The sequence below is a fragment of the Telmatherina bonti genome (genome assembly GCF_933228915.1).
Source record: "Telmatherina bonti genome assembly, chromosome: 12".
Lineage (NCBI taxonomy): Eukaryota > Metazoa > Chordata > Actinopteri > Atheriniformes > Telmatherinidae > Telmatherina > Telmatherina bonti.
Window position 1 is genome coordinate 2,874,641 of NC_136610.1, and position 72,089 is coordinate 2,946,729.

At 51.3% G+C, this 72,089-nt stretch overlaps 2 protein-coding genes across 6 annotated transcripts; both read right to left on the reverse strand.

Annotated features, from left to right (window-relative positions):
* Positions 1-1,979: 1,979 nt before the first annotated feature.
* Positions 1,980-41,086, reverse strand: immt (inner membrane protein, mitochondrial (mitofilin)). Of its 3 annotated transcripts, none has more exons than XM_079250519.1 (14): positions 40,946-41,086; positions 39,354-39,424; positions 39,062-39,254; positions 32,459-32,585; positions 25,646-25,732; positions 24,411-24,563; positions 22,019-22,152; positions 18,456-18,559; positions 15,760-15,895; positions 14,101-14,230; positions 12,728-12,951; positions 11,465-11,596; positions 8,822-8,951; positions 1,980-2,817 (listed from the first exon to the last, which is right to left on the reverse strand). In XM_079250519.1, the coding sequence occupies exons 1-14, from the start codon at positions 40,985-40,987 to the stop codon at positions 2,213-2,215; spliced, it is 2,268 nt and encodes a 755-aa protein (XP_079106645.1). In that variant the 5' UTR covers positions 40,988-41,086; the 3' UTR covers positions 1,980-2,212. The 3 variants fall into 3 exon arrangements, with proteins under 3 accessions (XP_079106645.1, XP_079106644.1, XP_079106646.1); XM_079250518.1 differs by having other exon boundaries at positions 32,459-32,588; XM_079250520.1 differs by lacking the exons at positions 18,456-18,559; positions 22,019-22,152; positions 24,411-24,563; ... (3 more) ...; positions 39,354-39,424; positions 40,946-41,086 and adding an exon at positions 16,043-16,195 and having other exon boundaries at positions 1,981-2,817.
* Positions 41,087-44,191: 3,105 nt separating this feature from the next.
* On the reverse strand, positions 44,192-49,565 carry slbp (stem-loop histone mRNA binding protein). 3 transcript variants are annotated; one of them, XM_079250437.1, is made up of 8 exons: positions 49,441-49,565; positions 48,169-48,288; positions 47,562-47,675; positions 47,423-47,488; positions 45,031-45,153; positions 44,801-44,959; positions 44,616-44,727; positions 44,192-44,557 (listed from the first exon to the last, which is right to left on the reverse strand). In XM_079250437.1, exons 1-8 carry the CDS (start codon positions 49,473-49,475, stop codon positions 44,426-44,428), a joined length of 861 nt encoding a protein of 286 aa, XP_079106563.1. In that variant the 5' UTR covers positions 49,476-49,565; the 3' UTR covers positions 44,192-44,425. The 3 variants fall into 3 exon arrangements, with proteins under 3 accessions (XP_079106563.1, XP_079106564.1, XP_079106562.1); XM_079250438.1 differs by having other exon boundaries at positions 44,192-44,536; positions 47,423-47,494; XM_079250436.1 differs by having other exon boundaries at positions 47,423-47,494.
* Positions 49,566-72,089: the final 22,524 nt, after the last annotated feature.

The window sequence follows — 72,089 nt, forward strand, 5'->3', positions numbered from 1 at the left end:
CGACAGGAGGGCGTTTCCCGACAGGAGGGCGATTCCGACAGGAGGGCGTTTCCGACAGGAGGGCGTTTCCCGACAGGAGGGCGATTCCGACAGTATGGTGTTTCCCGAGAGGAGGGCGATTCCGACAGTATGGTGTTTCCCGAGAGGAGGGCGATTCCGACAGTATGGTGTTTCCCAACAGGAGGGCATTTCCGACAGGAGGGCGTTTCCGACAGTAGGGCGTTTCCAACAGGAGGGCGTTTCCCAACAGGAGGGCGTTTCCAACAGGAAGGCGTTTCCCGACAAGAGGGCGTTTCCCACCGGGGGGCGTTTCCCGACAGTAGGGCGTTTCCAACAGGAGGGCGTTTCCCAACAAGAGGGCGTTTCCGACAGTAGGGCGTTTCCAACAGGAGGGCGTTTCCCAACAAGAGGGCATTTCCCACCAGGGGGGCGTTTCCCGACAGGGGGGCGTTTCCCGTTCTGACAGATGACGCAGCACCAGCACTGCCAACACTTTGAATCAGTTACGTCATTTCTGGTCTCTCATTGGAGAGTACAAAGAGTCATTGGTCACGTGACGGCAGAGATTTCACACCAAGTCCGTCTCATTTGAAGGAAACGGGCTTCGGTGGTTCTGTTTCAAACGTACCATCTCTAAACATTGCTCACAGACATTGCTTGAGCAAAGAGGGAGAAGGTATCATTTAATCTGAGCTGACAGCAAGATATGCTCACACAACAAAAAATGTCAACTGAATGACAAAACTCCTCTTTTCCAATGATGCACTGCTTACATATGCTACAGACTAAACCAATCACACAAAGCTGAATGAGCAACACATACCTTCAGGCAGTTTCTTAATCCTGGTCCTCGGGGCCTACTGCCTACACGTTTTATTTAATACGAACTCCAGAACACCTGATGCAGATTAACTTTACTGCTTGCCATGTTCAATGAAAACCTGATAATTAGCCACTGGTAGCAACCTTTTCAGTAAAACAAGAAGCCAACATGTCTGCAGTCAGCGTGGCAGGAGGCTTCGCAGCTGCTGGAAAAAGACAGTTAAAGGCCATGAACAGCTGGCGTGTGTTGGGAGCATTGTGGATCTGGTTCTGATAAAAGTCTATGTTGGAGACTGAGAGGTTCTGCTGGTACTCTGACAAGTCAGATCTTTTGATTTGTGCCACTTTTTCTGCTGCCCTGAGACTAGTTTTGTGCCACCAGCCATAGTACTGCCCATTTGCCATCCCTAGAACCCAATGCAAGGGGGTTGCTATTGGACAACTTTAGAATACCAAATGGACTATGTTGGGGGTGGAAACTTAAAAGGCCATAACTGGGTTGGGCTTTGACATTGAGTCCGGTACATTGATCACTTTCACCAAGTCTTGACGATACCTACTAGGATCCCGAAGATATAAAGCCTCGGTCCAAATGCCATCCCCAAAATTCTCCATTGGCAATCCCCATAACACTGTGATCCAAGCCCTCTGATTGACTGATGACCTGTCTCGGGTGTCATCAATGATTGCTGGATAGGCTCCAGCCTCCTTAATCGGTATTAGCGGTTCGGAAAAGGAATGACTGAACTGTGATCCAAGGATGACAACTGGATCAGTAACCTATCAGAACTTTGTTCTGCATGGCTGAAACCTCCGAGCTCCATGAGAACTTTCACTGGGTGTTGGAGCAGCTATCCCTCTAAAAGTCTGCCACCCCACGGCGAACTCCTGAACTGCGAGACGGTTGACTGAGTAGGGGTAGGTAGGGATGGAGAACCAGATGGAAAACAACCAGTCAGCTGGTAAAATAAATATAAGCGGACGAGGACTCCGCTTCCCTTCATGTGGACACCTTGCCGTGTTTTTGGACATTGTTGCAGATTTAATTTTGAAGTTAAAATCAGACAGATGATAAAAACAAAGATTTCTGCTGTTCTCTGCAGTTTCAGTAATTAACAGAACTTTTGACTCAAAGACATCACACAAATTTCTTTTCATGATTTATTTAGTGCGACATGCACAATTTGCATCGGGATGTATAAGTTAATGTCGGTGTTGTGAACATGACGTTCGCAAAACAAAGGAAACAAAGCTGAAGGAAATACTTATGTTAAACTAAAGTGTGGAACATCATTACCAGGTCAACCCCCCACAAACACTTTTATTTCTCTCGTCTGACTCGCAAACTTTCCCTCGATCCCTTTAAGGTGTTCCTGGTCCAGCTGTCCATCTATGGGACCTGAGTGGTCCCTAAGCCAACTGCGTTTGCATAAGCAGAAAGCAAACTGACCACTTGCCGGGTTTCCAGAGTGAGTCTGGCTTCAGTCAGCCAGTCCTCCACCACCCTCCTGGCCTCCCCTCTTAACTGGTTTACCAGTTTAGCTGCTAACTCCAGATCCCCGTGCTCTAAGCAATAGCTGGCATATGAAAGGAGCTTGAATGGGTCTAAATCCTCGCCACTCAGCTGGGTGGGCGGGACTTCCTGCTGAGCCTCAAACAGCAGTGCAGCCTGAAGGTAGGACAGGAAATATTGGTACAGAGAGTTGTGGGATTCATCAATGAGAGCGACCTTCCGTACCAGCGATCGCAAAGAGTTGAAGCGTGCGCGTAGAGACGCTTCACTGTACACGCCGCGCTGCAGCGACTCTTTAGGAAGAGCGGATGCCAGAGCCAGGGCGAAGTCATCCTGGCAGCCGTCTCGTACGGCCTGAGCAGCGGCCTCCAGAGGAGCCGTGGGCATGTCGGCGCCGGCCGTCTTCAAGGTGTAACTGAGAGCTTCCACAGAAAGCCACAGCTGATGAGCCTTTCGGGCCTCCTCCTCAGCCACCACATGGCCTGCAGTATGAAGAAGAGATATTTCATCACAGATCTGAGAGAAACACACGCACACACTGCATCCAGATGTTAAACATTTGTTCACATAATGGATGTCACACCTCCGAAACATTTAGACTGGTCCAAAAACCAGTTTCAGCATTTCTCCAGTAATTTACAGAAACAAGTAGGAACAGAATTGTTCTTTATTATTCCACAAAAGGAAGAAGGATTCTGCAGTGTTAAACTAACATGGGAGTGAGGTCCTCCCCCAAGTGGAGGGGTTCAAATGTAGGCCTTTCGCAGTAAGTCAACTCAAGAAAAAATGTTTGCCGGACGCAATCATTTTTATCTGTCTTTCTTTTCTCTCACCCAAAGTGAGAGAGTGAATGAGTGCTGCATTTGTTTTAAGACGATATTAACTAAACACGGCAATACAACAAATTTTCACCTATACTGAAAACACAATCATCAACTGCAGTTTTCCCAGCTGGGAAGAACTGAATAAACTATCTCCGTCTTCCCGATAGTCCACGATCGGTGTTTAACCGACAGAGTAAATACAACCAGGACAACATGGTGTGCACTCAGCGTGGTCAGTAAAGCCTTTAATATTGTTAAAAAGGCGACATTTTTAAAAATGTTGCAAACAGTTTGCAGCCAGTATAAACTGCCTGGATGAACTTTCATGTTACTAACAGCATTTCCACAACTTTACAATGAAATTCTACCATTCCACCTCCGTTCCAGTCCAAACATGTCCCCTTATACGGCCACAGACTATGTAACTGTGTTACACGGTGTTTGGAGACCAGATGTTCCAGATAACCACGTTGCCAAAACCCCAGGAGAAACCCTGATCTGTTTCAGCAGACTGGGGACTGGATGAGTCCAGTCTGCACATGCAGCTAAATGTTCATTAAAGATTAGAGTCTGTTGATCTCTGAAAGGGTGTACTCGCATTATTATGGAATTATTGTTATTTTAGTTGAAAATGGTCTCAAAATGACAACAATAAGCACTTAGTGCAATATTATCTATAACCAAACTTCTTTTTGCTTGTCATTCTTCTTGATTTCAATAGGAAAAAGCAACACAGTGGGCAGACCATCATTCTCCTGCTATAATGACCAAGACAACAAGTAAAAAGATCAATAAAAACAATAAAAATTAACAAAATTTATAATGGATTACTTTTACTTGGAAAAAAATGAATAGATTTTTCAAAAAAAAAAAAAAAAAAAGATTTTAAAACTGTGAAGCAAAAAATCCCGATATTCGATTTTTTGCTTCGATTTTCCCGCCCTATTATCTATCGCAATAATTTCTAAGACAATCACACGCCAAAATGTGTTTCCATGACAGGCCTATTCAAATATCTTGGGGTCTTGTTCACGAGTGAGGGAAGGATGGAGCGTGAGATCGACAGACGGATCGGTGAGGCATCTGCAGTAATGCGGACTCTGCGCCGGTCTGTCGTGGTGAAGAAGGAGCTGAGCCAGAAGGTGAAGCTCTCGATTTACCAGTCGATCTACGTTCCTACCCTCACCTATGGTCATGAGCTGTGGGTCGTGACCGAAAGAAGGAGATCTCGTATACAGGCGGCTGAAATGGGTTTCCTCCGCAGGGTGGCCGGGCTCACCCTTAGAGATAGGGTGAGGAGCTCGGTCATCCGGGAGGAGATCAGAGTAGAGCCGCTGCTCCTCCGCATCGAGAGGAACCAGTTGAGGTGGCTCAGGCATCTGGTCAGGATGCCTCCTGGACCTCCCTGGTGAGGTGTTCCAGGCACGTCCCTCTGGGAGGAGACCCCGGGGAAGACCCAGGACACGCTGGAGGGATTACATCTCTCGGCTGGCCTGGGAACGCCTCGGGATCCCCCCGCAGAGTTGGCAAATGTGGCTGGGGAGAGGGAAGTCTGGGTTTCCCTGCTTAGGCTGCTGCCCCCATGACCCGACCCCGGATAAGCTGCAGAAGATGGATGGAATGACCTTTTTTTTGTCTTCACCTTTATCAACAATGACTGCTGTGGATGGAAGCTACCTTACACAGAACAGAACCAGAACTTCTCTATAATTTTTTTGAAAGCTCTGTGTGTTTTTTACATGGCAGGATAGTGGACACGGCTGAGGTCAGTGCTGACTAGTGGTAATGCCCCACTATAAAGTGGTTTACAACTGTCTGAAAACACCAGAAGAAGAAACAAACTTTTGTACTTTTCTCAGGTTCTTCTGATGATTTTTATCTGGCGGTTTCTGCAGTTTTTTTCCTCTTTCTGTTTATCCTTTTCTTCTCTGGTCTGTTCCTTTCTGTGGTTGTGTGTCAGCTATACAACTCAACACTGCTCCCATGATTTCTGGTGGGATTGCAGCGCTTTTTGCGTCACGTTTTGAATAGCTAAGCTGCTTGAAAACTGACCAAGCTGTGTGTGTGACCAACTTAGGAGATAGACGAAACCGTTGTCCGTCTGTGTATCCGTCTTTTGCATTCAACATAAAAGGGGCTCCATGGTTCTGGTTCAGCAGAGCAGACTGGACCTTTCTCAACAGACTAGTTCTGCAACATGTTGGTTCAGACACTGAAGGATCTCAGCCTCCTCCAGAAGTAGAGTCTGCTCTACATGCAGACTCTACATGCATCAGGTTGGCAGTTCCGGTCCAGGCTGTTGTCAGGCTGAACTGGGAGGTTCTTGAAATTCTTCTACCTCTTGTCCCAGGATGGAAACTGGGTTTTGTTTCTTCCTGAAGTCAACAGCCGTCTCTTTAGTTGTGTTTGATTGTTCCTTCAGCACCTCATTAACTGGCTGATCAGTTATCTGTCCTCAGCTCTCAATCACTCAGAGTAATCAGAGTATTTCTGCTGATACTCCCTACGGCTGCAGAGTAATCAGAGTATTTCTGCAGACGGCAGGACTCAGAGCTGGACTGGAGCTCTGACAGTTCCCGGACTGGTTCCGGGACTGGTTCTGGGACTGGTTCCGGGACTGGTTCCGGGACTGGTTCCCGGACTGGTTCCCGGACTGGTTCCGGGACTGGTTCCGGGACTGGTTCCCGGACTAGTTCCCGGACTAGTTCCCGGACTAGTTCCGGGACTGATTCCGGGACTGATTCCGGGACTGATTCCGGGGCTGGTTCCGGGGCTGGTTCCGGGGCTGGTTCCCGGACTGGTTCCCGGACTGGTTCCGGGGCTGGTTCCGGGGCTGGTTCCGGGGCTGGTTCCGGGGCTGGTTCCGGGACTAGTTCCCGGACTAGTTCCCGGACTAGTTCCGGGGCTGGTTCTGGGGCTGGTTCCGGGACTGGTTCCGGGGCTGGTTCTGGGGCTGGTTCCGGGGCTGGTTCCGGGGCTGGTTCCGGGGCTGGTTCTGGGACTGGTTCTGGGACTGGTTCCGGGACTAGTTCCGGGGCTGGTTCCGGGGCTGGTTCCGGGGCTGGTTCCGGGGCTGGTTCCGGGGCCTGGTCCCGGGGCCTGGTCCCGGGGCTGGTTCTGGGACTGGTTCTGGGGCCTGGTCCCGGGGCTGGTTCTGGGACTGGTTCTGGGACTGGTTCTGGGGCCGGTTCTGGGCCTGGTTCTGGGGCCGGTTCTGGGGCTGGTCCCGGGGCTGGTTCCGGGGCTGGTTCTGGGGCTGGTTCCGGGGCTGGTTCTGGGGCTGGTTCTGGGGCTGGTTCTGGGGCCGGTTCTGGGGCTGGTCCCGGGGCTGGTTCCGGGGCTGGTCCCGGGGCTGGTCCCGGGGCTGGTCCCGGGGCTGGTTCTGGGACTGGTTCTGGGCCTGGTTCTGGGACCGTCCCTTGTGGCGCTCAGCTGCTGCCTTCAGGCTGTAGGCATGAATCCAGGTGTGTGTGGAGGTTTCACCTGGAAGTTATGGAGCTTCTCACATAACACAGCAGGTGATCACATGATCCTCATAGTGCTTCCTGATTGGTCCAGATGGGAGTGGTCTTTCTGAAGCAGGTAGGAGCCCAAGACCATTACAAGCAGCAGACTGTAGTGAGTGATGGAGGTGTTGACCCGAGGTGAGACAATCAGAGTCTCTGCCGGGTCGGCAATGGGCTTCCCTGCCATTGCCCCCAGGAGGTCCCTGTGTATCCACAGCACACAGAGACCAGATTCCAGAGCAGAACCTTTAAGCTCTGAACTCTAAAACTGTATAAGATACTGGATGTATCCTCAGCACACCTGGATAAATGGACTCTTCTTCCTTTCTAAATTAATCCAAGACTTTGATCGTTTTTCAGATGTGAAATCCACAGAAGTTAGCAAGTTAGTTCATTTCTGTGATTCCTTGGATGGAGCAATGGCGCCATCTAGCAGACACCCTCGAACAGGTTGAGATATGCATTTCAGGCTGATTAAATACACTGGGATAAACATTATATGCTGTTGTTATTAACAACTGACTCAAAGTAAGAACTTGTTGTGTGGAAATGATTTCTTGACCCACCAGGTCCGTGGAAAGTAAAAATCATGAAATGTCTTGATGAAATGTCTTGTACCTGTTAACAAACCTTTTCCCCGTTTGACAGCAGCAAAACTGTTCTAAGGTTCATGTTTATAAGGATCATTCATACTTCTTCTCATCTATAAATGGATTTTATAGACATGTTTTGAGGTTGGAAAAATGTTAAGTTTAATTCCCCAAGAAATTAGTATTTTGACCAAACCTTCAGACCCCATGTCCTGACCCCTGTGCTCTGATTGGATAATCTAAAGTCCGCCCCAGAGCGCCGGCAAATTTAACTGCGGGTCTTCCCCGAACTCGCTCTCTTACCTTTTTGTCTTTTTTTTTTCTTCTCTTGTTTTTTTTTCTCTCTCGTTTTCTTTTGTTTTTCTCTTGTTTTTTCTTTCGTTTTCATTTGATGTTTGCTTTAGTTGTGTTTTTGTCCGTCTGGCGTCATGTTCGTTTTTATTACAGTAAGCTCGCTCGACTGCTTAACACCAGAAAACTCATCCAATTCTGGCTGAACAATTTTTGCTTCTGACACACCATCGAAGCTGCTCTCCCGGCCCACAAAGACTGTGACCAGTAACGTACGGACGACCCGAACGTTACTGCTCCAAATGTTTGCACCATTTTTAAAAATGTCGCCTTTTTAACAACATTAAAGGCTTTACCGACCACGCTGAGTGCACACCATGTTGTCCAATTCAGTATTTGATGCTTGCTGACGCTATTTCTGGTTTACATTATTAATTTCATTTGTGCCTGATGATTTTAACCGGTGTGGTTTTAATAAAGTGTGTTATATTTTAAGAAGTCGTGGTCGATCTTTAAGGAGGTGATTTGTTCCGTCTGACGAGAACTTACAGTAAGCGTATTTAGACTGATGGTTATCTGTTATTAGACAAATATCATTGTCATATTCCCTGCCTGACCGTATAACAAATTTAGGGAAGGGTGGTGCCCCGAGATCGTCCGCTTGTCTAAGGACACAGAGAATTAATAATTAAAACACCCACTGTCGCTCCGACATTGGATCCCAGGTTAACGTTAATGATAATACGCTACACTGACTCAGACTGGTGTTGACAAGGTCCTGAAGAATCCACCATAGTGGTTCTGAGCAGGTTTTCAGAACCCTGGAGCAGAAACCATCTGGACCTGCAGCCTTGTTCTGGTTCTGTCCTGAACCTGACTGCAGGAGACAGACAGGCTAGAGGTGGAGGCAGAGGATGTCTCAGTATGTCCTGATGTGGAGGGATTTAAGGTCCATCTGTTGGGCAGCAGAATCCGAGCCAATACTGCACTGAGTTCAGTCAGAGGCTTCTTCAGACAGGTATTTCCTGTCATTATCTATACATACTAGTTCTAACAGAAGGTCTGAGAAGGGTCAGACCAATCATCCATCAATCATCGCATTCACATCCCTGCTCCCAGGTGGACTGGTTTGGTCCAGTAGGTTCAGTTCTGATCACAGTTCAGGTGTTTTTAAGCTTTTTGCTGTTGAATAAAGTTGTTCCATCATTTTCTGTCCCCTCCTCTCCAACCCCTTCCATAAGTAACACAAAGACTACATATATTCATGCATCTTACTGTCAATGGCCTCCTCCATGCCCTTCAGCCTGGCATAGGCAGAGTTCATATCCAGAGTGAAGTTATCCAACTGCTCCTGGCTCAGCTGACGATGGCGGGTTTCCTGCTCCAGCATCTTACTGCTCAGCACCTAAAAATAATCCCAACACATGAGGAAAAGTGGTGGAATGCCTTGAAGATGTCACTGCATTGAATAAATAACAGAACTGAATAAACAATGAAGCTCTAAACAACAAATATTTATAAATGGTCTTTGGTCTGTGGAACATCTGCAGTTCAGAGGTCTGCCACCGATGCTGACCGATGAAAACACAGATGGGGAAGACCGCGGGGAACAGCGGGAGTAGGAGACCAGTACAGACCATCACAGCTCCCAGCTGAAGGTGTAAAACCTCCATCCAGGATCTGGTCTGGGATGGATCTGGTCTGGGATGGGTCTGGTCTGGGATGGATCTGGTCTGGGATGGGTCTGGTCTGGGATGGGTCTGGTCTGGGATGGGTCTGGTCTGGGATGGATCTGGTCTGGGATGGGTCTGGTCTGGGATGGGTCTGGTCTGGGATGGGTCTGGTCTGGGATGGGTCTGGTCTGGGATGGATCTGGTCTTTGATGGATCTGGTCTGGGATGGATCTGGTCTGGGATGGGTCTGGTCTGGGATGGATCTGGTCTTTGATGGATCTGGTCTGGGATGGATCTGGTCTGGGATGGATCTGGTCTGGGATGGGTCTGGTCTGGGATGGGTCTGGTCTTTGATGGGTCTGGTCTTTGATGGGTCTGGTCTGGGATGGGTCTGGTCTGGGATGGGTCTGGTCTGGGATGGGTCTGGTCTTTGATGGATCTGGTCTGGGATGGGTCTGGTCTGGGATGGGTCTGGTCTTTGATGGATCTGGTCTGGGATGGGTCTGGTCTGGGATGGATCTGGTCTGGGATGGGTCTGGTCTTTGATGGATCTGGTCTGGGATGGGTCTGGTCTTTGATGGATCTGGTCTTTGATGGATCTGGTCTGGGATGGGTCTGGTCTGGGATGGGTCTGGTCTGGGATGGGTCTGGTCTTTGATGGATCTGGTCTGGGATGGGTCTGGTCTTTGATGGATCTGGTCTTTGATGGATCTGGTCTGGGATGGGTCTGGTCTGGGATGGGTCTGGTCTTTGATGGATCTGGTCTGGGATGGATCTGGTCTGGGATGGGTCTGGTCTGGGATGGGTCTGGTCTTTGATGGATCTGGTCTGGGATGGGTCTGGTCTTTGATGGATCTGGTCTTTGATGGATCTGGTCTGGGATGGGTCTGGTCTGGGATGGGTCTGGTCTTTGATGGATCTGGTCTGGGATGGATCTGGTCTGGGATGGGTCTGGTCTGGGATGGGTCTGGTCTTTGATGGGTCTGGTCTGGGATGGATCTGGTCTGGGATGGGTCTGGTCTGGGATGGGTCTGGTCTTTGATGGATCTGGTCTGGGATGGGTCTGGTCTGGGATGGATCTGGTCTGGGATGGGTCTGGTCTGGGATGGGTCTGGTCTTTGATGGGTCTGGTCTGGGATGGGTCTGGTCTGGGATGGGTCTGGTCTGGGATGGATCTGGTCTTTGATGGATCTGGTCTGGGATGGATCTGGTCTGGGATGGGTCTGGTCTGGGATGGGTCTGGTCTGGGATGGGTCTGGTCTTTGATGGGTCTGGTCTGGGATGGGTCTGGTCTGGGATGGGTCTGGTCTTTGATGGGTCTGGGATGGGATGGGTCTGGTCTTTGATGGGTCTGGGATGGGATGGGTCTGTATGTATCTCCAGTCTATATAGAGCCGCTGTATGTATCTCCAGTCTATATAGAGCCGCTGTATGTATCTCCAGTCTATATAGAGCCGCTGTATGTATCTCCAGTCTATATAGAGCCGCTGTATGTATCTCCAGTCTATATAGAGCCGCTGTATGTATCTCCAGTCTATATAGAGCCGCTGTATGTATCTCCAGTCTATATAGAGCCGCTGTATGTATCTCCAGTCTATATAGAGCCGCTGTATGTATCTCCAGTCTATATAGAGCCGCTGTATGTATCTCCAGTCTATATAGAGCCGCTGTATGTATCTCCAGTCTATATAGAGCCGCTGTATGTATCTCCAGTCTATATAGAGCCGCTGTATGTATCTCCAGTCTATATAGAGCCGCTGTATGTATCTCCAGTCTATATAGAGCCGCTGTATGTATCTCCAGTCTATATAGAGCCGCTGTATGTATCTCCAGTCTATATAGAGCCGCTGTATGTATCTCCAGTCTATATAGAGCCGCTGTATGTATCTCCAGTCTATATAGAGCCGCTGTATGTATCTCCAGTCTATATAGAGCCGCTGTATGTATATTCCTGTGTTATCCAAAGCACTGATCCAGTGAAACGAGATACTTTTGACATTTTCTGCCTCCTGTACAGAGGATCCTCCGCCTCACACTGCAAGGCGTTATTCCCCTCCTGGACAGAGGTGTTTTACAAAGCGGTCGGGAACATGATCACTACTACATGACTCCAGTCCTTCATGCACGTGTTCGGCTGATCGCACCGTTAAACACCAGCCGAAGCTGGAAGCTGTCTGTGCAGCATCTTGGCGTCTGATGTGGGAAATGAGACATGTGCACGTTGGTTGTGTCGCTGTGTGAAGACCTGCTCAGCCTCAGCTCGAAGCTCCTGCTCCTGGACTTTGAGGACGTCTCGAACATGGTCTGTGTGGGCGGCGGCCTGACGACGAAGCTGCGTCCTCATCTCCACCTCCATCACTTCTCTCAACTCAGCCAGCTGCCGACACGGAAACACAGACAGGGAGTCCCGATCGTCCTGGTTTGCAGCTAGCAGAGCAACATTCACATGGAAACAGCTCGAAATATCGGACACCCATAAACTGAGAGTGAAGATAAACTTCCAGAAACACGCAGAGAGCAGCGGGACACACGCAGCGCTGCTAAAGCTCATTTCTGACTTTAAAACTAAAACTCTAAAACTTTCAACGGAAAATTAATAATTACAGGATTTTTTTTAAGTAATTCATCTCAATTAATAAGTTTGATCTCATCACAATAATTACCACAAAAGCTTTTTTTTTTAATATATAAATTATAATCGACCAAATCAAATCACACACATTAACATTCTAGACTCTATTAATGTCTGGAAATGACATTTCTATTGAAAACAGTAGCAAAAGGAATAAAATATATCTGGTTGAAACTGAACATTTTAATGACTAACATCTGTTGCAACACCTTCTCATCCACACACGGCATTAACAACGTGTCTCGTTTTCGGTCTGGTCGCGCAGCAGACGTAACTCTAGCTCTGCACACGCCTCAATGCATGCTTCCAACTCTCCAAAAGCCTCCAGCTGGATCAGAAAAGCCCGCTGCACTGCTGGTCTTTTCAAATCAAATGGATGGAGGGGTCTGAAGGCGCTAAAGAAGCTGAACAATGATTCTGGTGTGTAATCAGTGTAGCAGGAAGTCATTCGAACGCAAACTGCAATTAAATGAGTTCATTATTTTACAGTAATTCATTCATTGTCCCATCCCTGATTATATATATGAATAAAACAATCCTTCATTTTCTACAGCGCTAGTCAGGTTAGCTGGAGTCTACCCTGCAACCATCAGGCGGGCACACCCGGACAGCTCGCAGTAGCGACACAAACGCTCAGACTGACGCGTCCGGAGAACTCAGGGACCCGTTAACCTAACGTGTGTTTGGATGGTGGGAGGACGCCAGACAACGCAGAAAGAAGCCACACATGCAGACTCCAGAAAGGCCACTGTTTCGCGCCTCTGCCTACCCGAGGCTGAACCAGCGACCTGACGTTACATCTACACACTTTACACTGATTCTACCATGCTGGTTATCATGTGGAAGGATCAGAAGTGATGACGGTGAATAAAGCACCTTCCTCTCCTGCTCCAGCCGGGCCTCCTCCTTCACATGCTGCAGTGTCGTGTTTACAGCATTTTCCAGTGTTTTCTGGTCCTCCAGTTTCTGCTGCTCCAGAGCCGCATCGATGTGGATCTGCTCCCTGACTCGCTGCTCCGCTAGCTCCCGGTTCAGCTGGTCGATGCGACGGTGGGCATGCGCGATCAGAGCGTTCAGGTCATCCGTTGATAGTTTACCGGCTCAGACACAACGACACAAAACAGGATTTTACAACCACAACTCCAGCAACACCCAGCGCTCTGCCACATGCAGGTGAAAACAGAAGTCCATCAAGCCACAGATTGTCCCAGTAAAGCAGAAATAACACATCACATGTCACCATATTCTAGCATTCGATGGAACACGTGAGCTGAATGGGATATGAGGGATACTTATATACACCGCTCAAAAAACTACAGGGAACGCTAAAGTACCACGTTGTAGGTCTGAATGAATGAAATATTTTATTAAATACTTTGTTCTTTCCATAGTTGAATGTGCTGACAACAAAATCACAATAATTATCACTGAAAATCAATCGTATCAACCCATGGAGGTCTGGATTTGGAGTTCTACTCCAAATGAAAGTGGAAAAACAGACTACAGGCTGATCCAGCTTTGATGTAATGTCCTTTAAACAAGTCAGAATGAGGCTCAGTAGTGTGTGTGGCCTCCGCGTGCCTGTATGACCTCCCTACAACACCTGGGCATGCTCCTGATGAGGCGGTGGATGTTCTCCTGAGGGATCTCCTCCCAGACCTGGACTAAAGCATCTGCCAACTCCTGGACAGTCTGTGGTGCAACTTGGCGTTGGTGGATGGAGCGAGACATGATGTCCCAGATGTGCTCAGCTGGATCCAGGTCTGGGGAACGGGCGGGCCGGTCCAGAACATCAATGGTCTGTGGTCTCCACCTGCAGAACCACTCCTTTATTGGGTGTGTCTTGCCAGTTGCCTATAATTTCCACCTGTTGTCTGTTCCATTTGCACAACAGCAGGTGGAACTGATTGTCAGTCAGTGTTGCTTCCTAAGTGGACAGTTCCATTTCACAGAAGTCTGGTTGACTTGGAGTTACAGAGTGTTGTTTAGGTGTTCCCTTCAGTTTTTATAGCAGTGTATATTATACATCTAATAAGTTCATTCTTTTCCATTTCATTTCAGTGCATGACTCGTGCACATTAATCCGTGTTATCTTGTGTTGCCATAGAAATAAAAACTTTACATCCAGAGGTCAGAAGGTCCTTAACAGGGTGTAGGTCTGAGGTTAGTGCCCATAACGTGGCTACCTGCAGTAAAACACATCAACATGACTTTCTAACAAGGACAGTTTCATGTGTTTTAATGCTCACCCAGTCCTTTCCAGTTAGCCTGGATCTCTGGAGTGAGACTAGTGATTTCCCTTTGGAACTGCTGCTTGGCTTCATTGACCAGTTCACTGTACTGGGAGACAACCTTTGCTTCTGACTCAGCTGTCTGAACCTAAAAAGAGAAATGGCAAAACCACAAGAGACAGCAGCTCCATTAAACAAATCGCAGCTCATTAAATTATGGATATTTCCTTCAAACTGCAACCTCATGGGGGCGGATCCTGAGTCCTAAACCCAGATCCAACATCATACTTTTGCCAACTCAGCTTCTTCAGGAACCTCCTCTTGGCTTTGTTTCAGCCATAAGGGACCCGTGATGTCATCGCACCTCAAGAAGCAGGTGTACTCTCAGTTGTCTAACCTTTTATTTGCAAGGTATCCCAGAAAATACTGTTTCAAAAGCAGTGACATGTAAGACTACTCTAGCAGCCCATCCATCATCCATCCATCCATCCATCCATCCATCCATCTTCATGCAGCTTATCCGGGGTCGGGTCGCGGGGGCAGCAGCCTAAGCAGGGAAGCCCAGACTTCCCTCTCCCCAGACACATTTACCAACTCTGCGGGGGATCCCGAGGCGTTCCCAGGCCAGCCGAGAGATATAATCCCTCCAGCGTGTCCTGGGTCTTCCCCGGGGTCTCCTCCCAGAGGGACGTGCCTGGAACACCTCACCAGGGAGGTCCAGGAGGCATCCTGACCAGATGCCCGAGCCACCTCAACTGGTTCCTCTCGATGCGGAGGAGCAGCGGCTCTACTCTGTTCTCCTCCCGGATGACCGAGCTCCTCACCCTATCTCTAAGGGTGAGTCCGGCCACCCTGCGGAGGAAACTCATTTCAGCCGCCTGTATACGAGATCTCCTTCTTTCGGTCACGACCCACAGCTCATGACCATAGGTGAGGGTAGGAACGTAGATCGACTGGTAAATGGAGAGCTTCGCCTTCTGGCTCAGCTCCTTCTTCACCACGACAGACCGGCGCAGAGTCCGCATTACTGCAGACGCCGCACCGATCCGTCTGTCCATCTCGCGCTCCATCCTTCCCTCACTCGTGAACAAGACCCCGAGATATTTGAATAGGCCTGTCATGGTAACACATTTTGCCGTGTGATTGTCTAAGAAACTATTGATAATATAGATAATAGGGCGGGAAAATCGAAGCAAAAAATCGAATATTGGGATTTTTTGCTTCACAATTTTAAAATCAATTTTTTTTCTCTTGACTGCACGGTTATCTTTGCTATGGAGGAAGAGGCAGAATCTCCTTCCCAGTGAGCATCCTCTCAGACAGGTGGTGGCAGAGTGAATGCAGGCATCAGGCTCATAAACATAAACAATATCTTTATTATGTCAAGGGTGGGAGAAAGTTAACCTAGGCTGACCATAAGGCTACTGTTGACCACGTGTACCAACACTACACTGGCACCAGTGGTACCATTAGCTGAGCTGTTGGTTGGCGCATTCTTGGGGATGTTTGTAACTGTAAAGCAGCAACACAGGTGGTTTACAAGGAGATATAGTCCATGCTGGCTGAAAAATAAAGAGTGTTACCCCGTACACCCTGGACTCCTCACAAAAACACCCTGCAGCCCAACATGCAGAGGGATCCCTTCAACATCTAATGTGTCCGTATGGAAAGTCTTACTTTAGCCACCACTTTGTCCAAATCCACGACCATTTTATGGAGATTCTCCTCTGCTGCTAAGATCAGAGGGCGGGCAGCAGGAATCTTCAGCCCCTTAGAGTCGTCAATCACCAGCCTTAGACCATCCAGGGCTTCACTGCATGAAGCCGCACATGGAAGAGAAAGACGATGATTAGAGGAGCACACGTATATATCACCAGAACATCCTCAGATGTTCACGTCACCAACCAGGTGATTAGGACCATCTGCAAGTTGAGTTTTCAACTTTATTGTGTTTACTAACCACACTGAAAGACCTGCACCATACTTCCCGTGTTCGCTGCAATGTAGAAAAAGTTAATCTGAATGTGTGAGTAGTCCCTCCACTGACGTCCTCTCACATTCACAGAGAGAACACCTCGCCTCAGATCCTGCTCCTTGTATCGTGGTATAATGTTCTACTGATCTGGCTCATGGCATTCCTCTCCGCCTTCTTGTTTTGTACTCCGCCTCCTGCCAGGCATTCCGCTCCGCCTCCTGCCAGGCATTCCGCTCCGCCTCCTGCCAGGCATTCCGCTCCGCCTCCTGCCAGGCATTCCGCACCGCCTCCTGCCAGGCATTCCGCTCCGCCTCCTGCCAGGCATTCCGCTCCGCCTCCTGCCAGGCATTCCGCACCGCCTCCTGCCAGGCATTCCGCTCCGCCTCCTGCCAGGCATTCCGCACCGCCTCCTGCCAGGCATTCCGCTCCGCCTCCTGCCAGGCATTCCGCTCCGCCTCCTGCCAGGCATTCCGCACCGCCTCCTGCCAGGCATTCCGCTCCGCCTCCTGCCAGGCATTCCGCACCGCCTCCTGCCAGGCATTCCGCACCGCCTCCTGCCAGGCATTCCGCACCGCCTCCTGCCAGGCATTCCGCTCCGCCTCCTGCCAGGCATTCCGCACCGCCTCCTGCCAGGCATTCCGCACCGCCTCCTGCCAGGCATTCCGCTCCGCCTCCTGCCAGGCATTCCGCTCCGCCTCCTGCCAGGCATTCCGCTCCGCCTCCTGCCAGGCATTCCGCTCCGCCTCCTGCCAGGCATTCCGCACCGCCTCCTGCCAGGCATTCCGCTCCGCCTCCTGCCAGGCATTCCGCACCGACGACATTCACACCGTCACACAATGACAGGTATTGTGCCCCGCCTCCTGGCAGGACGCGGAGCGGAATGACAGGTATTGTGCCCCGCCTCCTGGCAGGACGCGGAGCGGAATGACAGGTATTGTGCCCCGCCTCCTGGCAGGACGCGGAGCGGAATGACAGGTATTGTGCCCCGCCTCCTGGCAGGACGCGGAGCGGAATGACAGGTATTGTGCCCCGCCTCCTGGCAGGACGCGGAGCGGAATGACAGGTATTGTGCCCCGCCTCCTGGCAGGACGCGGAGCGGAATGACAGGTATTGTGCCCCGCCTCCTGGCAGGACGCGGAGCGGAATGACAGGTATTGTGCCCCGCCTCCTGGCAGGACGCGGAGCGGAATGACAGGTATTGTGCCCCGCCTCCTGGCAGGACGCGGAGCGGAATGACAGGTATTGTGCCCCGCCTCCTGGCAGGACGCGGAGCGGAATGACAGGTATTGTGCTCCGCCTCCTGGCAGGACGCGGAGCGGAATGACAGGTATTGTGCTCCGCCTCCTGGCAGGACGCGGAGCGGAATGACAGGTATTGTGCCCCGCCTCCTGGCAGGACGCGGAGCGGAATGACAGGTATTGTGCCCCGCCTCCTGGCAGGACGCGGAGCGGAATGACAGGTATTGTGCCCCGCCTCCTGGCAGGACGCGGAGCGGAATGACAGGTATTGTGCCCCGCCTCCTGGCAGGACGCGGAGCGGAATGACAGGTATTGTGCCCCGCCTCCTGGCAGGACGCGGAGCGGAATGACAGGTATTGTGCCCCGCCTCCTGGCAGGACGCGGAGCGGAATGACAGGTATTGTGCCCCGCCTCCTGGCAGGACGCGGAGCGGAATGACAGGTATTGTGCTCCGCCTCCTGGCAGGACGCGGAGCGGAATGACAGGTATTGTGCCCCGCCTCCTGGCAGGACGCGGAGCGGAATGACAGGTATTGTGCCCCGCCTCCTGGCAGGACGCGGAGCGGAATGACAGGTATTGTGCCCCGCCTCCTGGCAGGACGCGGAGCGGAATGACAGGTATTGTGCCCCGCCTCCTGGCAGGACGCGGAGCGGAATGACAGGTATTGTGCCCCGCCTCCTGGCAGGACGCGGAGCGGAATGACAGGTATTGTGCCCCGCCTCCTGGCAGGATGCGGAGCGGAATGACAGGTATTGTGCCCCGCCTCCTGGCAGGACGCGGAGCGGAATGACAGGTATTGTGCTCCGCCTCCTGGTACTTTGCTCCGGGCTTTGAAGGAGCTGCTACACCTGCCTTGTCTCTCGTACAAGACTGTCAGCAGATTATTCTGTAACAGTGAGGAACGTGATCCTTTAATAACCTTTTTCACAGGACGCTCCTCATTAGCATGGCTATAAATTGTTAATTCATAGTGAATAAAACTAAAATTATAATTGAAAAATCAGGAAGGCATTTTTCTGTTTATGTCTGCAGTTTACAGTGGGAGGTGTCACTGTTAAATAAATTAAACTATTATTACTGACATTATCGAGAGATTAGATTAAAACTAGAATAATTTTAGCTGTTACACAACCAGAACAATGTTAGCCTGTGTTCTTTACTTTGCCTTCACACGAGCAGCTGTGGCATCATTCACAGCGCCAGTTCTGTCAGCAAGAGCAGCTTCTAGGTCCTTCCAATGCGTAGACTTTTCCTCAGATGGGACCTGCGGAGTAAAGAAAAAGGCTTTAACAGCTCTGAGAAACATCTGGTGCCACAAACAACCACAAACTGGTATCTGCAACATATATGTGGGTTCAGCAACAGATAAAAAGATCATAAAGATAAACAAAAGTCACAAGAGTATTTAAATTATTATAAAATCACAAGCAGTGAGGAAAATGAGTATAAAACTCCCAGCGAAACTGCGATTTCTTTCAACTACAAGTGATGGAGAAACTTTCATCTTAGCTGCATGTCCACTGTGAGAGACCGGCTAAAACAGTCTGCAAATCTCAGAGTATGGTTTTTTTATTCCTTTATTTGTATGTCAGTGCTGCAAAAAAGTATTAAAACACCTGAGAAAATCAATGTTACTATTTAGTACAGGAGCCTTTGTTAGCAATTACGCGCCACAGGAGGGATTCTGGTGTTTTATGTAGTTTATCAGGTTTACAGGAGGGATTCTGGTGGTTTATGTAGTTTATCAGGTTTACAGGAGGGATTCTGGTGGTTTATGTAGTTTATCAGGTTTACAGGAGGGATTCTGGTGGTTTATGTAGTTTATCAGGTTTACAGGAGGGATTCTGGTGGTTTATGTAGTTTATCAGGTTTACAGGAGGGATTCTGGTGTTTTATGTAGTTTATCAGGTTTACAGGAGGGATTCTGGTGTTTTATGTAGTTTATCAGGTTTACAGGAGGGATTCTGGTGGTTTATGTAGTTTATCAGGTTTACAGGAGGGATTCTGGTGTTTTATGTAGTTTATCAGGTTTACAGGAGGGATTCTGGTGTTTTATGTAGTTTATCAGGTTTACAGGAGGGATTCTGGTGGTTTATGTAGTTTATCAGGTTTACAGGAGGGATTCTGGTGTTTTATGTAGTTTATCAGGTTTACAGGAGGGATTCTGGTGTTTTATGTAGTTTATCAGGTTTACAGGAGGGATTCTGGTGGTTTATGTAGTTGATCAGGTTTACAGGAGGGATTCTGGTGGTTTATGTAGTTGATCAGGTTTACAGGAGGGATTCTGGTGGTTTATGTAGTTTATCAGGTTTACAGGAGGGATTCTGGTGTTTTATGTAGTTGATCAGGTTTACAGGAGGGATTCTGGTGTTTTATGTAGTTTATCAGGTTTACAGGAGGGATTCTGGTGGTTTATGTAGTTTATCAGGTTTACAGGAGGGATTCTGGTGTTTTATGTAGTTTATCAGGTTTACAGGAGGGATTCTGGTGGTTTATGTAGTGTATCAGGTTTATAGGAGGGATTCTGGTGTTTTATGTAGTTTATCAGGTTTACAGGAGGGATTCTGGTGGTTTATGTAGTTTATCAGGTTTACAGGAGGGATTCTGGTGTTTTATGTAGTTTTATCAGGTTTACAGGAGGGATTCTGGTGGTTTATGTAGTTTATCAGGTTTACAGGAGGGATTCTGGTGTTTTATGTAGTTTATCAGGTTTACAGGAGGGATTCTGGTGGTTTATGTAGTTTATCAGGTTTACAGGAGGGATTCTGGTGTTTTATGTAGTTTATCAGGTTTACAGGAGGGATTCTGGTGGTTTATGTAGTTTATCAGGTTTACAGGAGGGATTCTGGTGGTTTATGTAGTTTATCAGGTTTACAGGAGGGATTCTGGTGTTTTATGTAGTTTATCAGGTTTACAGGAGGGATTCTGGTGGTTTATGTAGTTTATCAGGTTTACAGGAGGGATTCTGGTGGTTTATGTAGTTTATCAGGTTTACAGGAGGGATTCTGGTGTTTTATGTAGTTTATCAGGTTTACAGGAGGGATTCTGGTGTTTTATGTAGTTTATCAGGTTTACAGGAGGGATTCTGGTGTTTTATGTAGTTTATCAGGTTTACAGGAGGGATTCTGGTGGTTTATGTAGTGTATCAGGTTTATAGGAGGGATTCTGGTGTTTTATGTAGTTTATCAGGTTTACAGGAGGGATTCTGGTGGTTTATGTAGTTTATCAGGTTTACAGGAGGGATTCTGGTGTTTTATGTAGTTTATCAGGTTTACAGGAGGGATTCTGGTGTTTTATGTAGTTTATCAGGTTTACAGGAGGGATTCTGGTGGTTTATGTAGTTTATCAGGTTTACAGGAGGGATTCTGGTGTTTTATGTAGTTTATCAGGTTTACAGGAGGGATTCTGGTGTTTTATGTAGTTTATCAGGTTTACAGGAGGGATTCTGGTGGTTTATGTAGTTTATCAGGTTTACAGGAGGGATTCTGGTGTTTTATGTAGTTTATCAGGTTTACAGGAGGGATTCTGGTGGTTTATGTAGTGTATCAGGTTTATAGGAGGGATTCTGGTGTTTTATGTAGTTTATCAGGTTTACAGGAGGGATTCTGGTGGTTTATGTAGTTTATCAGGTTTACAGGAGGGATTCTGGTGTTTTATGTAGTTTTATCAGGTTTACAGGAGGGATTCTGGTGTTTTATGTAGTTTATCAGGTTTACAGGAGGGATTCTGGTGTTTTATGTAGTTTATCAGGTTTACAGGAGGGATTCTGTGTTTTATGTAGTTTATCAGGTTTACAGGAGGGATTCTGGTGGTTTATGTAGTGTATCAGGTTTACAGGAGGGATTCTGGTGTTTTATGTAGTTTATCAGGTTTACAGGAGGGATTCTGCAGTTTTATGTAGTTTATCAGGTTTACAGGAGGGATTCTAGTGTTTTATGTAGTTGATCAGGTTTACAGGAGGGATTCTGGTGTTTTATGTAGTTTATCAGGTTTACAGGAGGGATTCTGGTGGTTTATGTAGTTTATCAGGTTTACAGGAGGGATTCTGGTGGTTTATGTAGTTTATCAGGTTTACAGGAGGGGTTCTGGTGTTTTATGTAGTTTATCAGGTTTACAGGAGGGATTCTGGTGGTTTATGTAGTTTATCAGGTTTACAGGAGGGATTCTGGTGTTTTATGTAGTTTATCAGGTTTACAGGAGGGATTCTGGTGTTTTATGTAGTTTATCAGGTTTACAGGAGGGATTCTGGTGTTTTATGTAGTTTATCAGGTTTACAGGAGGGATTCTGGTGTTTTATGTAGTTTATCAGGTTTACAGGAGGGATTCTGGTGTTTTATGTAGTTTATCAGGTTTACAGGAGGGATTCTGGTGTTTTATGTAGTTTATCAGGTTTACAGGAGGGATTCTGCAGGTTTATGTAGTTTATCAGGTTTACAGGAGGGATTCTGGTGGTTTATGTAGTTTATCAGGTTTACAGGAGGGATTCTGGTGTTTTATGTAGTTTATCAGGTTTACAGGAGGGATTCTAGTGTTTTATGTAGTTTATCAGGTTTACAGGAGGGATTCTGGTGGTTTATGTAGTTTATCAGGTTTACGTCTCTGGTTTTCTAAATACCGTGATATAAATCACGTATGGTCATAAACCCCCCAAAAATACAGTAATAGCAGTTATAGTCCCTGTAAATCTGAGAGAACAGGATCTCTTTTTAGAGCGCATACCTACCTCTGCTTCCATGGCTTCCTTTAGCCGGTGGGTGTGCTGCATAATGGCCTGCAGGGCTGCTTCTTGAGCTCCTATGGCCTGCAGTGTTGCCTTCGCTGAACTTGCCAGGGCTTCCTCAATTCTGCTGGAGAGAGCTGAAAACCAGAAGGCAGGAGTCTGACAAAGACAGGAGGGGTATAGTGGAGGAGGTGGAATGCTTCTGGACAAGCTAATAGACATTTTTATCTCCAGTCAATTCCTCATGTCTGTTGCCCCTTCAGGTTGTCCACCTGACGTGGACGTCTGCTGTAGTCTAAGGGAAAACCCTGATGCTTCTTTAACACACACGATTTGGACCTGCTGTTCTTCTGCAAGCTTCTGGGAAGAGCTTTTCCAAACACACTCTAAACTTACTCTTTCCTGTTTAAGTTCCTGCCATTTTCCTGATAACTCCTAGATTAAAAAGTAAACAAAAATAAAAAAGTCGTCGGCGTGAATGACGTCGGCGTGGATGCCGTCGGCGTGGATGTCGTCGGCGTGGATGTCGTCGGCGTGAATGCCGTCGGCGTGGATGCCGTCGGCGTGGATGTCGTCGGCGTGGATGCCGTCGGCGTGGATGCCGTCGGCGTGGATGCCGTCGGCGTGGATGTCGTCGGCGTGGATGCCGTCGGCGTGGATGACGTCGGCGTGGATGCCGTCGGCGTGGATGACGTCGGCGTGGATGTCGTCGGCGTGGATGACGTCGGCGTGGATGACGTCGGCGTGGATGACGTCGGCGTGGATGTCGTCGGCGTGAATGCCGTCGGCGTGGATGCCGTCGGCGTGGATGCCGTCGGCGTGGATGCCGTCGGCGTGGATGTCGTCGGCGTGGATGTCGTCGGCGTGAATGCCGTCGGCGTGAATGCCGTCGGCGTGGATGACGTCGGCGTGGATGTCGTCGGCGTGAATGCCGTCGGCGTGGATGTCGTCGGCGTGGATGCCGTCGGCGTGGATGCCGTCGGCGTGGATGCCGTCGGCGTGGATGCCGTCGGCGTGGATGCCGTCGGCGTGAACGACGTCGGCGTGGACGTCGTCGGCGTGGATGTCGTCGGCGTGAACGACGTCGGCGTGAACGACGTCGGCGTGGACGCCGTCGGCGTGAACGCCGTCGGCGTGAACGACGTCGGCGTGAACGACGTCGGCGTGGATGTCGTCGGCGTGGATGCCGTCGGCGTGAACGACGTCGGCGTGGATGCCGTCGGCGTGGATGCCGTCGGCGTGGATGTCGTCGGCGTGAATGTCGTCGGCGTGAATGACGTCGGCGTGAATGCCGTCGGCGTGGATGCCGTCGGCGTGGATGTCGTCGGCGTGGATGCCGTCGGCTGTGAACGACGTCGGCGTGAACGACGTCGGCGTGAACGACGTCGGCGTGGACGACGTCGGCGTGGACGCCGTCGGCGTGGACGCCGTCGGCGTGGACGTCGTCGGCGTGGACGTCGTCGGCGTGGATGTCGTCGGCGTGGATGCCGTCGGCGTGGATGCCGTCGGCGTGGACGTCGTCGGCGTGGATGCCGTCGGCGTGGATGTCGTCGGCGTGGATGTCGTCGGCGTGAATGTCGTCGGCGTGAATGACGTCGGCGTGAATGTCGTCGGCGTGGATGCCGTCGGCGTGGATGCCGTCGGCGTGGATGTCGTCGGCGTGGATGTCGTCGGCGTGGATGACGTCGGCGTGAATGACGTCGGCGTGAATGTCGTCGGCGTGGATGCCGTCGGCGTGGATGTCGTCGGCGTGGATGACGTCGGCGTGAATGTCGTCGGCGTGAATGTCGTCGGCGTGGATGACGTCGGCGTGGATGCCGTCGGCGTGGATGCCGTCGGCGTGGATGCCGTCGGCGTGGATGTCGTCGGCGTGAATGTCGTCGGCGTGAATGACGTCGGCGTGAATGTCGTCGGCGTGGATGTCGTCGGCGTGGATGTCGTCGGCGTGGATGTCGTCGGCGTGGATGACGTCGGCGTGAATGACGTCGGCGTGAATGACGTCGGCGTGAATGACGTCGGTGTGAACGTCGTCGGTGAATAGTCATTTTCAAGTCAATAGTTGAAACGTTTAAAGCTCAAAATTTTTATTGAAAATAATGAAAAGTTCACTGAAATGAGCAAAATACAGATGAAGAAGGCTAAAATGTTTTTGTTGAACCTTAGCTGAAGTAATTATGAAGCTGAAGTCATTAGTAGAAGGATTTCAAGGTAAAAATGGTGTTGAAGTGTCGTAGAAATGTTTCAAAGTTACACTAAATTGACATTGAAATAAAGTTTAAGATGGTTTAAATCTTCCTCTTAAACGGTCAGCTGAAGGAATTACAAAGCTTAATTCCAATTAACAAGTAATTACAATAACACGTCAAACCTGAGCCATGTGTAAGGTTCAACTCACATGCTACCACATCCTGTTCATCCTGGTCCTGCTGAGCTAACCGAGCTGCAACTTCCTCTACAGAACGTTCTCTGGGTGGTCCAGCTGGACCAGCAGACTCAGGATGGACCGTCTCAGTCAGGCCTCCGTGGCTATGGCACTCCTTACAGCCCTCTGGAGAAAACACACAAACAGCAGGTACCACAAAACCAGTCAGCTACTGGTTTTCATGACATTGACATTGAGGAGCAAACAGCCCAACTTTCATGATTTTATTGAGAAAAAACACTGAGGGTGTAGTGTTTGTTCCAGTGACCCCTCCCAGTTTATCTGGACCCCTTGTCCAGCTTTTGAACCCAGTTGTCACTAATTTGGGTTTTAAGTTCAAATGAATTCAATTCAACTTTATTTATATAGCGTCAAATCACGGCAATGCCATCTCAAGACGCTTTACAGACAGAGGGGAAAACATAATGAAGGCCAATTCATAACAGCCTATATAAGGAAACCAACAGATTGAGTTGAGTCCAACTCAATCTCCCATCCTGAGCAAGCACACTGGCGACAGTGGGAAGGAAAAAACTCCCTTTTAACAGGAAGGAAACCTCCGGCAGAACCCGGCTCAGGACAGGCAGCCATCTGCCTCTGCTGTGTGGGGGGAAGAGGACAGAAAGACAACAGACAACAGGAACTGCTACTCCCGGCCAGGGAGACCTGCTGAGACAGGAGACATACATGTTAATGATGCAACACTGTTATTGGGGGGGGGGGGGGGGGGTAAAAGAGAGAGATAAAGAGAAAAAGAAAGAAGCTCAGTGTATCAGGAAATGTCCCTATAGCAGCATAACTAAGGGATGCTAACCATCCCTAGCTATAGGACTTATCAAAAAGATAAGTCTTCAGCCTAGTCTTAAAGGTGGGGAGGGTGTCTGCTTCCCTAACACTAACTGGGAGCTTATTCCATAAGAGAGGGGCCTGATAACCAAAGGCTCTGCCTTTACTCACCTGTAAGAAAACCACCTGATTGGCCAGACAGGTAAGACCCAGACCAGGTCTGAAATGTTTCTTTAAGGTCCACAACCTCCAACCTGACACATCAGACTGGACAAAATCCTGGACCAGAGTCTGGAAGCCAGGAGTCCCTGAAGGCCATGGATCTGGAGCCCAGAACCTAGACTTTGCACCTGACTGAGTTTCCAGATGGCGAGTGAGGGATGAAGAGCCACTGTGAGATGATGAGGATGGAGAAGGTTTACCTTGAGTTGCCTCGGTGTCACAGGGAGCAGGAACGGATGGGACTTCGGTGATGGCTGCGATGATCTGAGTGGCCTCAGCCGAAGCTTCTGGGAGGAGCAGAGAGGATCACAATGCCATCAACCAAACAGCAGAGCTGCGAGCTCCGAAACAGGAAATAGTCACATCTGAACACGCCGAGCTTGACTTAGCTTCAGACTAGGGCAGGGCGATATGACCTTTTAGTAATATCCCGATATTTTTATGGCATGTCATGATATACGATATATATCTCGATATTTACCTAAGTCTTGAATGAATGCTTTGGTGCATACAATCACATCAGAAAGATGATTTTGTGTCTCCATTAAAACATAATTGTTCATACTGCATTAAGATATGCTGATTTTAAACATTCATGCCAAAAGGATGAAATTGTAACGAAGCAAACTGATCAAAACCGTATTTATTGAACAGTTAAAGCAGTGGCAGAAACATGTCATTTTAAAACAAAATAAAGTGCCTTTGCATGATGTAATAAATGCAACGTATGAAAATAGGTGCTCTAGGGGGGACTTTTCAAATGATGAACTATTATAAGGCTTTGCTTTATGGATACGTTTTTGAGTTGTCGTATTTTTTTTAATCGCAGAGTTTAGCGTAGAAATCAGTCTTATAATCCAGGCAGAATGTCCTCGTATCGTCTCCAATAAACGGCTTCAGACAGCTTTTAATTCAGGATTTGATTCCCACTGCTTTCTGTACTTTCTAGAGACATGAGGAGCCAGATAAATATGCTTGTGTCACACACACAGTGGATGAGGTGAATAAGTGACAGAGGCTGTGAATGTAATCAAATAGAATGAATTATTTCTGCGTGACGTGAAAAACGTTGTAATTTCCGTCCCACTCTGTAATCCAGAGCGGGATCAGTGGCGGATTTGGCTGTTCATTGTGACTGTAGGTGGAGTCGTGCAGGTGTCCTCTCTGCTCCTCTGACTGGCTGCAGCTGCAGCCGGAGCGACTGAGTGCTTTAGGACGGGGAGAGACTCTCCTTCTGACAATAACTTTACAATATGCGCTTTAAAGTCAGTCGCCAAAACACCAGGAAAGTCTCCAATAATTCCTGTAAAAGTCGCTAGATTTGTCGCTAGTCGCTTTTCACAAGAAGTCGCCAGATTTAGCGAGAAAGTGTCTCCACGCTGCCTCTCATGACGTAGCACGTAGCTCACGTTATGTACGTAACGAGGTGCGCTTGCTTTAACTCTCTGTGCAAAGCGGTGCAGAGTCGAGGAGGAGGGAGAAAACCCCGCCCACAGATAAAAACACCTGCGTGACAACAGGATACTCCAATATGATGAATATAGACATTTTCTATATCGCACAGAGGACTAGCCACGATATCTCCAGTATATTCGATATATCGCCCAGCCCTAATTCAGGCAGATCTTTTCTGAGATCTAACCATACACACTGTATATAAAAGATGGGCGGAGCTTCCGTGGTGTCACAAGAAGGTTTCAGAAGAGCTGAATTGAAGCTCTTTGGGCAGTTCTTGCTGTCGCCATCTTGGCAGAGTCATGCGTGTTGTCTTTCCCGGAAATTACAAAAATGGGCAAAGTGGTGGAGCTGAAGGGGGGGGGGGGGGGGCTGTGAGCGTGGGGGTGGATGATTGACATCTCGCAAACTGACCTGCCTGTACCTAAGAGCTAACAGGAGCTAAGAGAGAAAGGTGAGCTAACGCGATTTCACACTGTTAAACGGCTAAAAACTGCGGTTGCTCTTTGCATCAGAATATGTGGTACCTGTCAATCAAAAGGACATGGCCCTAAATATGCCGAATTTCAAGAATAAATTACTTTTAAACGGACGAGTTAGAAAAAAATTCACTCCCCCCACAGTTGTCATGAAGGTAAAGCTGACCTATTAAACCTAAAATGGATTTTTGAACCAGGTTGTAAACATGTTTATTTCTGCTGTAAACGTGTTTATTTCTTTATTTCTTTCTTTTTAACATGGGAGTCTACGGGGATTTGCTGGTTCTGGAGCCTCTAGTGGATGAGGGGGGTGGCTGGAATCTTAAAGATGAGGCCTCTGGACTCATGCTGCTGACTGAACACACTGACACAAGCAGGCATGGAAACCTGCAGCTAGGGTTGCACGATTCTGGATGAAACGAGAATCAGGATTTTTTTGCTTAGAATTGAGATCAAGATTCTCTCAGGATATTTTCCCAATGTAATATTAATATTACAATACAACATCATATTACACGTATTACCGGCACATCAACTTGATATACACATTAATTTGATATTCTGACATTTAACAATGGAGGACAAAGTGATTTATGCAATGTGGGTCTAAAGGGATTCAGAATCTACTTTTTTAAAGTGATAGCCTATCCAATGGTAAAATAAAAACTTTTTTTTAAAAAACCCCAAAGAACTGAGTTTATTCATAATATTATACATATTTAGGATGGTTTTGACTCATCTTTTGTTTCTCCCACATTATTCCTCTCTCCTACAACGTCCATCACATTACAGCATATGGCCAGTTTAAACTGGACATTAACAATCTAAATGGACCAAACAGAGACAACAGATGTTAGTTTACATCCCACTCTGTAAACCAGGCTGGGATCAGCTGTGGATTTGCACGTGCACTATTCATTGTGACTGTGCACGTGGACTTGTGCAGGTGTCCTCTCTGCTCCTCTGACCGGCTGGGAGTGCTTTATGATGGGGAGAGACTCCCACCGCTCGTTCCTGACAGTCACTGCTAAACAAGATGTGCTTTCAGGTCAGTCGCCAAAACACCAGAAACATCTCCAGTAACTCCAGTAGCGTCTCCAGTAACTCCAGTAGCGTCTCCAGTAACTCCAGTAGCGTCTCCAGTAACTCCAGTAGCGTCTCCAGTAACTCCAGTAGTGTCTCCAGTAACTCCAGTAGCGTCTCCAGTAACTCCAGTAGCGTCTCCAGTAACTCCAGTAGTGTCTCCAGTAACGTCTCCAGTAACTCCAGTAGCGTCTCCAGTAACGTCTCCAGTAACTCCAGTAGCGTCTCCAGTAACGTCTCCAGTAACTCCAGTAGCGTCTCCAGTAACTCCAGTAGTGTCTCCAGTAACGTCTCCAGTAACTCCAGTAGCGTCTCCAGTAACGTCTCCAGTAACTCCAGTAGCGTCTCCAGTAGCGTCTCCAGTAACTCCAGTAACGTCTCCAGTAACGTCTCCAGTAACTCCAGTAGCGTCTCCAGTAACGTCTCCAGTAACTCCAGTAGCGTCTCCAGTAACTCCAGTAGTGTCTCCAGTAACGTCTCCAGTAACTCCAGTAGCGTCTCCAGTAACGTCTCCAGTAACTCCAGTAGCGTCTCCAGTAACGTCTCCAGTAACTCCAGTAGCGTCTCCAGTAACGTCTCCAGTAACTCCAGTAGCGTCTCCAGTAACTCCAGTAGTGTCTCCAGTAACGTCTCCAGTAACTCCAGTAGCGTCTCCAGTAACTCCAGTAACGTCTCCAGTAACTCCAGTAGTGTCTCCAGTAACGTCTCCAGTAACTCCAGTAGCGTCTCCAGTAACGTCTCCAGTAACTCCAGTAGCGTCTCCAGTAGCGTCTCCAGTAACTCCAGTAGCGTCTCCAGTAACGTCTCCAGTAACTCCAGTAGCGTCTCCAGTAGCGTCTCCAGTAACTCCAGTAACGTCTCCAGTAACTCCAGTAGCGTCTCCAGTAACTCCAGTAACGTCTCCAGTAACTCCAGTAGCGTCTCCAGTAACTCCAGTAACGTCTCCAGTAGCGTCTCCAGTAGTGTCTCCAGTAACTCCAGTAGTGTCTCCAGTAACGTCTCCAGTAACTCCAGTAGCGTCTCCAGTAACGTCTCCAGTAACTCCAGTAGCGTCTCCAGTAACTCCAGTAGCGTCTCCAGTAACTCCAGTAGCGTCTCCAGTAACTCCAGTAACGTCTCCAGTAACTCCAGTAACGTCTCCAGTAACTCCAGTAGCGTCTCCAGTAACTCCAGTAACGTCTCCAGTAACTCCAGTAGTGTCTCCAGTAACGTCTCCAGTAACTCCAGTAGTGTCTCCAGTAACGTCTCCAGTAACTCCAGTAGCGTCTCCAGTAACTCCAGTAGCGTCTCCAGTAACGTCTCCAGTAACTCCAGTAGCGTCTCCAGTAACTCCAGTAACGTCTCCAGTAACTCCAGTAGCGTCTCCAGTAACTCCAGTAACGTCTCCAGTAACTCCAGTAGCGTCTCCAGTAGCGTCTCCAGTAACGTCTCCAGTAGCGTCTCCAGTAACGTCTCCAGTAGCGTCTCCAGTAGCGTCTCCAGTAACTCCAGTAGCGTCTCCAGTAACGTCTCCAGTAGCGTCTCCAGTAGCGTCTCCAGTAACGTCTCCAGTAACGTCTCCAGTAACGTCTCCAGTAACTCCAGTAGCGTCTCCAGTAACGTCTCCAGTAACTCCAGTAGCGTCTCCAGTAGCGTCTCCAGTAACTCCAGTAACGTTTCCAGTAACTCCAGTAACATCTCCAGTAACTCCAGTAACGTCTCCAGTAACTCCAGTAGCGTCTCCAGTAGCGTCTCCAGTAGCGTCTCCAGTAACTCCAGTAGCGTCTCCAGTAACTCCAGTAGCGTCTCCAGTAACTCCAGTAGCGTCTCCAGTAACTCCAGTAGCGTCTCCAGTAACTCCAGTAACGTCTCCAGTAGCGTCTCCAGTAGCGTCTCCAGTAACACCAGTAACGTCTCCAGTAACTCCAGTAGCGTCTCCAGTAGCGTCTCCAGTAGCGTCTCCAGTAGCGTCTCCAGTAACTCCAGTAGCGTCTCCAGTAGTGTCTCCAGTAGCGTCTCCAGTAACTCCAGTAGCGTCTCCAGTAACTCCAGTAGCGTCTCCAGTAGCGTCTCCAGTAACTCCAGTAGCGTCTCCAGTAACTCCAGTAGCGTCTCCAGTAACTCCAGTAGCGTCTCCAGTAACTCCAGTAGCGTCTCCAGTAACTCCAGTAACGTCTCCAGTAGCGTCTCCAGTAACGTCTCCAGTAACTCCAGTAGCGTCTCCAGTAACTCCAGTAACGTCTCCAGTAACTCCAGTAGCGTCTCCAGTAGCGTCTCCAGTAGCGTCTCCAGTAACGTCTCCAGTAACGTCTCCAGTAACGTCTCCAGTAGCGTCTCCAGTAGCGTCTCCAGTAGCGTCTCCAGTAACTCCAGTAACGTCTCCAGTAATGTCTCCAGTAACGTCTCCAGTAACGTCTCCAGTAACGTCTCCAGTAACGTCTCTAGTAACGTCTCTAGTAACTCCAGTAAGAGTTGCTAGATTTGTCGCTGGTCACTTTTAACAAACAAAAGTCGCCTTGGGGGTTTGCGAAGTCGCCAGATTTAGCCAGAAAGTTGCCAAGTTTTTTCCTACCAGCCGGCATCTGCGTCACGTGGCGTAAGGATCCGCCGTTGTCGTTTGTTGAGGGAGAAAGAGGGAGCGCTTGTTTTGATGCAGGTGATGTCCCAGTTGGAAATGCTGTACATTCGTGGTCTTTTTTCTTTTTTTTTAAATCCTCGTCATTTGAAAATGAGATCGTATGAATCGAGGTCGGGATATTTTAACAGTTAATTGTGCAACTTTATCTGCAGCCGTCATAGTTAATACCTTCTTCCTCCGCGTGTTTCCACACCTATGTAGGTAGGAAACATCAACAGGAGGATCACATGACCAGTCCAGAGCTCTGCTGCTTGGCACAAAGAACAGCTGAGTCTTCAGTTCCCTCCAAGAACCACATCCACGTCATCAGCAGAGGAAGACCAGAAACCCTGGAGAACCAGATCCATGATGTGGCTGAAGCTACTGTGGTGGAAATTTTATGTTTTGGCTTTGTGGGCTTTCTGAAAAGGTCATGATGAACTTAAGCTTAGTTCCAGTGTCTGCTTATTCCCTTTACAGACATAGCGATGTGTAGATCTGACATGTCTGCATTCAGACATCTGGGATCTGATTAGTTAGAACACTCTCTTCCTCTGAAGAGGGTTACAGCTAAACACAGACATTTCTTCTTTAGAATAACATAGATTCAGGTCAGACAACTGACGCCCTTATGCGAGGGTAAAAGGATGCTTCAGCCAGGAACTCAGGTAGAACATTCCAGACTTCTGCCCTGTCGGACCTCTGGACTGTCTCTCCAAATTGTAATTTGTATTATTCTGTACTTAATTTTCTGTTCAAAAAACTTTGTAATCTTTTCCACTTCAGAACCAGACTCCTCGTCATCGACAGACTTTTTTCCACAACACCACTGAACCTGAAGCAATCTGGATGTTTCCGTCTGGATGAGCGGACATGAAGCTAGCAGCGGACATGAAGCTAGGAGCGGACATGAAGCTAGCAGCGGACATGAAGCTAGCAGCGGACATGAAGCTAGGAGCGGACATGAAGCTAGCAGCGGACATGAAGCTAGCAGCGGACATGAAGCTAGCAGCGGACATGAAGCTAGCAGCGGACATGAAGCTAGCAGCGGACATGAAGCTAGGAGCGGACATGAAGCTAGGAGCGGACATGAAGCTAGCAGCGGACATGAAGCTAGGAGCGGACATGAAGCTAGGAGCGGACATGAAGCTAGCAGCGGACATGAAGCTAGCAGCGGACATGAAGCTAGGAGCTTCCGGCCCATCACGGATCCAGGACTCTGACCCAGGACTCAGTGAAACCAGAACTTTAAGTTGGCCAGACTGGTTTTTCCTAACCCACGTTCCTCAGTATCAATCAGAAGATTCTGATTACACCACTCGGATCAGAACCGCATCCTGATGAAGAGGGTGGGTGATGTTGTTCTCAGCATTGTGCAGGAAACAGTTAACACAACATACCTTCAATGCTCTGGACCGGGACCGGACTGGACTCCTCAGCTGGCCTCTCCTCCTTGACTTTCTCTTCCGACTCCTCCTTGTTGGTCTTCCCCCATTTTTCCATCATGGATGGCGGCTGGACCAGCTCCTTCTGAGCAGAACCAGGAGTCAAAAATCTGCTGTTCTGATTGGCTCTTTATGGATCCAGAACATTCTTTATTCAGGTGTGTCAGGTGACACGTCCACCTGCCTCCTGACCACACGCCTGTGTTCACCTCACAGGCTGACACAGTCACTTTCCCCACGGGCCGAACCAGAATGAACCGGGCCGAACTGGGCCGAACCGGGCCGTCACCTTTTCCCGAGCCTCCCCAGGCCAAACCGGACTGTGCCAGCTTTTGTTGTCTTTTAACCACAGGTCTGGACAGAACTACTGATGTGAACATGATGTTCTGCAGGTCCAGTCTCTGTGAGGTCCAGACTACCAGACCAGACCCTCCATCATCCACATCCTTCCTGTCCCGCCTCCACCCTGTCAGTCACCTGGAGACAGACGTCCACATCTACTGAGACGTCCTCTGTCTCCACTTGAGCAGGAAGTCGTGCTAAGTTCCACATAAACAAACTGACTCCAAGTCTGGTAACCCTGGTAAACCTGGTAACCCTGGCAACGTCTCCACACGTCTCCGTACATCTCCGTACGTCTCCGAACGTCTCTACACGTCTCTGCACGTCTCTACACGTCTCTGCACGTCTCCACACGTCTCCACAGGTCTCCATACGTCTCTACAGGTCTCCACACGTCTCTACAGGTCTCCATACGTCTCTACAGGTCTCCATACGTCTCTACACGTCTCTGCACGTCTCCATATGTCTCCACACGTCTCCATACGTCTCTACAGGTCTCCATACGTCTCTACAGGTCTCCACACGTCTCCATACGTCTCTGCACGTCTCCATAGGTCTCCATACGTCTCTACACGTCTCCGCACATCTCCGCACGTCTCTGCACGTCTCCATACGTCTCTACAGGTCTCCACACGTCTCCATACGTCTCTGCACGTCTCCATAGGTCTCCATACGTCTCTACACGTCTCCGCACGTCTCCGCACGTCTCTGCACGTCTCTGCACGTCTCCATACGTCTCTACAGGTCTCCACACGTCTCCATACGTCTCTACAGGTCTCCACACGTCTCCATACGTCTCTACAGGTCTCCACACGTCTCCATACGTCTCTACAGGTCTCCACACGTCTCCATACGTCTCTACACGTCTCCATAGGTCTCCATACGTCTCTGCACGTCTCCGCACGTCTCCGCACGTCTCCATACGTCTCCATACGTCTCCATACGTCTCTACAGGTCTCCACACGTCTCCATACGTCTCTACAGGTCTCCACACGTCTCCATACGTCTCTACAGGTCTCCACACGTCTCCATACGTCTCTACACGTCTCCATACGTCTCCATACGTCTCTACAGGTCTCCGCACGTCTCCGTACGTCTCTACACGTCTCCGCACGTCTCCATACGTCTCTACAGGTCTCCGCACGTCTCCATACGTCTCTACAGGTCTCCACACGTCTCCATACGTCTCTACACGTCTCCACACGTCTCCACACGTCTCCACACGTCTCCGTACGTCTCCGTACGTCTCCGTACGTCTCCGTACGTCTCCGTACGTCTCCGTACGTCTCTACACGTCTCCGTACGTCTCCGTACGTCTCCGTACTTCTCCGTACGTCTCCGTACGTCTCCGTACGTCTCCTTACGTCTCTGTACGTCTTTACACGTCTCCGTACGTCTCCTTACGTCTCCTTACGTCTCTGTACGTCTCTGTACGTCTCCTTACGTCTCCTTACGTCTCCTTACGTCTCCTTACGTCTCTGTACGTCTCCTTACGTCTCCTTACGTCTCTGTACGTCTTTACACGTCTCCTTACGTCTCCTTACGTCTCTACACGTCTCCGTACGTCTCTACATGTCTCCGTACGTCTCCTTACGTCTCCGTACGTCTCTGTACTTCTCCGTACGTCTCCTTACGTCTCTGTACGTCTTTACACGTCTCCGTACGTCTCCTTACGTCTCTACACGTCTTTACACGTCTCCGTACGTCTCTACACGTCTCCGTACGTCTCCATACGTCTCTGTACGTCTCCGTACGTCTCTACACGTCTTTACACGTCTCCTTACGTCTCTACACGTCTTTACACGTCTCCTTACGTCTCCTTACGTCTCTACACGTCTTTACACGTCTCCGTACTTCTCTACACGTCTCCGTACGTCTCTACACGTCTCCATACGTCTCCATACGTCTCCATACGTCTCTACAGGTCTCCACACGTCTCCATACGTCTCTACAGGTCTCCACACGTCTCCGCACGTCTCCGCACGTCTCCGCACGTCTCTGCACGTCTCTGCACGTCTCCATACGTCTCCATACGTCTCCATACGTCTCTACAGGTCTCCACACGTCTCCACACGTCTCCACACGTCTCCACACGTCTCTACACGTCTCCATACGTCTCTACAGGTCTCCACACGTCTCTACAGGTCTCCACACGACTCCATACGTCTCCGCACGTCTCCGCACGTCTCCATACGTCTCTACAGGTCTCCATACGTCTCCGCACGTCTCCATACGTCTCTGCACGTCTCCGCACGTCTCCGTACGTCTCCGTACGTCTCCTTACGTCTCTACAGGTCTCTACAGGTCTCCACACGTCTCCATACGTCTCCGCACGTCTCCGCACGTCTCTACACGTCTCCGTACGTCTCCGTACGTCTCTACAGGTCTCCGTACGTCTCTGTACGTCTCTACACGTCTCCGTACGTCTCCTTACGTCTCTGTACGTCTCCGTACGTCTCCTTACGTCTCTGTACGTCTTTACACGTCTCCGTACGTCTCCGTACGTCTCTACACGTCTCCTTACGTCTCTGCACGTCTCCGTACGTCTCTACACGTCTCCGTACGTCTCTACACGTCTCCGTACGTCTCTACACGTCTCCGTACGTCTCTGTACGTCTCCGTACGTCTCTACACGTCTCCGTACGTCTCTACACGTCTCCGTACGTCTCTACACGTCTCCGTACGTCTCCGTACGTCTCTGTACGTCTCTACACGTCTCCGTACGTCTCTACACGTCTCCGCACGTCTCCATACGTCTCTACACGTCTCCGTACGTCTCCTTACGTCTCTGTACGTCTTTACACGTCTCCTTACGTCTCCGTACGTCTTTACACGTCTCCGTACGTCTCTACACGTCTTTACACGTCTCCGTACGTCTCTACACGTCTCCGTACGTCTCTACACGTCTCCGTACGTCTCTACACGTCTCCGTACGTCTCTGTACGTCTCTACACGTCTCCGTACGTCTCCGTACGTCTCTACACGTCTCTGTACGTCTCTACACGTCTCTGTACGTCTCTACACGTCTCCGTACGTCTCTACACGTCTCTACACGTCTCTGTACGTCTCTGTACGTCTCTGTACGTCTCTACAGGTCTCCACACGTCTCTACACGTCTCCACACGTCTCTACAGGTCTCCACACGTCTCCGTACGTCTCTACACGTCTCCGTACGTCTCTACACGTCTCCGTACGTCTCCGTACGTCTCTACACGTCTCTACACGTCTCCGTACGTCTCCGTACGTCTCTACACGTCTCCGTACGTCTCTACACGTCTCCGTACATCTCTACACGTCTCCGTACGTCTCCGTACGTCTCTACACGTCTCTGTACGTCTCTACACGTCTCCGTACGTCTCTGTACGTCTCTACACGTCTCCGTACATCTCTACACGTCTCCATACGTCTCCGCACGTCTCCGCACGTCTCCGCACGTCTCCATACGTCTCCATACGTCTCCATACGTCTCCATACGTCTCTACACGTCTCCGTACGTCTCTGTACGTCTCTACACGTCTCCGTACATCTCTACACGTCTCCACACGTCTCCGTACGTCTCCGCACGTCTCCGCACGTCTCCGCACGTCTCCATACGTCTCCGCACGTCTCTACACGTCTCCGCACGTCTCCATACGTCTCCGTACGTCTCTACACGTCTCCGTACGTCTCTACACGTCTCCGTACATCTCTACACGTCTCTGTACGTCTCCGTACGTCTCCGTACGTCTCTACAGGTCTCTACACGTCTCCGTACATCTCTACACGTCTCCGTACGTCTCCTTACGTCTCTGTACGTCTTTACACATCTCCGTACATCTCCGTACGTCTCTACACGTCTTTACACGTCTCCGTACGTCTCTGTACGTCTCTACACGTCTCCGTACGTCTCCGTACGTCTCCACACGTCTCCGTACGTCTCCGTACGTCTCCACACGTCTCCGTACGTCTCCGTACGTCTCCACACGTCTCCACACGTCTCCACACGTCTCCACACGTCTCCACACGTCTCCACACGTCTCCGTACGTCTCTACACGTCTTTACACGTCTCCGTACGTCTCTACACGTCTCCGTACGTCTCTGTACGTCTCTACACGTCTCCGTACGTCTCCTTACGTCTCCTTACGTCTCCTTACGTCTCCTTACGTCTCCTTACGTCTCTGTACGTCTTTACACATCTCCGTACATCTCCGTACGTCTCCGTACGTCTCTACAGGTCTCCGTACGTCTCCTTACGTCTCCTTACGTCTCTGTACGTCTTTACACATCTCCGTACATCTCCGTACGTCTCTACACGTCTCCGTACGTCTCTACACGTCTCCGTACGTCTCCGCACGTCTCCATACGTCTCCATACGTCTCTACACGTCTACACACGTCTCCATACGTCTCTACACGTCTCTACACGTCTTTACACGTCTCCGCACGTCTCCACACGTCTCCATACGTCTCCGCACGTCTCCATACGTCTCTACAGGTCTCCACACGTCTCCGTACGTCTCTACACGTCTCCGTACGTCTCTACACGTCTCCGCACGTCTCCATACGTCTCCACACGTCTCTACACGTCTCCACACGTCTCCATACGTCTCTACACGTCTCTACACGTCTCTACACGTCTCTACACGTCTCCATACGTCTCTACACGTCTCCACACGTCTCCATACGTCTCCGCACGTCTCCATACGTCTCTACAGGTCTCCACACGTCTCCGTACGTCTCTACACGTCTCCGTACGTCTCTACACGTCTCTGTACGTCTCTACACGTCTCTACACGTCTCCGTACATCTCTACACGTCTCCGCACGTCTCTACACGTCTCCGTACGTCTCCGTACGTCTCTACACGTCTCCGTACGTCTCTACACGTCTCCGTACGTCTCTACACGTCTCTACACGTCTCCGTACGTCTCTACACGTCTCTACACGTCTCCGTACGTCTCCACACGTCTCCGTACGTCTCTGTACGTCTCTACACGTCTCCGTACGTCTCTACACGTCTCCGTACGTCTCCGTACGTCTCCGTACGTCTCCGTACGTCTCCGTACGTCTCTGTACGTCTCTACACGTCTCTACACGTCTCCGTACGTCTCCGTACGTCTCTACACGTCTCTACACGTCTCTACACGTCTCTACACGTCTCCGTACGTCAGAACCAGCCCCAGAACCAGTCCCAGAACCAGTCCCAGAACTAGTCCCAGAACCAGTCCCAGAACCAGCCCCAGAACCAGTCCCAGAACCAGTCCCAGAACCAGTCCAAGAACTAGTCCCAGAACCAGCCCCAGAACCAGTCCAAGAACCAGTCCCAGAACTAGTCCCAGAACCAGCCCCAGACCAGTCCCAGAACCAGCCCCAGAACCAGTCCCAGAATCAGCCCCAGAACCAGTCCCAGAACCAGTCCCAGAACCAGCCCCAGACCAGTCCCAGAACCAGCCCCAGAACCAGTCCCAGAATCAGCCCCAGAACCAGTCCCAGAACCAGTCCCAGAACCAGTCCCAGAACCAGCCCCAGAACCAGTCCCAGAACCAGCCCCAGAACCAGCCCCAGAACCAGTCCCAGAACCAGTCCAAGAACTAGTCCCAGACCAGTCCCAGAACCAGCCCCAGAACCAGTCCCAGAACCAGTCCCAGAATCAGCCCCAGAACCAGTCCCAGAACCAGCCCCAGAACCAGTCCCAGAACCAGCCCCAGAACCAGTCCCAGAACCAGTCCCAGACCATTCCCAGAACCAGCCCCAGAACCAGTCCAAGAACTAGTCCCAGACCAGTCCCAGAACCAGCCCCAGAACCAGTCCCAGAACCAGTCCCAGAACCAGCCCCAGAACCAGTCCCAGAACCAGTCCCAGAACCAGCCCCAGAACCAGTCCCAGAACCAGTCCCAGACCAGTCCCAGAACCAGCCCCAGAACCAGTCCAAGAACCAGTCCGGGTTCCTAAAGAGCAACTCTCCCAAAGTCCCCACCTCAACCAGAGGATCCCACTTTTCCCGAATCTCTTCCCACCTCGTCTCATCTTCTCATCAAGCTCTTGGGAACATCTAAATAAACTGTTGAATTATTCTTCTAATGCAAGAACAAGAAAAGTTGTTGAGTCTCTTCTGGAAATGAAGCAGGAGGAAGTTCCTGTCCCAGCGGAACCAGCAGAACCTCTGACCGGACCATGTCTGACATAAAAACGAAGGTCTGGCTGTCAGAGAGCAGCTGTCAGTAAAATTCATCCTGACCTGTTTCCTGACGGGAAGGCCAGGATCCCGCGGAGCCGGTCCAAGAGCCAGACCCAGGAGGTGGTCCGAGTAGGGGACGTTCTTCTCCACGGCCGCTCTGAACTTCTGATCCCACTTAGCGTACAGTATAGTTCCCCCCACACCTCCGCTGACTGTCAGCAGGCCGGCCGCCACCACCTTCGCTGCACCACCGCTGAGATGAAGACGGTGTCACAGAAACATCAGAAAGACTGGAAACAACATCTGTCAGCTTGGGTGTGTGTGTGTGTGTGTGTGTGTGTGTGTGTGTTACCTGTTCTGTCCTGTAGAGTAGAGTCTGCTGAGTCCTGGACCGGCCAGAGGAGTTTTCCCACCACGGGTCCTCTGTGGAGGAAAGCATACAACTAAACACAAACCAGGACCCAGAATGTCTCTGGGTTACCATGGTTACCGAGACATTGAGGATCCTGATAAATGTGGAAACAGTGTGTGTGTGTGTGTGTGTGTGTGTTTCAGACTTGAAAGAATGATGTACAGATGAGAAAAGGCTTGGTCACTGCTGATCTATGTGTGTTATTTCTACAAACTTCTGGTTGCTCTTTATGCTGCTTTATCAGTTCATGCGTTCATTTTACATCATTTTATCCTCAGAATCTGACAGCTGAGTCTGAAACATCACGTCTCCATGGAAACGTCACGTCTGCATGGAAACGTCACGGCGCCATGGAAACGTCACGGCGCCATGGAAACGTCACGGCGCCATGGAAACGTCCCGTCTCCATGGAAACGTCCCGTCTCCATGGAAACGTCCCGTCTCCATGGAAACGTCATGTCTCCATGGAAACGTCACGTCTGCATGGAACCGTCACGTCTGCATGGAAACGTCCCATCTCTATGGAAACGTCACGTGTGCATGAAAACGTCACGTCTTTATGAAAACGTCCCGTCCCCATGGAAACGTCCCAGCGCCATGGAAATGTCACGTCTCCATGGAAATGTCACGTCTCTATGGAAACGTCACATCTGCATAAAAACGTCACGGCGCCATGGAAACGTCACTACAAACTGACTGGGATTAAAGAGTCCATCTTCTACAGCAGGGGTGTCCAAAGTCGGTCCTCGAGCGCCGCTGTCCTGCAGGTTTCCCATGTATTCCTGTTCCAACACATCTAGCTTCCACTAAATGGATCAAACAGCCAATGACGTGCACAACTGATTAAGCTCTACTACTAGTTAATTTGAATCAGGTGTGTCTGAGCAGGGATACATAGAAAACCTGCAGGATTCTGGCCCTCGAGGACCGGAGCTGGACACCTCTGTTCTACAGGAATGTTTGGAGTTTTAGCGTCATCTGAGGAGCAAAGCTTTGTAACTGGGAGTAAATGTGAATATCTGTGTCTGGGTTTACAGATCAGACAATAATCAGAGAAATTACATCAGAACCGCTCTGCTTAACATCTGTTTAAGGTTCTGGTCCACGGTCCAGATGTGAAGCCGCAGAGGACTTTCCTGACTGGTGGCTTGAATAAACTTTATAAATACTTTAAGATTAAGATGGAAAGAAAAGCTCGCCTGGATCTCAGTGGGTCTGAGAAACCAGAACCCCCAGCAGAGTCTGACTTAGAACCGAGTCGGAACCAGCACGGCCCTAGCCTAGATCAGTGTTCAGGCTGATTTCTCACTGAAACGGTTCCGAACTGGGACTGGACCCGGTTGACCTGCTAATGAAGGACATGTCTGCGGTGACCTTTCCGCTGGCACCGCGACACTGGTCGGTTAGCAGGCTGAATCCAGAACCAGAACCAGCACTACAACCAGAACCGGAACCAGAGGTTTACCGGCCTGTAAACGGACCACCTCGGACCGGACCGCTGAACGACACCGAGCGAAGGTTCGGAGTCTTACCGGAACCGTGGCCTTAGCGCCCCTCAGACAAACCCGAAACATGGTCCTCAGTTAGTGCTTGTAGTCCAGAACCAGGTCCACCTCCAGAACCAGGTCCACCTGCACGGTGCTGATCTGATCTGACCCCAACCGGAAGTGGCTTCTTCTGGGGTTCTGATCCGGAAGATCTTCAGCCCCCCCTGCTGGACTGGAGGTGTGCTCGGACTCTAGTTTCAGAATGGACCCAAGATGGCAGCAGAACCAAACAGAACTCAGTTCTCTGGACTGCTGGGCTGAAATGTTTCCATCAAAGTTCTAACCCACCGGTCCTCTTTGGATAGTAGACGTTATTCATTATGGGACAAAAAGACCCACCGTCCCTCCCCAGAGTCGACCCTGTAGTCTGAAAGGGGAGTCTTCCAGTCCAGCGGACTCCCTCCGCCCCAGCCAGCACCACAGCCTCCCGGGCTTTGTGGAACTCCAGACGGGCCCCGGAGACCATGTCAGTGGGATTCCGGAGGTCTTATTCCGGCCCACCTCCACTGACAGCTGCACTTTCAGCTCGATAGCTTCATGTGACATGTAGACCCAACTGTAACCCAGGATCATCCTGGTCACATGAGAAACACCTCGACATTTCCAGCATTTTTATATCCGACTCCTAGTTTTTCTTGCCTTAAATAAGACGAGGCTGAAGTTAGCTTCCGATTCGCAGTACGTATAAAGGGCAATTCCACTGAATTTTTCGGAAACAACACCACATTAGACCAGGTCCTGGCAAAAAACTACAACACTTAGACTCTTCAAATCTAGGCTAAAATATTCCTATATACTATGCAGATTCATTAAAACATAGTCTCTGATTTGTGAAACCTTTATTCTATTTGTGAAAATGCAAATAACGCTCATTTCATGACATTTTTGGCATCTGGACCACATTAGACCAGGTCCTGACAAAAAAAATTACAACACTTAGACTCTTCAAATCTGGACTGGAATATTCTAAATAATATGCAGATTCAATAAAACATAGTCTCTGATTTGTGAAACATTTATTTTTTCATTCATTTTGTGACAAGCGAAATTATGGATTTTTTTTTTATATTGTACAAACTTTAACCCATTTGATATTTTGTTTTGCAGATTATCATGTTGTATCTAATTACAGTTTTGTAATACAAGACAAAGTCATACTTTTCCTTTCTCATTTTTAAACAACAAAATTAAATGTAAATGTTTGCATTATGTGAATCTTGAAACATGCTTGTAATATTTCCCCATTAGCCAGCATGTCATTTTTTATAGTAAGTAGTCTTTTTAATTCCACTGTGTAACATACAGTAGCTGTGTGAGGCAACTGATGTTATCACTCTCTTGCAGTACATTGAAGACGCCAGTCTTTCTTGTAGTTAAATGTGTTCTAAAGTTATGAGAAAATTATGAGTCAGATGTCATTCTTACTTGTTTGCCCCAGTATATCTGGAACCGTAACATATTAAAATCTCTTTTATTTATCTTTAGAGCTGCAGTTGGTGAGCCTTATTTGCATTTTCACAAATAGAATAAAGGTTTCACAAATCAGAGACTATGTTTTATTGAATCTGCATATTATTTAGAATATTCCAGTCCATATGTGAAGAGTCTAAGTGTTGTAGTTTTTTGCCAGGACCTGGTCTAATGTGGTGTTGTTTCCGAAAAATTCAGTGGAATTGCCCTTTATACGTATTGCGAATCGGAAGCTAACTTCAGCCTCGTTTAAATAAGCCTGTTTTATTTTGAACAGCAGTTTTTCCTCCAATCAGTAGCTTCAGCCTCCATGAGCGTCTGGACGGACTGAATTCCTTGAATCAACGAACCAATGAAGACAAATGAATGTTTTTCACGTTTATTTAAATCAGTAAAGTTCTGCATGTATGGTGGGGTCGTTGCCTCTAACCAGAACCGCTCTCTGGTGAGAGACCAGTAAAGCCAAGCTTTGCTGTTCTGGACGTTGTCGCATGGGGAGCTGTGCGGTGGGCCGCAGAGCGGCAGGTTGCTTCTGGTTGCTTCTGGTTCTCCTGTTGATGTTCAGCTTTTCAAAGTAAAACTATTTCATGTGAAATCAGCTGTTGGCAAAGGACCAATCAGGAAGCTAGGGTGACGTTCATGCCCGGTCATGCCCAGTTTAAATTCGGGCGATGCTCGGGCAAAGCTCGGGCAAAGTTCGGGCAAAGTTCGGGCGATGCTCGGGCAAAGTTCAGGCAAAGTTCGGGCGATGCTCGGGCAAAGTTCAGGCAAAGTTCGGGCGATGCTCGGGCAAAGTTCAGGCAAAGTTCGGGCGATGCTCGGGCAAAGTTCGGGCGATGCTCGGGCAAAGTTCGGGCGATGCTCGGGCAAAGTTCGGGCAAAGTTCGGGCGATGCTCGGGCAAAGTTCGGGCATAGTTCGGGCGATGCTCGGGCGAAGTTCGGGCGATGCTCGGGCAAAGTTCGGGCGATGCTCGGGCAAAGTTCGGGCGATGCTCGGGCAAAGTTCGGGCAAAGTTCGGGCGATGCTCGGGCAAAGTTCGGGCATAGTTCGGGCGATGCTCGGGCAAAGTTCGGGCGATGCTCGGGCAAAGTTCGGGCGATGCTCGGGCGAAGTTCAGGCAAAGTTCGGGCGATGCTCGGGCAAAGTTCAGGCAAAGTTCGGGCAAAGTTCAGGCAAAGTTCGGGCGATGCTCGGGCGAAGTTCGGGCGATGCTCGGGCGATGCTCGGGCGATGCTCGGGCAAAGTTCGGGCATAGTTCGGGCAAAGTTCGGGCGATGCTCGGGCGATGCTCGGGCAAAGTTCGGGCAAAGTTCGGGCGATGCTCGGGCAAAGTTCGGGCGATGCTCGGGCAAAGTTCGGGCAAAGTTCGGGCGATGCTCGGGCAAAGTTCGGGCGATGCTCGGGCAAAGTTCGGGCATAGTTCGGGCAAAGTTCGGGCGATGCTCGGGCAAAGTTCGGGCATAGTTCGGGCAAAGTTCGGGCGATGCTCGGGCATAGTTCGGGCGATGCTCGGGCAAAGTTCGGGCGATGCTCGGGCAAAGTTCGGGCATAGTTCGGGCGATGCTCGGGCGAAGCTCGGGCAAAGTTCGGGCGATGCTCGGGCAAAGTTCGGGCGATGCTCGGGCAAAGTTCGGGCGATGCTCGGGCGAAGCTCGGTTCAGCGGGATCATCAGTCACTCAAACAAGCTCTGAAAACACTTTAAATGTTTTGGTTTATTTTATTTGAAAGTTTTCAACATGAAGATAAAAAAATCCGAAGTGACAGACAATGAAGGAAAACTCTTCAAACGCATCTGCAGACAATTAAAACCTGAATGTAACCGGGTCAGAACCACAGAAATGTCTTCACATTAACAGGCACGAACAAAGACCAGATCCTGGGCAGCAGATCCTGAATGGAACCGGACTCAAGCTGCTGCTGTGAGGAAGACTCTGATGGCTGACTGTCTGGACCAGAACCGGAAAACAACTGGAGCCGCTTGGCCCATGAGGGTCAACAGATGGAAGGTTCAGCCAGCGGCTTCTGTAGCATGGCGTCAGGATCCTCTTTAGTCTCCGTCCTCTGGACTTTAACCGGAGTACAGACACAGTCCTGGTCCTGGTCCTGGTTGGCAGCACAACAGAACTTCACAACCAGTCACACTCACGTCCAGATTCACAACGTTTCGTTCTGCTAAACTCACCTCGGCAGAGAAACTGGGCGTGTGCAGAGAAGCAGAGGCATCCCGGGAGTTTTCCGAGTTTGGGAATTCCAGCTCGATGTCCATGACGTCTCCCAGTTGCAGCTCGTCCAGACTGGAAAACAGGACACACCATCACGTCACACCCAGCAACCCCGCATGTTAACCACAGTCACAGCTTTCCTTACGCGTCATCGTCAGGGGACTTTCCGTGGCCGCCATCGGCTGGGGGGTCCCAGGCGTGCAGCCGGACCTTCCACAGCTTGATCTGCTGGTCCCAGGAGCGCCGGCTGTACTTCCGGAACTTGTTCGGAGTCTTGGGGTGAATGCCAGGCTGACGCATGTGTCTGAAAACACAAGCAGAGTTACTGCAAAGCGGACAGAATCAGGTCCCCTCGGTCATTCTGGATCAACTCACCTCGGAACTTCCTGGATGTATCGGTCATAAGCCAGTGTGTTCTTCCCGTAGTTGATCTGTTTCTGTCGGCGCAGCAACACGGCTTCATCTGTTTCCATGTTGTCTCCTTCTCTGGAGTCGCAGCTGCAGCAGACACATCATTCCAGGTCATTCCAGATGATTACTGTTCACATGTGGACTGCAGCAGGTTCTGAGCATCCAGCAAATGTGCCATCGCTGCAGGAGGCGGGAGCGTCACCAGGAGCGTCATCGGGAACGTTACTGAGGACGCCGCCGGGAACGTTACTGAGGACGCCGCCGGGAACGTTACTGAGGACGCCGCCGGGAACGTTACTGAGGACGTCTCCGGGAACGTTACTGAGGACGTCTCCGGGAACGTTACTGAGGACGTCTCCGGGAACGTTACTGAGGACGCCGCCGGGAACGTTACTGAGGACGTCTCCGGGAACGTTACTGAGGACGCCACCGGGAACGTTACTGAGGACGTCTCCGGGAACGTTACTGAGGACGCCACCGGGAACGTTACTGAGGACGCCACCGGGAACGTTACTGAGGACGCCACCGGGAACGTTACTGAGGACGCCACCGGGAACGTTACTGAGGACGCCACCGGGAACGTTACTGAGGACGTCTCCGGGAACGTTACTGAGGACGTCTCCGGGAACGTTACTGAGGACGTCTCCGGGAACGTTACTGAGGACGTCTCCGGGAACGTTACTGAGGACGCCGCCGGGAACGTTACTGAGGACGTCTCCGGGAACGTTACTGAGGACGCCACCGGGAACGTTACTGAGGACGTCTCCGGGAACGTTACTGAGGACGCCACCGGGAACGTTACTGAGGACGTCTCCGGGAACGTTACTGAGGACGCCACCGGGAACGTTACTGAGGACGCCACCGGGAACGTTACTGAGGACGCCACCGGGAACGTTACTGAGGACGCCACCGGGAACGTTACTGAGGACGTCTCCGGGAACGTTACTGAGGACGTCTCCGGGAACGTTACTGAGGACGCCGCCGGGAACGTTACTGAGGACGTCTCCGGGAACGTTACTGAGGACGTCTCCGGGAACATTACTGAGGACGTCTCCGGGAACGTTACTGAGGACGCCGCCGGGAACGTTACTGAGGACGTCTCCGGGAACGTTACTGAGGACGCCACCGGGAACATTACTGAGGACGTCTCCGGGAACGTTACTGAGGACGCCGCCGGGAACGTTACTGAGGACGTCTCCGGGAACGTTACTGAGGACGCCACCGGGAACGTTACTGAGGACGTCTCCGGGAACGTTACTGAGGACGCCACCGGGAACGTTACTGAGGACGTCTCCGGGAACGTTACTGAGGACGCCACCGGGAACATTACTGAGGACGTCTCCGGGAACGTTACTGAGGACGCCACCGGGAACGTTACTGAGGACGTCTCCGGGAACGTTACTGAGGACGCCACCGGGAACATTACTGAGGACGTCTCCGGGAACGTTACTGAGGACGCCACCGGGAACGTTACTGAGGACGTCTCCGGGAACGTTACTGAGGACGCCACCGGGAACATTACTGAGGACGTCTCCGGGAACGTTACTGAGGACGCCACCGGGAACATTACTGAGGACGTCTCCGGGAACGTTACTGAGGACGCCACCGGGAACATTACTGAGGACGTCTCCGGGAACGTTACTGAGGACGCCACCGGGAACGTTACTGAGGACGTCTCCGGGAACGTTACTGAGGACGCCACCGGGAACATTACTGAGGACGTCTCCGGGAACGTTACTGAGGACGCCGCCGGGAACGTTACTGAGGACGTCTCCGGGAACGTTACTGAGGACGCCACCGGGAACATTACTGAGGACGTCTCCGGGAACGTTACTGAGGACGCCACCGGGAACATTACTGAGGACGTCTCCGGGAACGTTACTGAGGACGCCACCGGGAACATTACTGAGGACGTCTCCGGGAACGTTACTGAGGACGCCACCGGGAACGTTACTGAGGACGTCTCCGGGAACGTTACTGAGGACGCCACCGGGAACATTACTGAGGACGTCTCCGGGAACGTTACTGAGGACGCCACCGGGAACGTTACTGAGGACGCCACCGGGAACGTTACTGAGGACGCCACCGGGAACATTACTGAGGACGTCTCCGGGAACGTTACTGAGGACGCCACCGGGAACATTACTGAGGACGTCTCCGGGAACGCCACTGAGGACGTCGCTGGGAGCATCAAGATGGCGACGGTGGGAACCAACCAGTGAGCTTTGAGAAACCCCTGGGTGACGCCACCGAGGCTCCGCCCACCCTTCCTACAGCCTCCGGCGTCACCATGTGTGACTGAAACAAAACAATGGAGTCATCGTTCAGTCCTCACAAGGTCTCGGACGAGAATTACCTCCCAGAAGATCCAGAGGAGGTCTTCCTCTCTCTGTGGGTGGCGTCTGAGCCCAGGATCCTCCTCCTGTATCTGAAGACACACGCCATCAGTGGAAACTCAGGAAAACCAACCAGAACCAGAACAGGCCCAGTTTTACCGCTGCATGTCTCTGTGGACGTCCCTCCTCATGTCCTCCTCCTCCTCTACCTGGCTGCCCCAGTCCGACCGCCCACAGCGAGAGACTGGACCCGCGCTCTCTGGAGTCGTGAAACTACGGAGCCAACACAAAGCCAACAAGCATGAACACGTAGTTTCCGTGGCAGCAGCAGGCGTTGCAGTCACATGACTGAGTGTGGCGATCAGTACCTTACACAGATAGTTCTGATTCTTGTAGATGCTCCATGACTTTTTATTTCTCAGTATTTGCAGTTATACATGAAAAATGCTGCTTTCTGGAATCTTTAAAGCGTGTTTTTACATAAAGCAGACGGGTTACGAGCTGCAATCCCTGGAAACGGTGGTGCTTTTTCTCATGCTAATACAAACCGTGGTGTATTGCTGCAATTTTTAAAATAATCAAAAGACTAATTGATTAATCAATTAATTGATAAGGACAGCTCTACTGCTAACTTTAGAATAAAACAGACAGCAGCTGACAGTTTCACCAAATTTAGTGTGAAAAGATCTGATCAGCAGCAGAGGGAGTCACGCATTCAGTCATGCATCTACCAATGAAACTTCCATCACTAAACCTGACTTGTTACCTGGAGTGTCTGCAGTCAGAGGGTCCCTGTGCCCCCCACTCATCGTCAGCTCCACCGTGGGTCCTCAGGCTGCCATCGTTCCCCCTCTTTCTGCAGTGGGACCACCGAGTTGGGCCGCTGCTGCAGAGGACACAACATATTCCTGCTTTTTAACACGATCAGATTGTGGAAGATCAGAGCAGGACTAGCGCACACAGCCAGAGAGCTCCCCGAGGAGGGCTCGCAGTTCCAGCTTTATGGGGGAACAGTAACCAGACCTAACCAGTAGCCAGGTCTAACCAGTGGCCAGACCTAACCAGTAAATTGACCTAACCAGTGGCCAGACCTAACCAGTAGCCAGGTCTAACCAGTAAATAGACCTAACCAGTAGCCAGGTCTAACCAGTAAATAGACCTAACCAGTGGCCAGATCTAACCAGTAGCCAGACCTAACCAGTAAATAGACCTAACCAGTAGCCAGGTCTAACCAGTGGCCAGACCTAACCAGTAGCCAGACCTAATCAGTAAATAGATCTAATCAGTAAACAGACCTAACCAGTATATAGACCTAACCAGTAAATAGATCTAACCAGTAAACAGACCTAACCAGTGAATAGATCTAACCAGTAGCCAGACCTAACCAGTAAATAGATCTAATCAGTAAACAGACCTAACCAGTATATAGACCTAACCAGTAGCCAGACCTAACCAGTAAATAGATCTAACCAGTAAACAGACCTAACCAGTGAATAGATCTAACCAGTAGCCAGACCTAATCAGTAAATAGATCTAACCAGTAGCCAGACCTAACCAGTAGCCAGATCTAACCAGTAAATAGACCTAACCAGTAGCCAGACCTAATCAGTAACCAGACCTAATCAGTAACCAGACCTAACCAGTAGCCAGACCTAACCAGTAAATAGATCTAACCAGTAGCCAGATCTAACCAGTAAATAGATCTAACCAGTAGCCAGATCTAACCAGTAAATAGATCTAACCAGTAGCCAGATCTAACCAGTAAATAGATCTAACCAGTAGCCAGATCTAACCAGTAAATAGATCTAACCAGTAGCCAGATCTAACCAGTAAATAGACCTAACCAGTAGATACTGATCTTATGCAGTTTAACAGCGGAGGGAAACCTTCCCAGCAGTCTGGAGCAGAACCAGTTCTTCTGTCACCAGTTTGGGACGGAACCGTGGACGGACCTGCATCCGGATCCATTTACGACTCGGGACAAAAACCCGGAAAACTACCAGAAACGATAGGCTAAGTGCAGAAGTTCTGCCCCAACCTGAAGTTCTGTCCGCTGGGCTCAAAATCACTCATCTTTTCACGTCTTGTGGACCGCGCCGGTTCCGACCTCCAACGACAATAAGCGCCAAACGAGAAAGCGCGCGCCTCCAAACGACTCGACAGGTCACGTGACCGGAAGTGGAGACCTCTTCTTCGTTTTCCTTCTCTCTCTTTTTCATAGACATCATATATACGTATGTCTATGTCTCTTTTTTAGGTAGTAATGGCGGTTAGTGAACCAGCATGATGGCGCATGTGCGACCACTGCTGGACCGGAGTGGTCCGGTTCCCGCCATATACATATGTATATATATATATATATATACATATATATATATATATATATATATATATATATATATATATATATATATATATATATATATATATATATATATATCAGTATATATATATATATATATATATATATATATATATATATATATATATATATATATATATATATATATATATATCAGTATATATATATATATATATATATATATATATATATATATATATATATATATATATATATATATATATATATATATATATATATATATATCAGTATATATATATATATATATATATATATATATATATATATATATATATATATATATATATATATATATATATATATATATATATATATATATATATATATATGTATATATATATATATATATATATATTGGGAAGGACCATAGACATATACATGATGTCTTTGGGAGGGACCATAGACATATACATGATGTCTTTGGGAGGGACCATAGACATATACATGATGTCTTTGGGAAGGACCATAGACATATACATGATGTCTTTGGGACCATAGACATATACATGATGTCTTTGGGAAGGACCATAGACATATACATGATGTCTTTGGGAGGGACCATAGACATATACATGATGTCTTTGGGAGGGACCATAGACATATACATGATGTCTTTGGGAAGGACCATAGACATATACATGATGTCTTTGGGAGGGACCATAGACATATACATGATGTCTTTGGGAGGGACCATAGACATATACATGATGTCTTTGGGAAGGACCATAGACATATACATGATGTCTTTGGGAGGGACCATAGACATATACATGATGTCTTTGGGAGGGACCATAGACATATACATGATGTCTTTGGGAGGGACCATAGACATATACATGATGTCTTTGGGAGGGACCATAGACATATACATGATGTCTTTGGGAAGGACCATAGACATATACATGATGTCTTTGGGAGGGACCATAGACATATACATGATGTCTTTGGGAGGGACCATAGACATATACATGATGTCTTTGGGAAGGACCATAGACATATACATGATGTCTTTAGGAGGGACTACCAGCCATGTCTGAGAGGGAGGCGCTCTCTCCTCATTGGCTACTGGCCGCTTACGTCTGGTTCCGGTTTCCGGTAAATTAAAGCCTGTTTTCGAGCTGAAGCGGATTAATGGAACCTCTCAGGTGAGGAAGACTTCGATGCAGAAAGGTCTGACAAGCTGCGCATGAACGGTGATGAAGATTGACCTTCCTCATCAGTCAGTTGGAGCGTGTGATGTTCTTCCAGGTGCCGGATGAAGGAGCATCGTCTTCCTCACTGCGTAAGACTGAAATCTGTTGTCAAGCGGCGGCTTGAACTGAAAACGTAGAAAGCCTCGTGGTTGCTGTTGGCAACGAAAGCCATGCGCGCGCCTGTGCGCGTGTCACGTTGCTGAAACAGCTGATTTCGTACAGAATGGGTGTTTTTAAAGCGTCACGTCCCGCGTGGATCGTCCAGACACGCCAGGTCTGTGTTCCAACATGCTAAATTCAGGACAAACGGACACACTTACTGTTTGTGTTTGTTATTTCTTAGAAGTGGCAGAACTGGAAGTTTCCATGTGTCCTGGGGTCGTCCAGTCTGCTGGAACCTGTGTTGCTTTCCACTGACATCTGTCTGGAAGGATGTTTCAAGCTTATAAAGCTGATGCTTCTCTACCTTTTATGCATTTCTACCTTTACGTTTTTGTCATAGACTGTATATAAAAATATTATATGTATGTATGTATGTATGTATATATATATATATATATATATATATATATATATATATATATATATGGAGAGAAAGAGAGAGAGAGAGATTATATATACATATAGATATAGACCATATACATAGACCATATTCTTTCATACACGGTCTATGGTATTTGTACATTTATGTGTTGGAAATTTATGTATTTTCATTGCATCTTGCTCAAAATGGCAATGGAGCAGCCACTTGATTTTTGGCATATCGATTCAGATCACAGACATCGTCTGTCAGTTTCCATATGGACCGGAACGTTGTTTTTATCTATTACTGTCAGACTGGTTCTCCTGGCTCAGCTGGACCATCCTCGTCTTGGTTTACATGGACAGGAATGCAGCTGGGCCATGTGGTTCAGAACCAGACCCATTTGACGGGACTTTACCGAACCTCCCCCTAGTTCTAACTAGCCTTTACCAACTCCAGCTGGAGTCACTGAGTTTAACCTGACTTAGGACACATTAACATCAGCCTTTTTTATGCAAATCTGAGTCCGTTTGCTCGGAAAGTCCGCTTCGTTTGTCGAAATGTGAACCAAACTCACCCCATCTGATTGTTACCGACTCTGACCAGCCCTCACTGACTGTAACCTGCTTTTATCTGTCACCAACTACTTCGAAACTACTTCTTCTAACTACCTAAACTGGCCTTAACCAACCCTAGTTATCTCTGGTGAAATAAGTAAACTCCTTCTATCTTAGAGAAATAGCTCACCTAATCTGACCCCACCTGACTCTGCCAGACTCTAAGGCAGAGCTACTGGGTTCAGTCCCACGAGGACCGCAGTCCTTAAGGTTTGTCCTGCTCCAACACACCTGGCTCAGGTGTCTCGCGAGTCACTGGGCAGAAGCTGTTGGGTCTATTTCAGTCAGGTGTGTTGGAGCAGGACTCCGCCTTCATGGGACCATGTTGAGCAAACTTTCTCTAAACTAACCCTAATCAACTCTAACTAATCCAGACTAGTTATTACTCATGGTTTCCGAGAACAGCCGGTGGATTAAAACCATTGTGTGGTAATGTGCTGGTAGAGATGAGCACCCTGACCTTCCCCTGCCTGTTCTCCTTCAGCTCTACATCCAGGATGGACCAGAACAACCCAGAAACCACCAAGGATCCTGGAAGAGAATCTGGAGGTGATGTTTTACTCTTAAAAAATGTGGGTCAGGTGACCCGGTTAGCATGTCATGTCTGGTCCAAACACATGACCTGTCAGTGTGCAGCCTCACGACTTTCTATCTGTTCTGTTCCCTAGAACTTGTTGTGGAGACAGTTCAGTAGAAACAGAGCTTAGTGGACCAGCTAACATGTTGTTTGTTTTGTCTCTTTCAGACGAGGAGAAGCAGGAATCTGTGTGTCCAGAACAGCAACAGGTAGGTAAATAGTTAATTTACATGTTTAATATGACTTAGGACGCATTCACATCAGCCTTTTTGATCCGAATCCCACTCCGTTTGCTGGGAGAGCCGCTTCATTTGGGGAAATGTGAATGCGCCAAAAGAATTCTGATTTGGACCAAAGAAGCGGACTTGGTTCGCCTACAAACGCAGGTCTCGGCCCGTTTCAAGCAGACTACAAACCAAGTCCCTTCCTGCATGTGGCGTAGCGTTGCATTGTGGGTAAATCCATAGCGATGGCGTTAAGGGTCCTCTGCCTCGTCTGGTGTTCATACTGCGTCCATTGTTGCAGTGGATTTCTGCAGGATACTTGCATAAGACACAATAAAAACCCAAAACAGCCATAGTTTGGTCTCCATGTTTAACTGGCAGGTGGAGGAAACAGAGTTTTCTTCTTCACGCCGGTCTGGTCCTCTCTTCTGCTAAATACTAGTGCAGCGCCACCTCTGGTGGGAATGGGGAGATATTATTCTAATGGTTTGACTGGTTTCACCAAAGTGCAGCGTGAACACGCTCCGCATGGATACACCCCCCTACAGCCGGACCCAGTCCCCAACTGGACCGAGTCCCCAACTGGACCGAGACCCCAGCCCAACCGGACCGAGACCCCAGCCCAACCGGACCGAGACCCCAGCCCAACCGGACCGAGTCCCCAACCCAGCCGGACCGAGTCCCCAACCCAGCCGGACCGAGTCCCCAACCGGACCGAGACCCCAGCCCAACCGGACCGAGACCCCAGCCCAACCGGACCGAGTCCCCAACCCAGCCGGACCGAGTCCCCAACCGGACCGGGTCCCCAACCCAGCCGGACCGGGTCCCCAACCGGACTGGACCGAGTCCCCAACCCAACTGGACCGAGTCCCCAACCCAACTGGACCGAGTCCCCAACCCAACTTGACCGAGTCCCCAACCCAACTTGACCGAGTCCCCAACCCAACTTGACCGGGTCCCCAACCGGACCGGGTCCCCAACCGGACCGAGTCCCCAACCCAGCCGGACCGAGTCCCCAACCCAGCCGGACCGAGTCCCCAACCCAGCCGGACCGAGTCCCCAACCCAACCGGACCGAGTCCCCAACCGGACCGAGTCCCCAACCCAACTTGACCGAGTCCCCAACCGGACCGAGTCCCCAACCCAACTTGACCGAGTCCCCAACCGGACCGAGTCCCCAACCGGACCGGGTCCCCAACCCAGCCGGACCGAGTCCCCAACCGGACCGGGTCCCCAACCCAGCCGGACCGAGTCCCCAACCCAGCCGGACCGAGTCCCCAACCCAACCGGACCGAGTCCCCAACCGGACCGAGTCCCCAACCCAACTTGACCGAGTCCCCAACCGGACCGAGTCCCCAACCGGACCGGGTCCCCAACCCAGCCGGACCGAGTCCCCAACCGGACTGAGTTCCCAACAGCCTGGTCCCAGCCTGGTTCCAGTGCGGGCTAAGCCGGTCCCAGTCTAGTGAAGCCTGGCCCAGCCTGACCCCTCACCTCCATGAGCAGTGGAAGGTTGATCTTCCCGAGCGATGTCAGGAAGCAGATGAATCTTTGCCTTTCCTACCAGCATTTTGGTGACAAACTGAATCATTACATGTTTTTGTCTTGCAGATGAAATGCAGTTCCTGCCTTGTGACGGATGATCTGAGCACAGACGGTACTATTTTGCTTCCACTGGGGTTCTGATAGAGGGCCAGTTTAGCTTCTCTGTGTGGCTGCAGTGACATAGCTATCCTTTACTAGCCTTAGCCAACCTCCAAAGCTACGACTACAAAGCTACATTTCCATTCACTACAATTCAATGCACTTCAGTTTATTTGTATAGTGCAGACACCTCAGTTCAAACCAATATCGAGCTGATAAAAACCAACTGATTGCATGTAATCTTGACCTGGATCCAATCCTCCATCCTAAGCTGCATGAAGCCACAGTGGGAAGTCGACAAGGTGGACTTCCCTCTGTTTGCGACAGTGGGAAGAAAAAAACTCCCTTTTAACAGGAAAAAACTCCCTCCAGCAGAACCCGGCTCAGGGAGGGCAGCCATCTGCCTCGACTGGTTGGGATGGAGAGGACAGGAAAGACAGATCATGTTCAGCAGCTTTTAGTCTGGAAGACCTGCGTGCAGAAACAGGATAAATATTCTAATGATGGCAAGACTGTCTCCTATTTATACAAAGAGGAAAAGGAGCAGAGAGATGAAGAGGAAGGGCTCAGTGCATCATGGGACATCTCCATGGCAGCATAACTAATGGATGTCTAGACGACCCCCGACTACAGGAACATAACCTGGATAGTTGGGTCCCGTACATGCAGACTCCTCCTCAGGAGACGCTCGGACCAGAACTATGAGCTTCTTTAAAAAGGAAGGTTTTCAGCTCCATCTAAAAGGTAGAGAGGGATCTGGTTCCATAAGAGAGGCGTTTGATCGCCGAAGACTCTTCCTCCCATCATACTCTACTGCCTATTTTCCATCACTATCAGCTTGTCTCAACTCGACTCGTCTCAGCTTGGTCCGGTTTCTTTTCCATGACGGTTTAGTACCAGGTCTAAAAGGGGCGGGGTTTGTGTGAAATCACTGTGATGTCACTGTTGTGCACGACAAGCTCTACAACAACGCAGGACCGAGAGGCAATCTGCTACTTGGTTGTTTCCGTCTGTTGGAACCACTTCCAGTCTCGTCTGTTTGATCCACTCCAACCATCGTGGTCCTTGACCTGCCGATTGTCCCTTTGGAGCTTTTCCAGCTTCTCTCGACGCTGCTGGAAACTCCCTTGCTAGCTGTAGACATTGAGTCGGAAAGCTCATTGATTTTTTCATTTCGTGTTGCTCCATCTTGTTCCTTCTGTATCCTGTCTTCAGCAACCAAAGAAATCTCCACCTCGGTGTTGGACCACGGAAAAGATTTCGTTCCGCCATTGTTTGTCTCGAAATGTAAACGCCTTAGTGTCGCTCTTCCAATGATGTCTCTCCCTGACCTTTGATTGGCCGTGCCCCTAACCAATAGCAGCATGCAGTCCACAGCGTCCACATCTTCCACATCTTCCACAGCGTCCACGGCGTCCACATGTTCCACATCGTCCACATCTTCCACATCTTCCACATCTTCCACATCGTCCACATCTTCCACAGCGTCCACATCGTCCACAGCGTCCACATCGTCCACATGTTCCACATCGTCCACATCGTCCACATGTTCCACATCGTCCACATGTTCCACATCGTCCACATCTTCCACAGCGTCCACATCTTCCACATCGTCCACATCTTCCACAGCGTCCACATCGTCCACATCGTCCACATCGTCCACATCGTCCACATCTTCCACAGCGTCCACATCGTCCACAGCGTCCACATCGTCCACATGTTCCACATCGTCCACATCGTCCACATGTTCCACATCGTCCACATCTTCCACAGCGTCCACATCTTCCACATCGTCTACATCTTCCACAGCGTCCACGGCGTCCACATGGTCCACATGTTCCACATCGTCCACATCTTCCACATCGTCTACATCTTCCACAGCGTCCACATCGTCCACATCGTCCACATGTTCCACAGCGTCCACATCGTCCACGGCGTCCACATGTTCCACATCGTCCACATCTTCCACAGTGTCCACATCTTCCACATCGTCCACATCGTCCACATCTTCCACATCTTCCACAGCGTCCACATCGTCCACAGCGTCCACATCTTCCACATCTTCCACAGCGTCCACGGCGTCCACATGTTCCACATCGTCCACATCTTCCACAGTGTCCACATCTTCCACAGTGTCCACATCTTCCACATCTTCCACATCGTCCACATCTTCCACAGCGTCCACATCGTCCACAGCGTCCACATCGTCCACATCGTCCACATGTTCCACATCGTCCACATCTTCCACAGCGTCCACATCTTCCACATCGTCTACATCTTCCACAGCGTCCACGGCGTCCACATGGTCCACATGTTCCACATCGTCCACATCTTCCAAATCGTCTACATCTTCCACAGTGTCCACATCGTCCACATCGTCCACATGTTCCACAGCGTCCACATCTTCCACATCGTCCACATCGTCCACATCGTCCACATCTTCCACAGCGTCCACATCGTCCACAGCGTCCACATCTTCCACATCTTCCACAGCGTCCACGGCGTCCACATGTTCCACATCGTCCACATCTTCCACAGTGTCCACATCTTCCACAGTGTCCACATCTTCCACATCTTCCACATCGTCCACATCTTCCACAGCGTCCACATCGTCCACAGCGTCCACATCGTCCACATCGTCCACATGTTCCACATCGTCCACATCTTCCACAGCGTCCACATCTTCCACATCGTCTACATCTTCCACAGCGTCCACGGCGTCCACATGGTCCACATGTTCCACATCGTCCACATCTTCCAAATCGTCTACATCTTCCACAGTGTCCACATCGTCCACATCGTCCACATGTTCCACAGCGTCCACATCTTCCACATCGTCCACATCGTCCACATCGTCCACATCTTCCACATCTTCCACAGCGTCCACAGCGTCCACGGCGTCCACAGCGTCCACATCGTCCACATCGTCCACATCGTCCACATCGTCCACATCTTCCACATCTTCCACATCGTCCACATCGTCCACATCGTCCACATCGTCCACATCTTCCACAGCGTCCACAGCGTCCACGGCGTCCACAGCGTCCACATCGTCCACATCGTCCACATCGTCCACATCGTCCACATCTTCCACATCGTCTACATCGTCTACATCTTCCACATCGTCCACATCGTCCACATCGTCCACATCGTCCACATGTTCCACATCGTCCACATCGTCCACATGTTCCACATCGTCCACATCGTCCACATGTTCCACAGCGTCCACATCTTCCACAGCGTCCACATCGTCCACATGTTCCACAGCGTCCACATCGTCCACATCGTCCACATCGTCCACAGCATCCACAGCGTCCACATCGTCCACATCGTCCACATCGTCCACGGCGTCCACGGCGTCCACATCGTCCACATCTTCCACAGCGTCCACATCGTCCACATCGTCCACATCGTCCACATCGTCCACATCGTCCACAGCGTCCACATCTTCCACAGCGTCCACATTGTCCACATCTTCCACAGCGTCCACATTGTCCACATCGTCCACATCGTCCACATCGTCCACATCGTCCACATCGTCCACATCTTCCACAGCGTCCACATCTTCCACATCTTCCACATCTTCCACAGCGTCCACAGCGTCCACATCTGCCACATTGTCCACATCTTCCACATCGTCCACATGTTCCACATCGTCCACATCGTCCACATGTTCCACAGCGTCCACATGTTCCACAGCGTCCACATGTTCCACAGCGTCCACAGCGTCCACATCGTCCACAGCGTCCACAGCGTCCACATCGTCCACATGTTCCACAGCGTCCACATGTTCCACATCGTCCACATCGTCCACATCTTCCACAGCGTCCACAGCGTCCACATGTTCCACATCGTCCACATGTTCCACATCGTCCACATCGTCCACATCGTCCACATCGTCCACATGTTCCACATCGTCCACATGTTCCACATCGTCCACATGTTCCACATCGTCCACATGTTCCACATCTTCCACATCGTCCACATCTTCCACGGCGTCCACGGCGTCCACATCGTCCACATGTTCCACAGCGTCCACATGTTCCACATGTTCCACATCGTCTACATCTTCCACATCGTCCACATCGTCCACATCGTCCACGGCGTCCACATCGTCCACATGTTCCACATCGTCCACATCGTCCACAGCGTCCACAGCGTCCACAGCGTCCACAGCGTCCACATCGTCCACATCTTCCACATCGTCCACATCGTCCACATCGTCCACAGCGTCCACATCTTCCACAGCGTCCACATTGTCCACATTGTCCACATGTTCCACATCGTCCACATCGTCCACATGTTCCACAGCGTCCACAGCGTCCACATGTTCCACATCGTCCACAGCGTCCACATCGTCCACATCGTCCACAGCGTCCACAGCGTCCACATCTTCCACATCTTCCACATCGTCCACAGCGTCCACATCTGCCACATCGTCCACATCTTCCACACTGTCCAAGTCTTCCACATCTTCCACAGCGTCCACGGCGTCCACATCGTCCATATCTTCCACGGTGTCCACATCTTCCACATCGTCCACATCTTCCACATTGTCCACATCGTCCACATCTTCCACAGCATCCACATCTTCCACATCTTCCACATCGTCCACAGCGTCCACATCTGCCACATCGTCCACATCTTCCACACTGTCCAAGTCTTCCACATCTTCCACAGCGTCCACGGCGTCCACATCGTCCATATCTTCCACGGCGTCCACGGCGTCCACATCGTCCATATCTTCCACGGCGTCCACGGCGTCCACATCGTCCACATGTTCCACATCGTCCACATGTTCCACATCGTCCACATGTTCCACATCGTCCACATCGTCCACATGTTCCACAGCGTCCACATGTTCCACATGTTCCACATCGTCTACATCTTCCACATCTTCCACATCGTCCACATCGTCCACGGCGTCCACATCGTCCACATCGTCCACATCGTCCACAGCGTCCACAGCGTCCACATCTTCCACATCTTCCACAGCGTCCACAGCGTCCACATCTTCCACATCTTCCACATCTTCCACAACGTCCACATCTTCCACAGCGTCCACATCTTCCACAGCGTCCACATCTTCCACAGCGTCCACATCTTCCACAGTGTCCACATCTTCCACATCTTCCACATCTTCCACAGCGTACACATCTGCCACATCGTCCACATCTTCCACACTGTCCAAGTCTTCCACATCTTCCACGGCGTCCACATCTTCCACGGCGTCCACATCGTCCACATCGTCCACATCGTCCACAGCGTCCACATGTTCCACAGCGTCCACATCTTCCATGGCGTCCACATCTTCCACATGTTCCACAGCGTCCACATCTTCCACAGCGTCCACATCTTCCACAGTGTCCACATCTTCCACATCGTCCACGGTGTCCACATCTGCCACATCGTCCACATCTTCCACAGCGTCCACGGCGTCCACATCTTCCACATGTTCCACATCTTCCACATGTTCCACATCGTCCACATCTTCCACGGCGTCCACATCTTCCACATCTTCCACATCTTCCACATCTTCCACATCGTCCACATCTTCCACATCGTCCACATGTTCCACATGTTCCACATGTTCCACATCGTCCACGGCGTCCACAGCGTCCACATCTTCCACACCTTCCACACCTTCCACATGTTCCACGGCGTCCACATCGTCCACAGCGTCCACAGCGTCCACATCTTCCACATTGTCCACATCGTCCACATTGTCCACATCGTCCACATCGTCCACATTGTCCACATCGTCCACATCGTCCACATTGTCCACATCGTCCACATTGTCCACAGCGTCCACAGCGTCCACATCTTCCACATCTTCCACATCTTCCACATCTTCCACATCGTCCACAGCTTCCACATCGTCCACAGCTTCCACAGCGTCCACATCGTCCACAGCGTCCACGGCGTCCACAGCTTCCACATCGTCCACAGCTTCCACAGCTTCCACAGCTTCCACATCGTCCACAGCGTCCACGGCGTCCACATCGTCCACGGCGTCCACATCTTCCACATCTTCCACATCGTCCACATGTTCCACAGCGTCCACATCTTCCACGGCGTCCACATCTTCCACATGTTCCACAGCGTCCACATCTTCCACATGTTCCACAGCGTCCACATCTTCCACAGTGTCCACATCTTCCACATCGTCCACAGTGTCCACATCTTCCACATCGTCCACAGTGTCCACATCTGCCACATCGTCCACATCTTCCACAGCGTCCACGGCGTCCACATCTTCCACGGCGTCCACATCTTCCACGGCGTCCACATCTTCCACATGTTCCACATCGTCCACATCTTCCACGGCGTCCACATCTTCCACATCGTCCACATCTTCCACATCGTCCACATGTTCCACATGTTCCACATGTTCCACATGTTCCACATCTTCCACATCTTCCACGGCGTCCACAGCGTCCACATCGTCCACATGTTCCACATCGTCCACATGTTCCACATGTTCCACATCTTCCACATCTTCCACATCGTCCACATGTTCCACATCTTCCACATCGTCCGCATGTTCCACATGTTCCACATCGTCCACATCTTCCACGGCGTCCACATCTTCCACATCGTCCACATCGTCCACATGTTCCACATGTTCCACATGTTCCACGGCGTCCACGGCGTCCACGGCGTCCACAGCGTCCACAGCGACCACGTCGTCCACGTCGTCCACGTCGTCCACATCGTCCACATCGTCCACAGCGTCCACAGCGTCCACAGCGACCACAGCGTCCACGTCTTCCACAGCGTCCACGTCTTCCACAGCGTCCACAGCGACCACAGCGTCCACGTTGTCCACATCTTCCACATCTTCCACATCTTCCACATCGTCCACAGCGTCCACATCTTCCACATGTTCCACGGCATCCACATCTTCCACGGCGTCCACATCTTCCACGGCGTCCACATCTTCCACGGCGTCCCACAGCGTCCACATCTTCCACAGTGTCCACATCTTCCACAGTGTCCACATCTTCCACAGTGTCCACATCTTCCACATCTTCCACATCGTCCACATCGTCCACAGCGTCCACATCGTCCACAGCGTCCACATCGTCCACATCTTCCACAGCGACCACATCTTCCACAGCGTCCACATCTTCCACAGTGTCCACATCTTCCACGGTGTCCACATCGTCCACATCGTCCACAGCGTCCACATCGTCCACAGCGTCTACATCGTCCACAGCGTCCACATCTTCCACAGTGTCCACATCTTCCACAGTGTCCACATCTTCCACATCGTCCACATCGTCCACAGCGTCCACATCGTCCACATCTTCCACAGCGACCACAGCGTCCACATCTTCCACAGCGTCCACAGCGTCCACATCGTCCACATCGTCCACATCGTCCACAGCGTCCACATCGTCCACAGCGTCTACATCGTCCACAGCGTCTACATCGTCCACATCTTCCACGGCGTCCACATCTTCCACGGCGTCCACATCTGCCACATCGTCCACGGCGCCCACATCTTCCACGGCGTCCACATCTTCCACGGCGTCCACATCTTCCGCATCGTCCACATCTTCCACATCTTCCACATCTTCCACGGCGTCCACAGCGTCCACAGCGACCACGTCGTCCACAGCGTCCACAGCGACCACAGCGACCACGTCGTGCACAGCGACCACGTCGTGCACAGCGACCACGTCGTGCACAGCGACCACGTCGTGCACAGCGTCCACAGCGACCACAGCGTCCACAGCGACCACGTCGTTCACGTCGTGCACGTCGTGCACAGCGTCCACAGCGTCCACAGCGTCCACAGCGTCCACAGCGACCACAGCGTCCACAGCGTCCACAGCGACCACAGCGTCCGCAGCGTCCACAGCGTCCACAGCGTCCACATCTTCCACAGTGTCCACATCTTCCACAGTGTCCACATCTTCCACAGTGTCCACATCTTCCACATCTTCCACATCGTCCACATCGTCCACAGCGTCCACATCGTCCACAGCGTCCACATCGTCCACATCTTCCACAGCGTCCACATCTTCCACATGTTCCACAGCGTCCACATCTTCCACATGTTCCACAGCGTCCACATCTTCCACAGTGTCCACATCTTCCACATCGTCCACAGTGTCCACATCTTCCACATCGTCCACAGTGTCCACATCTTCCACATCGTCCACAGTGTCCACATCTGCCACATCGTCCACATCTTCCACAGCGTCCACGGCGTCCACATCTTCCACGGCGTCCACATCTTCCACATCGTCCACATGTTCCACATCTTCCACATCTTCCACATCGTCCACATGTTCCACATCTTCCACATCGTCCACATGTTCCACATGTTCCACGGCGTCCACATCTTCCACGGCGTCCACATCTTCCACATCTTCCACATCTTCCACATCGTCCACATGTTCCACATGTTCCACATGTTCCACATGTTCCACATCGTCCACATCGTCCACAGCGACCACATCGTCCACATCGTCCACAGCGTCCACAGCGTCCACAGCGACCACAGCGTCCACAGCGTCCACAGCGTCCACAGCGACCACGTCGTGCACGTCGTGCACGTCGTGCACAGCGTCCACAGCGACCACAGCGACCACAGCGTCCACAGCGTCCACAGCGTCCACAGCGTCCACATCTTCCACGGCGTCCACATCTTCCACGGCGTCCACATCTTCCACGGCGTCCACATCTTCCACATGTTCCACAGCGTCCACATCTTCCACATGTTCCACAGCGTCCACATCTTCCACATGTTCCACAGCGTCCACATCTTCCACAGTGTCCACATCTTCCACATCGTCCACAGTGTCCACATCTTCCACATCGTCCACAGTGTCCACATCTTCCACATCGTCCACAGTGTCCACATCTGCCACATCGTCCACATCTTCCACAGCGTCCACGGCGTCCACATCTTCCACGGCGTCCACATCTTCCACGGCGTCCACATCTTCCACATGTTCCACATCGTCCACATCTTCCACGGCGTCCACATCTTCCACATCGTCCACATGTTCCACATGTTCCACATGTTCCACATGTTCCACATGTTCCACATGTTCCACATCTTCCACATCTTCCACGGCGTCCACAGCGTCCACATCGTCCACATGGTCCACATGTTCCACATGTTCCACATCTTCCACATCTTCCACATCGTCCACATGTTCCACATCTTCCACATCGTCCACATGTTCCACATGTTCCACATGTTCCACATGTTCCACATGTTCCACATCGTCCACATCTTCCACGGCGTCCACATCTTCCACATCTTCCACATCGTCCACATCGTCCACATGTTCCACATGTTCCACATGTTCCACATCTTCCACGGCGTCCACGGCGTCCACAGCGTCCACAGCGACCACGTCGTCCACGTCGTCCACGTCGTCCACATCGTCCACATCGTCCACAGCGACCACAGCGTCCACAGCGACCACAGCGTCCACGTCTTCCACAGCGTCCACGTCTTCCACAGCGTCCACGTCTTCCACAGCGTCCACAGCGACCACAGCGTCCACGTTGTCCACATCTTCCACATCGTCCACATCTTCCACATCGTCCACAGCGTCCACAGCGTCCACATCTTCCACATGTTCCACGGCATCCACATCTTCCACGGCGTCCACATCTTCCACGGCGTCCACATCTTCCACGGCGTCCACATCTTCCACAGCGTCCACATCTTCCACAGTGTCCACATCTTCCACAGTGTCCACATCTTCCACAGTGTCCACATCGTCCACATCGTCCACATCGTCCACATCGTCTACATCGTCCACAGCGTCCACATCTTCCACATCGTCTACATCTTCCACATCTGCCACATCGTCCACATCGTCCACATCTTCCACAGCGACCACAGCGTCCACAGCGTCCACATCTTCCACAGTGTCCACATCTTCCACGGTGTCCACATCGTCCACATCGTCCACAGCGTCTACATCGTCCACAGCGTCTACATCGTCCACAGCGTCTACATCGTCCACATCTTCCACGGCGTCCACATCTGCCACATCGTCCACATCTTCCACAGCGTCCACGGCGTCCACATCTTCCACGGCGTCCACATCTTCCACGGCGTCCACATCTTCCGCATCGTCCACATCTTCCACATCTTCCACATCTTCCACGGCGTCCACAGCGTCCACAGCGTCCACAGCGACCACAGCGACCACGTCGTGCACAGCGACCACGTCGTGCACAGCGTCCACAGCGACCACGTCGTGCACAGCGACCACGTCGTGCACAGCGTCCACAGCGACCACAGCGTCCACAGCGTCCACAGCGTCCACAGCGACCACAGCGTCCACAGCGACCACAGCGTCCACAGCGACCACGTCGTGCACAGCGTCCACAGCGACCACAGCGTCCGCAGCGTCCACAGCGTCCACAGCGTCCGCAGCGACCACAGCGACCACAGCGTCCACATCGTCCACATCTTCCACGGCGTCCACATCTTCCACATCGTCCACATGTTCCACATGTTCCACATGTTCCACATGTTCCACATGTTCCACATCTTCCACATCTTCCACGGCGTCCACGGCGTCCACATCGTCCACATCGTCCACATCTTCCACATCTTCCACATCGTCCACATGTTCCACATCTTCCACATCGTCCACATGTTCCACATGTTCCATGGCGTCCACATCTTCCACGGCGTCCACATCTTCCACATCTTCCACATCGTCCACATCGTCCACATGTTCCACATCTTCCACATCTTCCACATCTTCCACAGCGTCCACAGCGACCACGTCGTCCACGTCGTCCACGTCGTCCACGTCGTCCACAGCGTCCACAGCGTCCACAGCGACCACGTCGTGCACAGCGTCCACAGCGACCACAGCGACCACGTCGTGCACAGCGACCACGTCGTGCACGTCGTGCACGTCGTGCACAGCGTCCACAGCGTCCACAGCGTCCACGTCGTCCACATCGTCCACATCGTCCACAGCGACCACAGCGTCCACAGCGTCCACAGCGACCACAGCGTCCACGTCTTCCACAACGTCCACGTCTTCCACAGCGTCCACGTCTTCCACAGCGTCCACAGCGACCACAGCGTCCACGTTGTCCACATCTTCCACATCGTCCACATCGTCCACATCGTCCACATCGTCCACATCGTCCACATCGTCCACATCTTCCACATCGTCCACATCTTCCACATCGTCCACATCTTCCACATCGTCCACAGCGTCCACGGCGTCCACATCTTCCACGGTGTCCACATCTTCCACGGCGTCCACATCTTCCACGGCGTCCACATCTTCCACATGTTCCACGGCATCCACATGTTCCACGGCATCCACATGTTCCACGGCATCCACATCTTCCACGGCATCCACATCTTCCACGGCGTCCACATCTTCCACGGCGTCCACATCTTCCACGGCGTCCTACAGCGTCCACATCTTCCACAGTGTCCACATCTTCCACATCTTCCACATCTTCCACGGCGTCCACAGCGTCCACAGCGACCACGTCGTCCACAGCGTCCACAGCGACCACAGCGACCACGTCGTGCACAGCGTCCACAGCGACCACAGCGACCACGTCGTGCACAGCGACCACGTCGTGCACAGCGACCACCGCGTCCACAGCGACCACGTCGTGCACGTCGTGCACGTCGTGCACAGCGTCCACAGCGTCCACAGCGTCCACAGCGACCACAGCGACCACAGCGACCACAGCGTCCACAGCGTCCACAGCGACCACGTCGTGCACGTCGTGCACGTCGTGCACAGCGTCCACAGCGTCCACAGCGTCCACATCGTCCGCAGCGACCACAGCGTCCACAGCGACCACAGCGTCCACAGCGTCCACATCGTCCACATCTTCCACGGCGTCCACATCTTCCACATCGTCCACATGTTCCACATGTTCCACATGTTCCACATGTTCCACGGCGTCCACAGCGTCCACATCGTCCACATCGTCCACATGTTCCACATCTTCCACATCTTCCACATCTTCCACATCGTCCACATGTTCCACATCTTCCACATCGTCCACATGTTCCACATGTTCCACGGCGTCCACATCTTCCACGGCGTCCACATCTTCCACGGCGTCCACATCTTCCACATCTTCCACATCGTCCACATCGTCCACATGTTCCACATGTTCCACATCGTCCACATCGTCCACATCGTCCACATCGTCCACAGCGACCACAGCGTCCACAGCGTCCACAGCCTCCACATCGTCCACATCGTCCACAGCGACCACAGCGACCACAGCGTCCACAGCGTCCACAGCGTCTACATCTGCCACGGCGTCCACATCTGCCACATCGTCCACATCTTCCACAGCGTCCACGGCGTCCACATCTTCCACGGCGTCCACATCTTCCACGGCGTCCACATCTTCCGCATCGTCCACATCTTCCACATCTTCCACATCTTCCACGGCGTCCACAGCGTCCACAGCGTCCACAGCGTCCACAGCGACCACAGCGACCACGTCGTGCACAGCGACCACGTCGTGCACAGCGTCCACAGCGACCACGTCGTGCACAGCGACCACGTCGTGCACAGCGTCCACAGCGACCACAGCGTCCACAGCGTCCACAGCGTCCACAGCGTCCACATCGTCCACAGCGACCACAGCGTCCACAGCGACCACAGCGACCACAGCGTCCACAGCGTCCACGTCGACCACAGCGTCCACATCTTCCACATGTTCCACAGCGACCACAGCGACCACAGCGTCCACAGCGTCCACATCGTCCACAGCGACCACAGCGTCCACAGCGACCACAGCGACCACAGCGTCCACAGCGACCACAGCGTCCACAGCGACCACAGCGACCACAGCGTCCACAGCGACCACGTCGACCACAGCGTCCACAGCGACCACAGCGACCACAGCGTCCACAGCGTCCACAGCGTCCACAGCGTCCACAGCGACCACAGCGACCACAGCGTCCACAGCGACCACGTCGTGCACAGCGTCCACAGCGACCACAGCGTCCGCAGCGTCCACAGCGTCCACAGCGTCCGCAGCGTCCACAGCGTCCACAGCGTCCGCAGCGTCCACAGCGTCCACAGCGTCCGCAGCGTCCACAGCGTCCACAGCGACCACAGCGTCCACATCGTCCACATCTTCCACGGCGTCCACATGTTCCACATGTTCCACATGTTCCACATGTTCCACATGTTCCACATGTTCCACATCTTCCACGGCGTCCACGGCGTCCACATCGTCCACATCGTCCACATCTTCCACATCTTCCACATCGTCCACATGTTCCACATCGTCCACATGTTCCACATCTTCCACATCGTCCACATGTTCCACGGCGTCCACATCTTCCACGGCGTCCACATCTTCCACATCTTCCACATCGTCCACATCGTCCACATCGTCCACATGTTCCACATCTTCCACATGTTCCACATCTTCCACATCTTCCACATCTTCCACAGCGTCCACAGCGACCACGTCGTCCTCGTCGTCCACAGCGTCCACAGCGTCCACAGCGTCCACAGCGACCACGTCGTGCACAGCGTCCACAGCGACCACAGCGACCACGTCGTGCACAGCGACCACGTCGTGCACGTCGTGCACGTCGTGCACAGCGTCCACAGCGTCCACAGCGTCCACGTCGTCCACATCGTCCACATCGTCCACAGCGACCACAGCGTCCACAGCGTCCACAGCGACCACAGCGTCCACGTCTTCCACAGCGTCCACGTCTTCCACGTCTTCCACAGCGTCCACAGCGACCACAGCGTCCACGTTGTCCACATCTTCCACATCGTCCACATCGTCCACATCGTCCACATCTTCCACATCTTCCACATCTTCCACATCGTCCACAGCGTCCACGGCGTCCACATCTTCCACGGCGTCCACATCTTCCACGGCGTCCACATCTTCCACATGTTCCACGGCATCCACATGTTCCACGGCATCCACATGTTCCACGGCATCCACATGTTCCACGGCATCCACATCTTCCACGGCGTCCACATCTTCCACGGCGTCCTACAGCGTCCACATCTTCCACAGTGTCCACATCTTCCACAGTGTCCACATCTTCCACATCTTCCACATCTTCCACGGCGTCCACAGCGTCCACAGCGACCACGTCGTCCACAGCGTCCACAGCGACCACAGCGACCACGTCGTGCACAGCGACCACGTCGTGCACAGCGACCACAGCGTCCACAGCGACCACGTCGTCCACAGCGTCCACAGCGACCACAGCGACCACGTCGTGCACAGCGTCCACAGCGACCACAGCGACCACGTCGTGCACAGCGACCACGTCGTGCACAGCGACCACCGCGTCCACAGCGACCACGTCGTGCACGTCGTGCACGTCGTGCACAGCGTCCACAGCGTCCACAGCGTCCACAGCGACCACAGCGACCACAGCGACCACAGCGTCCACAGCGTCCACAGCGACCACGTCGTGCACGTCGTGCACGTCGTGCACGTCGTGCACAGCGTCCACAGCGTCCACAGCGTCCACATCGTCCGCAGCGTCCGCAGCGACCACAGCGTCCACAGCGACCACAGCGTCCACAGCGTCCACATCGTCCACATCTTCCACGGCGTCCACATCTTCCACATCGTCCACATGTTCCACATGTTCCACATGTTCCACATGTTCCACGGCGTCCACAGCGTCCACATCGTCCACATCGTCCACATGTTCCACATCTTCCACATCTTCCACATCGTCCACATGTTCCACATCTTCCACATCGTCCACATGTTCCACATGTTCCACGGCGTCCACATCTTCCACGGCGTCCACATCTTCCACATCTTCCACATCTTCCACATCTTCCACATCGTCCACATCGTCCACATGTTCCACATGTTCCACATCTTCCACATCGTCCACATCGTCCACAGCGACCACAGCGTCCACAGCGTCCACAGCCTCCACATCGTCCACATCGTCCACAGCGACCACAGCGACCACAGCGTCCACAGCGTCCACAGCGTCTACATCGTCCACAGCGTCTACATCGTCCACATCTTCCACGGCGTCCACATCTGCCACATCGTCCACATCTTCCACAGCGTCCACGGCGTCCACATCTTCCACGGCGTCCACATCTTCCACGGCGTCCACATCTTCCGCATCGTCCACATCTTCCACATCTTCCACATCTTCCACGGCGTCCACAGCGTCCACAGCGTCCACAGCGTCCACAGCGACCACAGCGACCACGTCGTGCACAGCGACCACGTCGTGCACAGCGTCCACAGCGACCACGTCGTGCACAGCGACCACGTCGTGCACAGCGTCCACAGCGACCACAGCGTCCACAGCGTCCACAGCGACCACAGCGTCCACAGCGTCCACAGCGTCCACAGCGTCCACATCGTCCACAGCGACCACAGCGTCCACAGCGACCACAGCGACCACAGCGTCCACAGCGTCCACAGCGACCACAGCGTCCACAGCGACCACGTCGTGCACAGCGTCCACAGCGACCACAGCGTCCGCAGCGTCCACAGCGTCCACAGCGTCCGCAGCGTCCACAGCGTCCACAGCGTCCACGGCGTCCACATCTTCCACATCGTCCACATGTTCCACATGTTCCACATGTTCCACATCTTCCACATCTTCCACATCTTCCACGGCGTCCACGGCGTCCACGGCGTCCACATCGTCCACATCGTCCACATCTTCCACATCTTCCACATCGTCCACATGTTCCACATCTTCCACATCGTCCACATGTTCCACGGCGTCCACATCTTCCACGGCGTCCACATCTTCCACATCTTCCACATCGTCCACATCGTCCACATCGTCCACATGTTCCACATCTTCCACATCGTCCACATCTTCCACATCTTCCACATGTTCCACAGCGTCCACATCTTCCACGGCGTCCACATCTTCCACATGTTCCACAGCGTCCACATCTTCCACATGTTCCACAGCGTCCACATCTTCCACAGTGTCCACATCTTCCACATCGTCCACAGTGTCCACATCTTCCACATCGTCCACAGTGTCCACATCTGCCACATCGTCCACATCTTCCACAGCGTCCACGGCGTCCACATCTTCCACGGCGTCCACATCTTCCACGGCGTCCACATCTTCCACATGTTCCACATCGTCCACATCTTCCACGGCGTCCACATCTTCCACATCGTCCACATGTTCCACATGTTCCACATGTTCCACATCTTCCACATCTTCCACGGCGTCCACAGCGTCCACATCGTCCACATGTTCCACATCGTCCACATGTTCCACATGTTCCACATCTTCCACATCTTCCACATCGTCCACATGTTCCACATCTTCCACATCGTCCGCATGTTCCACATGTTCCACATCGTCCACATCTTCCACGGCGTCCACATCTTCCACATCGTCCACATCGTCCACATGTTCCACATGTTCCACATGTTCCACGGCGTCCACGGCGTCCACAGCGTCCACAGCGACCACGTCGTCCACGTCGTCCACGTCGTCCACGTCGTCCACATCGTCCACGTCGTCCACATCGTCCACATCGTCCACAGCGTCCACAGCGTCCACAGCGACCACAGCGTCCACGTCTTCCACAGCGTCCACGTCTTCCACAGCGTCCACAGCGACCACAGCGTCCACGTTGTCCACATCTTCCACATCTTCCACATCTTCCACATCGTCCACAGCGTCCACATCTTCCACATGTTCCACGGCATCCACATCTTCCACGGCGTCCACATCTTCCACGGCGTCCACATCTTCCACGGCGTCCCACAGCGTCCACATCTTCCACAGTGTCCACATCTTCCACAGTGTCCACATCTTCCACAGTGTCCACATCTTCCACATCTTCCACATCGTCCACATCGTCCACAGCGTCCACATCGTCCACAGCGTCCACATCGTCCACATCTTCCACAGCGACCACATCTTCCACAGTGTCCACATCTTCCACAGTGTCCACATCTTCCACGGTGTCCACATCGTCCACATCGTCCACAGCGTCCACATCGTCCACAGCGTCTACATCGTCCACAGTGTCCACATCTTCCACAGTGTCCACATCTTCCACAGTGTCCACATCTTCCACATCGTCCACATCGTCCACAGCGTCCACATCGTCCACATCTTCCACAGCGACCACAGCGTCCACAGCGTCCACATCTTCCACAGTGTCCACAGTGTCCACATCGTCCACATCGTCCACATCGTCCACAGCGTCCACATCGTCTACATCGTCCACAGCGTCTACATCGTCCACATCTTCCACGGCGTCCACATCTTCCACGGCGTCTACATCTGCCACATCGTCCACGGCGTCCACATCTTCCACGGCGTCCACATCTTCCACGGCGTCCACATCTTCCGCATCGTCCACATCTTCCACATCTTCCACATCTTCCACGGCGTCCACAGCGTCCACAGCGACCACGTCGTCCACAGCGTCCACAGCGACCACAGCGACCACGTCGTGCACAGCGACCACGTCGTGCACAGCGTCCACAGCGACCACAGCGTCCACAGCGACCACGTCGTTCACGTCGTGCACGT

Bases quoted from the DNA above. Each gene is read 5' to 3' on its own strand.
- immt (XM_079250518.1), bottom strand. From the start codon at position 40,987: ATGTTTCGGGTTTGTCTGAGGGGCGCTAAGGCCACGGTTCCG. The intron at 39,425-40,945 runs GTAAGACTCCGA...TTTCCTCCACAG, and splicing joins GCGCTAAGGCCACGGTTCCG to AGGACCCGTGGTGGGAAAAC. The intron at 22,153-24,410 runs GTGAGTTGAACC...TCTGGTTTTCAG, and splicing joins TGAACAGGATGTGGTAGCAT to CTCTCTCCAGCAGAATTGAG.
- slbp (XM_079250436.1), bottom strand. From the start codon at position 49,475: ATGAGTGATTTTGAGCCCAGCGGACAGAACTTCAG. The intron at 48,289-49,440 runs GTTGGGGCAGAA...TGTCCTCTGCAG, and splicing joins CCCAGCGGACAGAACTTCAG to CAGCGGCCCAACTCGGTGGT. The intron at 44,728-44,800 runs GTAAGGAAAGCT...CCTGTTTTCCAG, and splicing joins AAGTCCCCTGACGATGACGC to TCTGGACGAGCTGCAACTGG.